This window comes from Xenopus tropicalis, chromosome 3 (assembly GCF_000004195.4).
Source record: "Xenopus tropicalis strain Nigerian chromosome 3, UCB_Xtro_10.0, whole genome shotgun sequence".
NCBI lineage: Eukaryota > Metazoa > Chordata > Amphibia > Anura > Pipidae > Xenopus > Xenopus tropicalis.
The window spans coordinates 47,803,162-47,874,229 of record NC_030679.2 but is presented as its reverse complement, the minus strand read 5'-3'; the positions used below and the strand labels follow the sequence as shown (position 1 = coordinate 47,874,229).

Sequence of the window (71,068 nt, the reverse complement as noted above, 5' to 3'; positions counted from 1 at the left end):
TGCCTACAAAACTGGAGGGATTTTATATGGCCTCCCACTTGCTGTGATTATGGTGCAAAGAAACCTATAAAAGGCAGATTTTTTTAATGCACTTTATATGCATATTTATGTACATATACATATTAGAGATGGGTTATAACCACATGGGTATAGTCAGCTCTGACGTGGCCAGCTAAGGGTCAAGAAGGGAAAGGCGGGCTTGTGGCAGCAATGGGCTGGTTGGAAATGTATTACGTTTATTCTCTTCTTACTATGTCTCTAGGCACAATAGAATGAGGCTTGGCAATATATCGCTAACCAGCAAGGAAACCGCATGACTTTCTGCTGTAACAACATGAAGGCAACCAGGACAGCACCTAAGACTTATTGTACAGCGCTGCGGAATATGTTGGCGCTTTCTAAATAAATGTTAATAATAAAGTCAGCCAAAGCTAACTGCGTCACCCATAGTAGAGCCGGAACCTCGCACGCAAGATACAGCGCATTAAACCCATACACACTTTAGATGTACGTTCCTACATAGGCCCTAAATCTACCAAAATGATAAGACCACTTTCTGCATAACCGGAGTTCTGACGAACCAGTTTCTCCCCAGTTCTGGCAAAGCGCGCTCCTTGCTGACACATTTCAGCCTGAGCCAATCGGTGCATTCGTGAGGCTTCTCAGCCTATCAGATCGCTCCTACGCTGGGTTTGTGCGAGGCGCCTCAGAATGCAGAATACAGCTAGTAGCAGTAAGCCCTCTCCTGATTGGGAGATGTCACTGAAGCGCCTGCCAGCTGGAGAGCGGTAGGGAAAGATGGCGGCGACAAGCGGGATGTTTTCTGATTTGAAGGAAATCAAGAAACAGCTGCTAAGCGTAACCTGGCTTTGCCGGGAGAGAGGTCTGATGCATAGCGTCAAATGGTAGGAGCGCCGTATTTTACTGGTACACTTCCTGTGCGCATGGTTTTCTTTTGAAATCGCCTGTGAAGGGGGATCTTACTTTATATTATTGACTTATGATGGAGGTGGTACTCCTGCATGGCGTGGAGCATCCAGTGCATGGTCATTATTTATATATGAATAGATGTTTAGGCAATTTGGTCAAAATTTATTACCCACATCTGAACATAGGAGTCTGGGTCGTAGTGGATTTACCCAGTGGCAACTTTTAGGTTCTTTTTTTTTATTTCTCAGCCCACATCTCTAGTTACTTGTATATCTCATCATAAACCTGTATCAGCTTTACAGCTTCATGGCAAGTAGAGATCATGAAAGAATAGCCCTGACTCTATACAGTATTCTACTTTACAGTTTCACTTTCCACTTGTCTGGCAAATTACACAAAATATAAATCAATAAGGGATATTTGCTGCTATTTTAGAAATGCATAGAAGTACACATAATACAGGTATGGGGCCTGTTATCCAGAATGCTCGGGACCTGGGGTATTCCAGATAAGGGATCTTTCCGTAATTTGGATCTCCATAACTTAAGTCTGCTAAAAATCATTTAAATATTAAATAATCTCCTACTAACCGGCCTCCCAGACTCCCACCTCTCTCCCCTGAAATCAATCTTAAACTCTGCTGCCAGGATCCTCCTGCTCTCTCCTAAGAGGGATCCTGCTCAGCCTCAACTAAGCTCACTAGCATGGCTGCCTGTCAAGCAAAGGATAGCTTACAAAATCCTTCTGCTGACGTTCAAAGCCCTTCACTCCTCTGCTCCTCACTACTTTTCTTCACTGGTCTCCCTACATGTTCCTGGTCGTCTCCTCCGCTCCTCTCAGAGCCTCCGTCTCTTTACACCATCCACACCCACTGCGCTTTCTCGTCTTAAACCTTTCTATCTCGCTGCTCCTTACCTCTGGAACTCTATCCCTGAATCCCTCCATAGGGAACACTCACTAACTCTCTTTAAGAAAAAACTCAGCTGTTACCTTCTGGAGCACTAAGACATTATTTTGCCCAGTCCTACGCTTAAGGGCAAATGCCCATACCTGATGCACTCTTACCTTCCAGTTTGTGCCTGTATGTTACCCAACCACTCAGATTGTAAGCTCTACAGGGCAGGGACCTCCTTCCTACTGTGTCTCATACCACATGGCACTTATATATATATATACACATATATGTATTTATTGTATTTATTTATTATATCACTCATCCTCCCTGTGTGTAATTTTGTATTCTGTAAGACTGTACAGCGCTGCGTACCCTTGTGGTGCTTTATAAATAAAGTTATACATACATACAAATAAACCCAGTAGGATTGTTTTGCCTCCAATAAGGATTAATTACATCTTAGTTGGGATCAAGTACAAGGTACTGTTTTATTATTACAGAGAAAAAGAAATCATTTTTATAAATTAGAATTATTTGTTTATAATGGAGTCTATTTGGAACTTTCTGGATAATGGATTTCCAGATAAGGGATCCCATACCTGTATATATGATACACAGTGAAACCTCAGTTTTACATGCCCTGATTTTAAGTTTTCCCTCATTTTATACTTTTTTTGTGGTCCAATCCATTATTATTATGTATTGAATACATTTCCCTGATTTTACATTTTCTTGAACTTTACTCTTTCTGGTCCCCTGAAAAACATAAAATGGGGGTTCTACTCTTTACTGAGACATACAAACCAAACAATCTATGGCCTAAAGTTTTTGGGGTTTCTAAACTTTTGTGTATTTTACGACTTAAATGGAGCACAGAATCAATATTTATTTGCAAAATCTCTTGTTTAAACCTTTTAAGCAGAATGCAAGAGTACTGCATTTTTTCATGTTATGTGGCAAGCAATAACTACAAATTATGACTTGATATGAAAATAATAACTTAAAATTAACCCAAAGAATTATGTAGACAAAATTCCATTGCAAGTTGTTTTGGAATAGTATAAATTTTCCATATTTTATGGTTTTAGAAATATCTACAGTTTTTGTTCCCTCATAATTAGGTTTGGAATAGAATTTGAGTAGGAGAGTACAGTGTCGGACTGGGGAGCCAGAGGCCCACCACAAAACCTTTGCAGGCACACTATCCAAGCCATTTTTTATTCTTTTTATTGCTTCTCCTTACCTAATACGTTGTACTTTTATCGATCCTTTCTTGCATTTCACCTCTTTGTTTTCAACGGGAATGGCCAAGATGTAGGCACACAAGGCAAATGGTTGTGTGAGCAGAAGGGCCCACTGGGAGTCTTCCTGACATCGTGGTGGGCCAGTCTGACACTGGGAGAGTATCTGAAAGTAATAAAATAAAACATAACATAACAAAAGATAAACATAATAAATGTCAATTCTCATAGCCAATCTGTTTTGCTTTCTAGGGATATTCATCTTTTAGTTTTTTTTAGAGTAGATCTGTAAAATGTAACTTGCAGATAATTTAAAGGGACAGTAACACCAAAAAATGAAAGTGTATAAAAGTAATTACTATATAATGTAATGCTGCCCTGTACTGGTACAACTGGTGTGTTTTTCTTAGAAAGACTACTATAGCTTATATAATAAAGCTTCTGTGTAGCCACAGGGGCAGCCATTTACAGGAGAAAAGGCACAGGTTACATAGCAGATAACAGATAAAACCCCATTATATTCTACAAAGCTTATCTGTTATCTGCTATGTGCCTGTGCCTTTTCTCCTTTTTCCCAGCTTCAATGGCTGCCCCCGTGTTGACATAGCAGCTCATTTATATAAACTATAGCGCAGGGCAACAGTACATTATATTTTAATTACTTTAAAACACCTTCATTTTTTGGTGTTACTGTTCCTTTAAGCTTCATTAACATAACAATCCAATCTCTTTAAATAATGACCATAACTTTTCCCTTTATATTTGTAATTTCCAGGGCATCAGAACTTGCTTTCTCTCTGGAATCTATTCCTTTAAATGAGCTTCCTTCAACCCCAGCACTTACAGAGGTATGAGAAGTGTTCTTGGCACCACACCCTAACTGGTTTTTAGTTTGGGCACCCCTTTCACTACTTTGGGTTCTCCTAGGACATATAACGTTCACGGGACATTTTAGTACAGTACAATGCATTTTATGATTGGAAATAAAAAAAAATATTTGGAGTTGTTAATGTTTTTTCTCTTACCCTATCAATTTTCTTGCAATAGGAGGATGCCCAGGATCTGGATGCATATACACTGGCTAAGTCTTACTTTGACCTAAAAGAATATGATCGAGCTGCATATTTTCTTCGGGGGTGTAAGAGCCAGAAAGCCTATTTCTTGTACATGTACTCCAGGTACTTGGTAAGAGCACAATGCAGATTTTCACAAACAAGAGTTTTACATGTAATGATTGATTTGGATAGGTACAGTAGTATCTCGCAGTGATGTCAGGTCCTTCACTAAACACACATTATTTGGAAATTAAACAGAATCTCAACTTTGGGTTACATTATCAGTAATAATGCTTTAGAGGAGACTACTTCTAGTTGCATCTTATCCCTGGATTAACAATAGTATTATTTATATTACAGTGAGAAAAGTTGTCTGTACCATATAGACCATATAAACCTATATTAAAGTACTGTAAAGTACACTAGCAAAAGTCACTATGTGAAAGTTTAGAGTAATTTATCATTTAACCTTTGATGTTTCCTGAGAACTAGGAAAGAAAGGAAGGAATTTACAATATGATCAGTTTGTATTCCCCTGCATTGGCCGAGAAACTGGTCTTGTCCTGTGGTGATTCTAAACCTCTGGTGGATATCTTCTGCTTTTCTTGGGGTTCTTCTGGTCTTCTTTCTATCTGTGGAACAAAACTGTAGATAGGGGGACGCAGGCAGAGGGTTCAAAGCCTTCGAGTCTACTATTAACCTCTTTGTGTCCATTTTTATAAAAAAAAAAATTTATGCCAATCTAGCTTTCTCTCCCAATTCACTGGAAAGAGAAATTAACGTGGAAAGTATTGAAATCTTCTTTTCTACCCATTACTCATATTCTAAGCTTTTATAGTATTCGGGTATGGCTTGGCAAGGTGGTTGAAATGTTTTCATTACAAGTATTGATTAGTACTAACTGCTACATTTCAATTGTATTTTGTATCTTTGGCTTATCTTTTAGTCTGGAGAAAAGAAGAAGGATGATGAAACAGTTGATAGCCTTGGTAAGCCTTAAATAGTCTCGAATGGACCTTTTTATCATATCTGTTAAATTCTAGTATTGGAATTTAAATCCTCTACTCTACTGTAACTCTTTAACATGGAAAGCTAAATTAACGTGTGAAACATTACTGCGGTCTACAGCCATTAGATATATATGGCCTTTTGGTTGCAATTAGTTTTCCATGTCAAGTTTACTTGACATGGAAAAGTAAACTAAGTAACATGGTGATGATTCTACTGAAAAGCAGTCTTTATTTTATTTGTAAAATTAAGCAGGATATAATTCACTTTGCCTTGAAACATTTTTTTATATTATAATTTAGGTCCCCTTGAAAAAGGGCAGGTAAAGAATGAGGCTCTGAGGGAACTACGTGTGGAGCTGAGTAAGAAGCACAAAGCCAGGGAATTAGATGGATTTGGACTGTACTTGTAAGTGACAATATGGTGGGCTAAAGGGTTATTCTTGTTGCTTCTGGTCTTTTTACACCAGGAACACTCTGAGATGTAAGTGCTATTATGTTGAATGTGTATTATTAAGTGTGTTCCTTTCTAATTGCTAGCTTTGAAAACTTTTATTTTTTCCTTTGTATAGTAGCTAGTGTAGAATTTTACTGCCTTAAGGTCCCCATACACAGGCCGATAGTAGCTGCCGATATCGGTAACTTGGACCGCCTCGGCAGCTTATTGGCCCGTGTAGGAGCAGAAACGAGGGGCCTGGCCAACCGATATCTGGGCTGAAATTGGGCAGATATTGATCGGCCAGGTTAGAAAATTCAGTCGGATCGGGGACTGCCTCATTGCTGCCGTTAGAATTCGATCGTTTGGCCCTAGGGCCAAACGATCGAATTTGCCTACATGTTACCTGATATCGTCCACCCGTAGGTGGGGATATCGGGTGAAGATCCGCTCGCTTGGCGACATCGCCAAGCGAGCGGATCTGCCCTTGTATGGGCAGCTTTACACGGTTTTTCTGGCCTATGGTATACATTGGCATTAAAGAGAGAAGCAGAAAACATTTTTAGTCATAAATATAGAGAATCATTGTTTTATTTCCCACAGGTATGGAGTGGTCTTGAGGAAGCTGGATCTGGCAAAAGAAGCGTTAGATGTATTTGTGGAGGCAACACATGTTTTGCCCTTACATTGGGGAACCTGGCTGGAGTTATGTAATTTGATTACAGACAAAGAGATGGTAAATACTTATTTGACTACACTGTACAAATGTGTGCTTTAAGATATACATATATTATATAGCTAAATTGCCCATCCCTGTGTCTCATTCATTAGAGCCTCACTGGCTAATTTTGCCACTTCAATAAACAATATGCAGTTGGCCACCCTGTCCTGTTATTGTTTTCATCAGCATATCTCAACTAAAACTTGCAATACATTTAAGATCTGCTTTTGGCAAGGTTGCCAAACAAGTCTTTCACCAGTATGACCACCTTGAGGTGGGCTATAACGGGCAGATCCAGTCTTTTGGCCCCCAGTCCAACAAACGGATCATAATTGTGGCTAGGCAAGGTATTTGGGATGAGGACTTCATCAACGGGCAGATGCAGTCCTTGATCCGATGGCAAAATCAAACCTGCCTAATTGATATCTGACTGATTTTCATTCAGACATTGGCTAGCACCATACATGGACCAAGTCGGCAGCTTTTGTCGACCAATGTATATTCACCTTAAGTTACTTAAACTGCTATTTGACACATGAGGTATGATAGTATAACACTGTTAATATGTTCCACCAGCTGAAGTTCCTGTCCCTGCCAGAATCATGGATAAAGGAATTTTTCTTGGCACACATATATACAGAGCTGCAGTTGATTGAGGAAGCATTGCAGAAATACCAAAGTCTTATTGATGCTGGCTTTTCCAAGAGTACTTACATTATTTCTCAAATTGCTGTTGCCTACCATAACATCCGAGGTAAGGAATATATATATTGCTTGCTGACTGTTACTTATTACTTTATAAGGTATCCAGAGATTAAATAAATGTTTTCATCCTTTTATAGATATTGACAAAGCTCTGTCTATATTCAATGAGCTGCGGAAACAGGATCCTTACAGAATAGAAAACATGGACACCTTTTCCAACCTCCTGTATGTCAGGGTAAGCTTAATATTAGACTTGGTTATTGCATTTCATTAGCTAGCCTTTTGGAGTGCTGGCATATTTTTGCTGATAAATCTTGTATGCAAAACTCCTGAAAAGATCTTAATTACACTTTTCTTGTGTTATGCCTCTAAGGGTCTGAAACCAGAATTAAGCTATTTGGCCCACAATCTATGTGACATTGACAAGTACCGTGTTGAGACCTGTTGCGTTATCGGTAAGGGCTTACCAAAAGTTGTTTAGGAATATGTTGCTGGTATACTTGAGGTTAATCATATAAGTGTTGACTGGGTCTTCATTGTTTGTGTAGGCAATTATTACAGCTTGCGCTCCCAGCATGAAAAAGCAGCGCTGTACTTCCAAAGGGCACTAAAACTCAACCCTCGATATCTTGGTGCTTGGACCCTCATGGGCCATGAATACATGGAAATGAAGAACACTTCTGCAGCAATACAGGCTTACAGGTTGGTATTTTAATTATATGTCCAATGTGTGTCATGTGATTGTACAAGAATAGTGTGCTAGAATTGTAGGTAAACTGTTAATTCTCAACTAATGTTGGTAGTTTTAAATACATAGAAATGTGAGCTGCCATATTGCTTTTGCTCAGTACAACATGATAGTGGTCTCTTTCACTATTTGATTGGGCTCCAGTTGATGTCAGCCCAGATGAGAGTACCCATAGTGACAGGTAGTTAACATAAAAGTCATAAAAAGAGCCAGCAACGGTAGTTTCGCATGATTCTCCACTGTGGAGAGTCCACTTAGTGTGATATTAGCCTTACGCCTTGTGCATGTGTGCACGTCTAGTGCTTCATGGTAATTTGCTACTTTTTCGCACCATTAATACCTTGTATTTTGGAACAGGCATGCAATTGAAGTGAACAAGAGAGATTATCGTGCTTGGTATGGATTAGGACAAACCTATGAAATATTAAAGATGCCATTTTACTGCCTTTATTATTATAGACGGGCCCATCAGCTCAGGTATTGTTGGATTTTTGGAGGGGTAGGCTAATGGTTCTTTGCAGAGATGTGACAGTTTCTGTTTCTTTCCAGACCCAATGACTCTAGAATGCTTGTTGCTTTGGGGGAATGTTATGAAAAGCTTAATCAACTTGTGGAGGCTAAAAAAGTATGTGAAACTGTATAAACTGTTTTTAAATTGTTTATATTCATGTTCCCATAAAACATTTATTCTTAACAACTCCATGCTTTAAGTAGAAAAATACATTTAGAAATAATAAATGTTCCTAGGTTTAACAGATACAGACTATAAATATATGGAGAATAAAATACCCCCAATTGTGAAATAGAAGCATGGAGGCATTTCATGACCAAATAAATGCATTAGGCGGAGGGCTTGGTGCTTTTCTACAGGTCATGGAACGCCAAAGTGACTTCTGATATCCTCTTATTTTTTATCACTATGCATCATTTATAAGGATATAACTTGAAAGATATGCATGGCTTTTTTGTATTAAATAAATAAAAAATATAAATATAAAAAATTACAATGTAAATCAAAAGAAACTAGAGAAGAACAATGCAGATTTTCTTACTTTTATGTATAAATTGCTTTTCTGACAGTGTTACTGGAGAGCTTATGCTGTAGGTGATGTTGAGAAAATGGCTCTGGTCAAGCTGGCAAAGTAAGTATGTGTCCTTCATCCATAGACAATATTAGGGGTTGACATAAAAAGAACCTTTAAATATTATCAGATTTTTTTTCTGCATTATCATTTTATGTTTAAACCCCCATTAAAAATGTAGTTTTGGCAGCATTCAACCAGATGGGGAGAATTCGAACATTCACATAGCCAGAAACATTTTTATTTATAGCTTTGTCTTAAAAGTAATTAAAATGAATTTAAACCCTTAAGCCTATGGTGACTTTAGAGGGAAACTATTACGAAAATGAAAATTTAATATCCGCTTCACTATACTGAAATAAGATTTTTTTTTTCTAAACTAATTACTTAAAAATTCCGTATCTGAAATAATTAAGTTACTCTTCACTCTCAACATCTGCCTCTCTTCATGTAGAAGCTGGAAGTCTGATTTTAAATAACAGATCCAATATATCTTTGCCAAGAAGATGATTTAGAGCTCACTCTTTTAAAGAAAAAATCCAGATATGTCCTGCTTCTCTTAATGCAATATTTGTACCAAAGCTAGGTATTTTGTAATATTTTTTTGTGCTGGATTCAGTTGATTTGAGTGAGTTGATCTGCTAGGAAAGGAAGCCTAACCGAAGATATATTGAATCTAACAGTCAATGAAAACCTGACACCCAGCCAGAATTTGTCCGTAATTATATTTAGAAAGTTTCATATTTCAGTATGATGCAGCTTATATTACATTTTCCTTGTCGCAATAGTATTAAGCATTTAAAGCTATGGCACATTATACCATCATTGATATCTAGTGGAAAACAACAGCAGCCAAAATGTCCTGGTTTCTGTGCCGGTACAATTGATGTTATTGAATCAGAATTGTCATGTGTGAGGCACACAGAGTGGCGACAGGTGGAATTATCTAAATGAGGTATTGCTGAATAGACAACATTAATGGTTGCAAGGGGCAAATGTTCCTGCAATATGGACCCTAGGGGGATTTGTCTAAAGGTCTTGTGGGGCCTTATTCAACAGACAGCATGTTTGTGCGCCATATATTAAACTGATAACATATACAAGGAAGCTTGTCAAGCCAGTGGCAGGACAGTGGGGTCATAAAAATTTTGTAGGACAGGTAAGATTTAGACAATAAATTTGATTCTGGATATTTGCTGTCTCTTTTTACATTTAACAAATAGGATTTTTAACATATTGATTTACTGCCTTATCTTTTAGTGTTTCTCTTACTTAATATTTATTTAAGGGTAATAGAGGTAAAAGAAATTAGCTAGGACTAGGAAAGAGGCATAATTGCTCTTTATGCTGAATTTTTTTTACCAAATTTGTAGCCCATTGATCCATTTGTTTAGCCAAAATAATACCCTTTCTGTCTGATTTTGTATTGGAACTTGTTTAGTTATTGATTGTGCTATGTGGGGTGATCTGCTTGTTGGCCTAAGGGTTAGGCTGAGCGGGCCACCTGCATAGCAGGGCAGATCACAAACTCATTTGGAAATCTAAAGATGACTTGATCTTTAAATGTAAGATCAGCTTCAGTAGCACCTTTGTTAAACAAGGCATGGTGCAACATATTTTCTTGTTAATTTCCTTACACCAGTACAATAAAATATGAAGGACGCTATGCCATGTTGTGTAACATTTATGTGCATATTTTAAAGGCTTCATGAACAACTGAATGAATCAGAACAGGCTGCCCAGTGTTACATCAAATACATACAGGACATCTACTCCTGTGGGGTAAGACACTAGTGAAAAAATACGGAAGCAGTCCCCTTTTGGCTGATCAGCAGTTATATATCACATCTGTTTATATTTCTAGGAAATTGTAGAGCACCAGGAGCTCAGCACAGCCTTTCGCTATCTGGCTCAGTATTACTTTAAGTGCAAGCTGTGGGATGAAGCATCTGCATGTGCCCAGAAATGCTTCAATTTTAATGATGTAAGTATTTTTACATTTAAGTATTTCCTTACTATTGATCATTTCTCCACCTGATAGAGAGTTGGTCACTAATTGTATTTTGAGCAGCACAGTACATAGTAAAATTAGTGACACATTCTGGTTTGTATGTCTGTGAAAGGTGCCGAGATGCACGTTGGCAGTAAACACAAGATTACATATTGCATGGCATGTAAACGGTTAAACATTAATAACGCCATTCCACATTTGTAGTTCCCTGTAACTTGCTTGTTTTAAGCAACATCAGGTGGAATGTAGAGCTGGCTGAAATATACTGAATAAAGGCTCCAAGATTGTTATTGTGTTTAATAATATACAAAGTTCCATCATTATATCTTCATATATTATTCTTAATTTACACTCATCCATGGAGTGTATTATATTCAAACATTTTTATGCCCAAAGCACTCAGAGGTTGAGTCAGATTCTAGTTGCCTTTTTTATTTTCTCTACATTTTAAAAATGAATTTGCATTTCCAGACCAGGGAAGAAGGGAAAGCTCTTCTACGGCAAATTCTACAATTAAGGAACCAGAATGAAAGTCCATCAGCTGACCTCCCAGCCACTGCTCCATTCTTTCTTCCGCAATCTCTTTCAGCCAACAACACCCCTACAAGACGAGTGTCTCCACTTAACCTGTCATCTGTTACACCTTAGCACAATGTGTTGCAGTAGATTATGCACATGGATATATATTGTTGTCTGTATTGTGAACAGAAATTGGACTATTGCTTCAGCTGAAGCACAAACTGCCTCTTCTTAAGGAGCTTGTCTATAGTTAGAATAAAATCCTGCTGCCGAACAAATACAGGACTGTCAGGTTTGTGCTGGCACAGACATCGCTCAGCAGCAATACGGGAAGAGCAGATGCATTTGCTGCTTTGTTCCTGCACTTCAATAAACTTTTTATACTGTGATCGCTTCCAGTTTGTTCTTTATCCATGTCCAAATATCAGTACAAGGAATATTCTCTGTATTTCATGTTTTTATTGATGGAGAACAGCACCTCCAAGCAATTTTGTAATGCCTATTTAACTGTTACTACACACAAGAAAATAATAGTTGGCTAAATATAACTAAGTAAAACATTTAAAACTTTTTTTTTTTTAATTGCATCAGTTAATAGTGCAGTTCCAGCTGAATTCTACACTGAAGTCAATTTTTTAAAAGAGCAAACAGATTTTTTTCATATTTAATTTGAACTTTGACATAGGGCTAGCCATTTTATTTTTTTTCCCAGGTGCCCAAAGCCATGTGACTTGTGCTCTGATAAATTCAGTCTCTCTTTACTGCTGTGCTGCATGTTGGAGTGATGTCACCCCCTCACTTTCCACCCCAGCAGCAAAACAGTTGGCAGGTAACAAGATAACAATCCTCAAACAGTAGGCACTAGGCAATTATGGTACACCGACTTCTATGAACAATAACTCCAGATCCTAAATAAAATATACAGTGAGGGGCAGAAGGAGTGTCACCCAAAATACATTAAATACAGTAAGAGGCAGTTAGACCTTTAGCCTTAAAGGAACAGTAACACCAAAAAATGAAAGTGTATAAAAGTAATTACAATATAATGTACTGTTGCCCTGCATTGCTACAACTGGTGTGTTTGCCTCAGAAAGACTACTATAGTTTATATAAGTAAGCTGCTGTGTAGCCATGGGGGCAGCCATTCAAGGGAGAAAAGGCACAGGTTACTTAGCAGATAACAGATAAACCCCCATTATATGGGGCTTATCTACTAGTTATCTGCTATGTAACCTGTGCCTTTTCTCCTTTTTTCCAGCTTGAATGGCTGCCCCCATGGCTACACAGCAGCTTATTTATAAAGTAGCTTTTCTGTAGCCAAAACACCATTTTTTTGCAGAGCAACAGCACATTATATTTTGATTACTTTAAATCATAATAATTTTTTGATGTTACTGTTCCTTTAAACACAATGAGAGGCAATGATTTGATACCCTAGACCAGTGATCCCCAACCAGTGGCAACATGTTGCTCCCCAACCCCTTGGATGTTGCTCTCGGTGCCCCCAAACCAGGGAGTTTCTTTTAAATTCCTGACTTAGTGGAAGTTTTGGTTGAATAAAAACAAGATTTACTACCAAATAAAGCCTCCTGTAAGCTGATTGGCTATTAGGAAGCCTCTATGCACCCTATCACAGCCCTTATTTGGCTCCTCCATGAACTTTTATGGTGCTTGTGTTGCTCCCCAAGTCTTTTTACATTTGACTGTGGCTCACAAGTAAGAAAGGCTCTCTTACCCTTCCAAAAAGCAGGTTTCCTGAATGAGAATATTGCAGCATTGTAGAGTAGGAAAAACAATAGGTCAGCTGAAAGCAGTTCTAATGTGTAGGGCTGGCTCCTTATGAAAGCTCAGACTCAGGCACAATGCACTGAGAAGGCTGCACACACCAATATTACAATTAAATTATATTAGTAAATGTAACCTAAAGTGATTAATATTTGCTGGAATTAGATGTAGCCCTCTGGCAAACTTTGGCTAACTCTGTTACTCCTTTTAATCATATATGCCGCACAATATTAGAAAAAAAAAAATCGATTAAACAGAAGAGAAGCTGCTGCCTGGAAGGCCAGACAAACAAAAAACTTATTCTGGGGGTTGGGACACAATGCCTTTTGAGACAAGCAACTTAACGGACACCAGAAATTAAACCATTTTACACCTATCATAACATAGTCCCTGCATGCAATTTACAATTTTGCCTTAAAAGTATTTGCTCGATTCTTTTACATTACCTATCTGATCCCCCATGTTGCTCTATAAGGGGGCTGCCATATTTGTGCAGCAGGAATCCATTAGCATTAGAAGCTATAACTGACAGGTTGGGAAGGGACAGTCAGGTTGGCAAAACAGTCAGGTTTAGGGACATCAAGAAACAATTCCTTACAAAAGCAAATCTATGATCGAAAAATGATCAACATGATCTATAGGGAACTTTTAATGTACATTCATATTTTGAAGAGTAGTTTATTAGTGTCAGTATCACATAAACCCCATTTGTGCTGGCCATCCAAATCTACTTTTGATGTGGTTTGCTTATTTTTTTATGATCAATTTCCAAGAACAGTCTCGGTTACACTGTACAAAGTGATTTATTCCAGATGATACATTCTATTATTGCACATGTGAAGAGAACAAACAAACAGAACAGCACACATTCCCTTATATTGAGCAACTGTAAAATACTGCAGTAAAAACAAAAGGCGATCATATAAATACTTAGCTTAGTTTCCCTTTTTGTATTGGAATCTATATACTGCTGTTGCTGGTGATATGTAATATTACATTCACTTATACATAGATTTTTGGTGAAGGGAAGAACACACACTCTTTGGCAAGTACAGCCCAAACAACTTTTTGGTCTTATGGTAAAGAGCTGATGTGCTGCTCGTCACAGCCAGCAGCGACACAATGCATTGTGGTGTGTGGGTTGGGGTTGCACAAGGGCTTTTCTTATGAGTTTGATCAGTGCAGGCCTTCTTCTCTAGGTCAAGGACTTATCACATGCAGTGTGCCACTCCAGGTTCTTGATGCACATATCCGGCAGTACTCCAAACCCTACTGCAAATGTACTAGCCCCTGCCCTCCACAAATACATGAACCTCCAGGGGTTGTACTAATAGCCACAGAGCTGCAGTTGTAAGTAAAGTAGCTAAAGAGCTCAACCACATAAAAAAAGGCTAAGCGTGTTAGGGAAAGATTTACTTGACCCCTTAAAGTTAAGTAGAATAAAAGATACTGTACAGGAATAGCCATTAGAAGACAGTTGAGTGACTTAACACTCAAACCTAAAAGTCCAAGGAAGGCGCAGTACTAAAAAAAAAAAAAAATCAGTATGTGGTGCCAAAAGCAACAGTTTTAAGCACAGGGGATCGCCGTGAGCGCAATATGCGACTGTAGGGACTGTTTTCTGCAAGTCCTCTCTTTCCTGGGGTCCTTGCCAGGAAGTTGCGTAGGAAGGGTTTCTTCTCTGGATTATTTGGTTGGACATTCTCATTATTGCAGAGCCGTTTGTAGCCAGAAGTGGTTCCCTGTAGTTTCTGTACAGTGTTATACTGCTCAGCAATGCAAACAGCCTTCTTCTTCAGGTCCATTTTCACCAACACCATGTTATTTTGAAGTTCTGCCAGAGCCCTTTCCTGCAGATGAAACAATATGTTAATACATTCAATGTGTTGTGTTTCCACTTTGCAAAATAATACTATTTTATAGTGTTGGTAACAACTTTGAATTGAGCAGAGGATACCTTAAATGTAGATGTCCAAGAGCTAGCAGATTATTCAGATGTTCTCAAAGTGGGCAGAACAACATTAGGAATATGCAACTGGTATGGGGAACTTTGGCCCTCCAGATATTGCCAACCTGTGTGTGGTGGTCCAACACTGGGAGCAACTCTGGTTGCTCATTACTATAACAGGTCTAACCATCAATTCAAACTAAAGGTGGCCACACACGTGGCGATCTGACGATGTTTCGTGCGACCATCGGGCGCACGAAACATAGTCAGATCCGCCACACACCGTCAGGGCTGAAACAGCAGATAAGGAGGTAGAAACAATAGGATTTCTACCTCCTTCTGCCGATTCAGCCCTGACGGCAGATTTTGGTCAGGCGCCTTCTATGGCGCCCGATCAAAATTTTCTAACCGGTCCGATCGGCGAGTCGACTTCCTGCGATATCGGTCGACTCGCCGACATGCCATACACGCACCGAATATCGTGCGAAACCAGTATCGGTGCGTGTATGGCCAGCTTAAGTCTTTTAGGAATGCAAACAGCAACTGCAGATAAGAGTATAGCTTACCTGTTTGGACAGTATATCATCACAAGTACCAAGAGCTTGCCTCAGTTTCTCAGCTCCAGTTGTATGACAGCACACCCTGTCCACCTGCTGCAAGGAATCCCCAAACCTCTGCAATTCAGTGCGCAATAATCTTACATTCTGTAAAAGGAAAAGCCAGATTATTATTTTTAACTAACACGATCAGCCTTCACACCAGTTCACCAGAACCACCCTATGATCTACCCAGAGCAAAAGGATGGAAATGGTTAAAGAAGGGCATTTATTTTGCTGTGCAGCTAAAAGCAGGGGTGCTACCTCAGGTTCTGGAGAGCACTTATACCAGGAAGCTTGCTAGCAACCTGATGGTCAGCAGTTAAACTGCTAATCAGACATGTTTTCAATGAACAGAGCCCATGGTTGGTCTTATACTGCTGCTTTTTCTGGCTAATTATTTACAAATATCTGAAAAGTCTCCACAGACAGATGAATATTTTCTGGAAGACGTGAAATTAACATCCAATAAAATGATGTTCATCAAAGTGGCTTTTGTACAGAAAGTCTTATCTGTGATTTAAAAACCGATACTGTATGTTCTGCCCTTAGAAGGAACAGTAACACCAAAAAATGGAAGTATTTTAACGTAAAATAAAATAAAATGTACTGTTGCCCTGCACTGACAACACTGGTGTGTTTGGTTCAGAAACTCTACAATAGTTTATATAAACAAAGCTGCTGTGTAGCCATGGGGGCAGCCATTGGAAAAAGGAGAAAAGTCACAGGTTACATAGCAGAAAACATATCTATCGGATATCTGCTATGTAACCTGTGCCTTTTCTCCCTTTTTTCCAGCTTGAATGGCTGCCCCCATGGCTACACAGCAGGGTATTTATAAAAACTATAATAGGGTTTCTGAGCTCAATAAATAGGGCTTGTCGTGAACATGCATTCTGTTTATTGTTTTAGTGCAAAAATATATATATATATATATATATTTTTTTTAAATTAGATGTAGAAGTGAATCTAAAAAGTACTTTGCTTTACACTGGAACCTACCTACTTTGTTCTGGAAGGCTAATTCTAATTAACCGACTTGTAATTTGGTTAGTTTCTTCAGAGAGCAGACTGTACATTAAAGTCTTATAAATATGAAAGGTCTCAGGGCTTTTCCAACCTTTTGCCCTACAAGGATCACTGAACTACTGGTGCCTGTATCCTAACAGCCAAAGTTGCTTTAAAAAGGGGGTAACTGAAGAGGGAGGTTTACAAGTTGAATATTCTTGACCTAGACTATATAAATATAAAAAAAAAGCAGCATGGGCTCTGGCCAATGAAACTGCAAAGTAACATGCTAAAAAAGGAAGGCTGCAAAGCAACAGCTTAAAGTTTCAGAAAAATCTTAAAAGTTAATATGGAAAGGGTGTGAGGTTGGTAATGTATAAATCATGGTTTTAAATTGGTTGTTTTCCAGACAAGGCCTCGCCAACAGTGCACATTTTCAAAAATTTCTTAAGCGGGGGTCCCAAATAAGGACTGAAAACTAGGTGTACAATTCTGACAACTCCCTCCACTGGCCTTTGAGGTATCCTGAATATGTGCACCATAGGCAACAGACACCTGTAGACTGGAGTTGAATAGCTCAATGCATAATAAAATCAGCAGGATTGCCCATATTTTACAGTCATTAGAGCACTCTGGGCCAAAGCTGCCCCCAGAACCATGAGATGGGAAAGGGTGGAATCAGGCAATGAGATTGTTACCCAAAGAGCTCTTGTGTGCTGAAAATCGGTGCACTTGTGAAGAGAGCCCAGACCATAAAGCTGGAAAAGCAAAATACAGGAAACATTTACAGGCTAAAAACAAAATGCATTACCCCTATATACAATTCTATGAAGCTAATCAATGTGCAAGGCCCCTAGGATAACCCAGTGACACTTGTAATTCTTGTTAAATAAATCAATATCCAGTTAAGGCCATGTATGCACAAGTGGCTATGTTCATGTAAAAGGTAATTTAACTGAAAGTCGTATTTCTTTCAAGAGCCAGAGCCAAGAGTAGAAACCAGTACTGGTTTTAATAGCAATTATATTTACAAATAAATCCCTTCCAAATGTTTGGAAATTTGCTTAGCATTACATTTTCTTTCATTATGCAAAAAAAGTCACTTTATTTAAATATTAATAGCAGATGAACTGGCAGTCAAATAGTTTCAAGAGACAAAAAAGCCACTTGCCCTAAAACTACTGGATATTCAGGATTAAAAAACTTTGAGAAATGAGTTTTGGAATCAAGGAAGAAATACTTCAATCTTGCATACAAGCCAACAGTTCACATGACAAACATTTGACTAAACAGTTTCAAAAATTAGTTTGAGCCAAGAGAAATTAGCATGTTATCAATAAAAGAGCACGCAATGAAATCAGATCCCAAAATTGCCAAAAAGTATTTTAATAGCCTCACTGTAATAAAGCTATGGTTTATTTGGTAAAGAGAATATTGCTAAAGTTAGCAGTGCTACTCGTTTTCTATACTAAACATGAGCTGCCAGGGCTGGGGCTCTGGTGGGACTGAGCTGTAGATAGTGGCCAGAACATACCCAATACCTAGGCAACTATATTACGTACAAATGGTATGGGTGGTGAATCCAGTAAATACTCAGGGGGCACTGAACATAACCCCTGTAACACTGGCATGGGAGTCATTACACAAGAGTAAAGCAGGTATCGGATAGCTCCTTAGTCGTGTGGACAACCGCTCACCTCCCAGTGGGGCTCAGGTAGCAGCAGGCAGAGTAATGAGTGAGTATGAATTTTACAGGAGAGCCAAAGCTGTAAAATTAGGGAATGTTATCATTGCTCTAATTAAAAGTCATCTTAAAAATACTAGGGGGCACTCCTCCCTTAAGCAAAACCACACTTTTATATTAGCAAAAAAAAAAAAAAAACAACTTACTCTCTGCCCTTCCACAATCTTCTTATCAACATCAGCTGTATATGATCGGGCAGAGACCGGAGGCTCTTGCATTTTCTTGTACTTTTCAATTTCTGAAACAAAAATTTAATAATAAAGTCCACGACCACAAATTGATGTCTCTGTAATGGCTTATGTGATGCTTAGACAACATTATTTAAGTCAACTAAAAACTCCAGCTCTGGCTGCATTTAGCAGTCAATAAGATGCTTGGAGCTGTGCAGAAAAAGGACCACAGGTTACCCATCCCTGACCTGATACAGTACAACTGATATTTCATGTAAAATGCTGTTCATTATTCTCACAGATTATTCCTAAGCAGTTCTAAATTTTAATTTAAAGGCAGACTAACCCTCATTCTTTGACTGAAGCTCCATTTTCAGATTCAGGAGCTCTTGTTTAAATTTGTCTGTGTTAGATGCCTCAGCTGTTGCTAATCGCTTAGACCTTCTGACCGAGAGACTTTCTTCTCTTTGTGTCGGCTGGCTTGGCATGGAATGGACACTTTCCATGGCTTCCTTCAAAGCAGCTTCCAGTTCTTCAATCCTCTCATCTCTTTCCTAGAGAGAAGCGCATATATAACATGAATTTGCCTGGAGTATGGAGTATTTGAAGTCACTTTTACTAAATTCATTAATTGTATTATTTATAAGAATAAAGCTTTTGCCACAAAATCATAAAAAAAAAAAATGCTATACACATTAACTTTTTAAATGATTTTAGGGTTATTTGTAAATGTAGTCATTAAAAGTACTGCTGGTTCTAAATATATATTAAACATTTCTGAAAATAGAGGAATTATCATAAAAAATTATGTTATGGAAATATAACTGACTTGATTATTTCAGAAAACAGAGAATTTTAAGTTACTCTTTAGTGCCCCATCTCAGAAATTTGTCACTCTACAAGGATGGTTCATCCACTGACCTCCAATTCGTGTTTGTAATAATTTGTTAGAGATTCTTTAAGGTTCTCCAGCCGACCCTCGTATATCTCCTCTAACAATTCTCGCTCATCTTCCAGGCTCTCACTAAAAAAGTAAAAGAAGCTTAGCATAATGGCAAGATCCCATTATTAAGCCTTCCATGTTATTTAATGACGCCCTTACCTATGCTGTTTCTGCTGTTGTTGCATCATATCCATCATTTCGCTACAAACTTCCTTACGGATTTGTATCTCCATGTTCAGCTTCTCCTGACGCTCCTTTACAATTAGTTCCTTCATGTTCTCAATAACTTGTAATAACTCCTGTTAAAAAAAGAAGACATTCAAAACTTAATTTAGCCAGGAAAACAGGAGTATGGGAGGTATGAAAAAAAAAAGAAAGAGGATGCTAACCTCTCTGTTAAATTTTGCAATATCCGTTTCCTCGCTTTCTTCATCAGAATTTTCGTCAGCATCCTCCTCATCTGTGTAACTGCGATTGGCTAGCATGGTGCTTTCCTTGATGAGTGACTGAATGGACGGAATGTTCACTTTAACTGGTGGAGCTTGAACCAACTGTGAAACAAAATTCCAGCAAAGAGTAAGGCCAGTGGAACAGAATATTAAGTAAGCCATAAGTGTGTGATCACCAAGACGATGTGTATACCTGGCTGGCAATGGCTGAAAACTTCATGGCATAAAGAGTCTCATCATATGTAGAAGCGCACTGATTAATGTTTACAATCATGCAAGACTTCCCACGCCCAGTGAAGTATGCCTGGAATATGCGGGTCAGCTTACTGTCCCTGAAAGGGACCACGTTCTGTCGCAACCTTAACCAAAACAAATGCATGTATAAAAATCTGGTACAAAAAAATACAGAAAGAGATATGTGAACCAAAAAGTTGCAAATTTGCCAGTCCCTTTCTATTCTCTGCACTATTTGTCCTCACTATGTACTACAAATGTTAAAATATAATTTTTTTTCCCTAAAAGGTATAGATAGGAAACTCACTTTTGTTGTTGGTTCTGTCTCAATACTGTAATGCAGCGGCCCAGAGTGTGCAAAGAGGTATTAATGTTAGTTGCTTCCTTGAGGCGATCACCGCTTCTCTGATCCTTACAGCGCTCAGATCCAGCCAAGTCACAGAAAGAAAGCCTACAGATATTGGATGGTAAAATTACAGTTAAACAGTTCAGAGAACATAACTACAATCTTGAAACGTCACCTTGAAGTTAACTTTAAGTTATTTACCTACCTATTCTCAATTTCAAGTGAGAGCCATTGACCCGGCAGCTAAAAAACTATTGCTCTGCGAGGCCAGAATTTTATTGTTACTTGTAATTACTTATCTTTCTTTTCAGTCCCTCAGCTATTTAAATTCCAATCTCTCTTTTAAACCAATGTCTGGTTGCTAGGGAATATAAGACATCAGCGACCAGATAGAATACCAAACTAGAAAGCTGCTGAATTATTGCAAACAATCTCAGAATGTCAATGTCTACATCATACTAAAAAGTTCAAGATACAACAGATGAGGAGAGCACCATATGCAGAATTACTGCTTCAAAAGCTTTATTGCTAGCAATAAAGATTTTGAAGCAGTAATTCTGGATTTGGTGCACTCCTCATCTGTTGCATCTTGTGCTGTTTGGCTTGCAGTTAGCCTCTGGGGTTTGATGCATCAGGTCTGATAGGAAGCGTGCTTGAACGACACTCAACCGATCATACTAAAAGTACAAACTAAGTTGTAAAGGTGAACGACCCCATTAAATGGAAAATTAGTCCAGACAGATTGTAAACCACTTGAGCTTCAGGAGACATTGAATGCAAGTCTGTAAGACATTACTTACTCGCTTATTTTAGGCGTCAAATCATTTTTTCCTTGCATGTGGAGAATCCGAATGGAAAAGATACTGTGACTGGAAAAAGATGCAAACTGTAAGGCTATAAATAAGAAAAAATACGAAAACAAAACAGGGCAGTGCCACAGCCTTAAATAAACTTGAATTCAGATTATTAACTATAACCCTCTGCTCATCCCAAGCAAGATGGGTGGCTTAAGATGGCCACACACGTGGCCACTCACGTTCTGGGCTGGATCTTCAGATATGGCATACACGCACCGAATATCATACGAAACAAGGTTTTGTACAATATTATCGGTGCGTGTATGGCCACCTATAGCATGCAGGCAAATGGAATGAACATGGTTATTTTGCACATTCCCTATTTGTATTAAAATCCAACTCTGAGAAGGGAAATCAATCTTTCACCAGATATAAGCTTAGCTATAGCCCATCCATTTATATAGCATTAATAAAATATCAATATAGCAATACTCATCAGCATGGGGTGCTGTTTGCACCCCCTTTATAACAAGTTTCATCATCTTACCTCCGGCTTGAGTTTTGGTTCAGATGTGTACTGGCAAAACTCTGGTTTTTCCTTCCAACTCTTAGGATCTTCCAAGCTTCTTCAGCACTGTGTACATTTATCCAGGTGAGGTCTATTAGAAAAGACTTCTTTAATTATCCTAAAAATTGACAATGAACCAGTCTATATATTACAGTTATCAGAGCTGTCCTTTACCTTTCACATATGGATTCCCATTTCTGTCCTCACACAGTCGCAATGTGGTTCGTTTACGGTTCGGACCAGAAGGCATGAAGTCCAGTAAATCATAAACAAATTCATTGTAGATTTCATAATAGGATACCCAGATGGAGAGTTGTACGTCGGCAGCCTCCTGAAGCGATACTACTTCTTGGTCATTCCATCGTGAACAGGTCTCTAAAACAGATTTTCATTAACAATAATGTATACTCCCATAAAAAAAGGCACAAGGTGTAGAAAGTACAGAGAACAGTTTAGGCTTTTACCTTCTAGCTGGCTACAAGTCTGATTGACAAACTGACTTGTAGAAGAAAGTCCCCCAATGCCACTGTCAAAGCTAACACTTGTGCCAGCCCGGACCTGGGATTCATTACCACTTCTTTTTAGGGGGGTCATAAGTTCTTCCTGCAAATAAAATACAATAAAACACTAAGTATAAATGAAAGAGTAACACTAATGACTAAACTTTACAGGAGATTTTGTAGGATGGCGTCAGATTGACAAAACATCATCAAGACAGACATATTTGCATGGGTCAAAATATAATGGGACAGATAGAAAAATCAGTTGTGTAAACTACATGATTTACTATCCGACTCAACACGCCTGTCAGGAGGGAAAGCTTCATGCTGCTTCTTCTTCATCCGACGAGATAAAATCTGATGGTGTCCAACAGACTTTTTTTTCCTCATTGAAATACACTGACTGTCGGATGTAATAAATGAACAAAAAAAAACAAAACATCTGACATTATAGCATCTGAATATCAGATTTTGTAGGATCCTACAAAGTCCTATGCTGTTGCATGGTGTTGTAGGAAACTCTCAATCCAGAAAGGGGGGGTGGGGGTAAGGAAATTGATGGATGAATACAGTTTGTATTATTTGCATGTTTTAGAGCAGCAAGGGAAAGGTGTTATATATATATATCATACATATGTCAAGTGAGAAATTTTATGAATTTGAGAAAAACACTACATAAATATTTGAGATACTGACCTCTCTCAGATTAGACAGCAGTGAAACTTTTTTAAGTTCTTCCTGTCGCACTTGTTTGCTGTCCAGCCACATCACCTCATTAGAAAGAGGTTTGAGGTCTGAGCTTTTATACAGGCGATCCTGGGCACTGTTAAAGATAAGTGCAATAGAGCGAGGCAGAATACCCCTATCCTTGCTAGTCCCTATAAAGAAGCAGCAAATATAAGTTACAGTCTTAGACTACAAACAGCCTGCTATATAAGCAAATCTGCAACATGTTCAATATAAAATATTGTGTAGATCAGATAGTATGTACCTTGTATGGTAAAGGTTTTGCCAGAGTTAGTAACGCCATAAGTATAAATAAGCCAGTTTTGGCCGTTCAGAGCATCCTTTACCACTTGCCGCATAGTTCCATCAAAAAACTGCTTCTGGTCCACTTCTGGTCCAAATAGCTTCATAAAACAGGGGAAAAAATATTATATAAATATACATACAACATATGTATACACATATAAACATATAGTGCAATTCAGAACAAAATTACTCAGTTCTTTACAATGCCCAAGTAGCAATATACATTGGCACACCTTAACTTCTGCCCAGTTCAGCTTTGAAGGGGATCAACACCCCCTTTATTCTGTTACATAACATGATTTAGAGCCCAAAACCATTGCCAGCACAGAACAGATGCACACCTGTGCACTTTTTTTTGCCAAAATACACATTCTGTACTGACATAATAAATCACAAAGGCTAACACACATTCAGATGCTGTGTTGGGCAGACAAAAGTTTCCTATATAGTTTATCGAGGAGCATACTGATCCTGATGTACAGCGCTAGCATAAGCAGAGTCCAGCATGTAACTTGCAAAATTCACTGGTACAGGTATGGGATCTACAGTATTATCTAGAATGCTTGGAACCTGGGGTTTTCTGTAATCTGGACAACCATATAATGGAGTCTAGGGCCTTCCCAAATTTTTGAGATTTCTGAATAATAGGTTTCCAGATAGCAGATTCTATACTATCAAATCTTTGTAGTACTAGATGTTTATGAAATTCTTTATGACATTCTCACCTGAGAAAAAGTAAATTTGTGCACACTCTGCCCCAGTCCGCGTTCTGTATTTTTCATTGCAAAGGAATCCTTAGGAGCACGCAACACCAGGGTCTCCTCATTCTCCACCTCAACACAGCCCTGCAAATAATCTTAAAATTAGCCAGAAAGCAGGACATTCAATTCCCAGATATTAATCTTAGCAGGTATAACTCCTCTCTCACCTGGTCCTCCTTTTTCTCCAACTCCCCATCTACAAAGGGTCTAATCCTCACATAAACCATGACTTTGTCATTTGATTCCTCAGGCATAGACTGTAAAGAAAAAAATCACAAGGGCTTTGTTGAATATATTGCATCTGGGGATAGATTATCAGAAAATGTAAAAAAAAAAAAAAAAAAAAAAAAAAAAAAAAAAAAAAAGGAGCTCTGGCTCAAGGCTGAATCTGACCTATGTGTCTACAGTAGGTAGAAAAACGCACTGTGAATTAAAAGTTGTTTTTTTTTTTTTTAAATATATATATAGTGATTTAATTGCACATTTTCCCCCAAATTTATCATAAAAAAACAGGATTAAACAGGATTTTACTTTTCTTTAAATAGAAAGTTGACATTTAATAAATTAGGTTAAAAAATGTAAAGATTTTAATTTGATATCAGTTTTCAGTATATACAGTAAGTAACTGCTCATTCAGATATCAATTGGGCTAGCTAAAAAGATCTGGCTGGAGGAGGACTGCAAAAGCCAGTGGATGTGGTCTGAAACTGACTGCCGACCCACATATTTGGTATTGGTTTGATTTGGCCATACCATCTGGTGACCTGCCCAAGCAAACAAATCTTTCTGTGTACAGCCAGCTTAGGTACGTAATAAGTATTTGTAAGCTCAAAAGTTATAGAACAAACAATACATAGAACAAACCTTGCTCACTCCTAGCAAGCTGTCCAGCATTGGACTGAAAAGAAACATAAGACTGGGTTGACTTTCTATACCTGGGGAGGATGGCCCAGTCCTGGTGAGATGACAGAGAAGTCAGACAGAAGTGCTTTTCGGATTCCTGCCCCACATTCAGCTGCAGTAGATTCAAACACTGGGTTCTCCTCATCATCTGAGAGCAGTCCCATGCCAGGGGATACAACATTGCTAACCATGATTATTCAGGCCCTGTACCTAGTAGGGAAAGTAATGGTAGCACTGAGTAAATGCAGAAAATCAAAGACTCAGTTGTGTGTATAGATATATCCAGCTGCTTTAACTTTTGCAAACCTGCCATGACCCTTAGGAGAGAAGTACTAACACAGAACTAATAGCACAGTATGGTGATATCTAATAATAAATCATGTCTGAACCACTACATTAAACAAAAAGTGAGTGTAATGTACAGTGTTTATGCTTTATGGGTGTGACTGACCTAATTCGGAGAGTATGCTAGTTTCATCACAGATATAAAGAGAGCAAGAAGGGTGTAGTGTTGTCCCTGGTAACCGCAACTTACAATATTTATTAACTGAAAGCTGTTGAATATAGGATTTCTGCAGCACAAGAATTAGTTAAAATTATATATATATATATATATATATATATATATATATATATATATATATATATATATATATATATATATATATATATATATATATATATATATATATAAACAGATAATACCATAATTTTAGTAGGTGTTGGAGAAAATCCCTTGTACAACACAACCAAAAATCTGTGTCAGACAACATCCCAGTGTTCCATTACCCTATGGTCTGCCCCACAGAAGGTGCAGGATAATAGAGACAGAGGAAACAATACTACTCATGTAAGAAAATGCCACTCATGATTGGCCAACATGCACCTTCCCCCCCATCCCCCTGAGGTGTGTGGCACCTAGAAAAATATAACTTGGACTAGTGCAATTTTTCAATAAAAACCTACACCAGCCTGGGTTCCAAAGAGTAGTGGTGATTTCCCTTACTGTAAGTAGCTCAACAAATTGGACTTTTGTAGTAGTGTTTTAACCTTTAGGTATATTTTAATCTATACAGGAATATAGTGTATAATTTGCTTTCATTATGCAAAAAAAACATGGACATTCCCTTTAAGACTTTTAGTATTAACAAAACATTCACTTCATATTTCTGTAATGTCTTGCTTACTAAGTCATGAATATAAATAACCCAATATCAGAAGTGAAAGCCACCACCTAAAAAGAAAAGATATTCAATATCATCTAAAAGAATGGAATGTGCACATATGAAAAGGCACATTCCATTTTCATAAGTCACTTCCCTATGACTTAGCAAACAAAACTACTGACACATTCTCAGGTTACAGTGCACTTAACATTTGCAATTTTAGAACAAAGACTTTTGTACCAGAAAAAAAAAAAAAAACAGGTTTAGAGTAAGTATACAGGAAAGGGACTTATTTACATGCAGTTAAACCTTTCCTTCACTGTATATAAATAGATTTCCTTCTTTCCAATGTAACCATATTGTTTAGGTGATTGGGTAGGTACTGTTAAAATTGTTAATAGCTATTAACTGTACTATAGTTAAAGGAATTCTGGTATAATTCATCTTAAGTATATGTTTCCCTGTGGACAAATTCCATGGGTCTATGATACAAAAATGTATATATATGTTTGTATACTCACACACAACACTTTCCTGACCTCTTTAGGCCAGGGCAGATGAATGACATTTTAGGAGCAAGTTACCATAAAAGTCCTGCATAGCGGCAAGTGACATGAGGGAATGGCAAAGATGGGAGTACTCAAAGCCACACTCACGTTATGCCCAGCACTGGCTTGTGACACACACTGGCACTTGAACACACTGTGATATTTGAAACTGCAGTCAAACACCTACACAACAGGGTAGTAGAGGCCAGTGGGAAATAAGCAGCCCTCCAGGGGATTTTATACCTCCCCCTTCATCCCCAGGTTCTTCATTACACAACATCATTTATATATATAACCCAGCCCTCAGTAATACATAATATCAAAGAAATGACTGACAATTCTTTTATCAGTACAGTGAATGCCTGACCCACTATATGGAAACAGACAGCACTTAGCTTTAGACAGCACTCCCACCATATACTTCCTGCATTACCCAGCAGACAAATAATAAATATAATACCCCTACTTTTGAACAACTCCCTGTATGCGTTACTAGTGGCAGCACAATAGATCGCCAGTCACTGGGACAACCTTCGTATGAAAAGATTATAAATACATAAATAATAAACCATATAGGGCAGATATCTAGACAGAAGAAGTAAACCTCAAAGCCAGTGAACTAAGAGGGATCATACCAAGGTACTGAATATAGAAACATATGTAGAATCTCCCAATTACAACAAAACTAACCTGTGTTATAATGACCCTTGGTATTACCCTGTGAGCCCCGGACCGAAACCACCGCCTCCCGGGACAGGCAGCTCTCAGCAGACTCGTGATTCCCGACTGTTGCTACTTTCCGAATTCAAACTAGGCGCTGGGGAATTCAACCAATCCTAAAGAACTTTGCTTGTCGCAGCCAATCGGATATTGAGAACTCTGTCATCCAATAGGCTTTCTAGTTAAGGAAACCTTGCTAGACTAGATGCGTGCTCAACCAAACAGTGCGATTATTGGATCTGGATGAAATAACCTGCCCTTTCTTCCGGCTCATACGGGAATCATTATTTCAACGTGTTGCTTTGTTTCAAACTGTTGTGCGAAAATGTGGTGTTTTTGTTTGAATTATTAAAGGTTTCGTTATACTGACAATTGCTAAATAATAGGGAAAAACTCATTTCTAACTACAAAACTGTACCAGTCTCTGTTTTAGCTTTTTATATAAAAACTATTTTCTGACTACAAAATTGTGCCAGTCTCTATTTCAGTATTTTATATTGCAGTAAGTATAAATACCAGTATTCTTTTATTTTCTTACACTAAAAAAAATCCAAGCATTTCTTCAAAATAACTAATGTATCTGACAGCATCCATTTCAGGGGAAAATTCTAGTTATGCGCCGAATCCCAGATTCAGTTTGGGATTCGGGCGGAATCCAGCCTTTTTATGATGGATTTGGTTTTGGCAGATCCAAATCACAATTAGCATATGCAAATTAGCATTCAGAAAGGGTTAAATTTTGGGAGGAAAATTTTTTTGAGCGGCAAATTTTAACCCTTCTGAATTACTAATTAGCATACGCTAATTTGGATTCGGCTCAGGATTCAACAGAATTCATTTTGGCCAAACCCAAAATAGTGGGTTCGGTGCATCCCTGCGAAAATTCCACAACTTTTAAAATCTCACCTAGGCATGAAACCTAACTGCAGCCCCCCCCCATGACATCACGTGCATCCCTGCACCTGATGTCCCAACTGTCACATCCACTGAAGATTCCATCTGACCCCTCATCCTCCCCCTTCCGCTGTTGGATTTATGCTGGAGTGTCTGTTGGCAGCTGGGAGGGTTACTTTTCTTTTTAAAAAAATTTAGGGATAATATAGACACCTGACTTACTAATAGGCATGAAGCGAACCTCAAAAAAAAAGTTCGCGAACCCGTTCGCGAACTTACGCCAAAAAGTGCGAAAGTTCGCGAACTTTGCGAACCCCATAGACTTCAATGGGAAGGCGAGCTTTAAAACCTAGAAAAGCCATTTTTGGCCAGAAAACTGATTTTAAAGTTGTTTAAAGGGTGCCACGACCTGGACAGTGGCATGCAGGAGGGGGATCAAGGGCAAAAATTTCTCTGAAACATACATTGTTGACACAGCGTTGCGCAAAAATGCAAGCTATTCCTATGTATACGCAAAGGCAGCTGGCAGACCTAGTGGAAATACGCTGCATTTTTTGCTATTTCACACTATTAGCACCATAGAAACGGGATTTGCTTACACCAGTACTAGGCTGAAAAACGCCATGTGTGGCTTGTGCAGCGTTTTTAGGCCAAGAAAAAAACGCAGCGGAAAAACGCCTAAGGCGAACCCAAATTGCGAACATCGCGAAAAGTTCGCAAACTTGCAAACACCCGATGTTCGAGCGAATTAGTTCGCCGGCGAACATTTCGCTACATCTCTACTTACTAAGGCTGCTTCTCTAGGCCCTTGGATGCCTATATATAAATATGGCCCTGATCATGGAATGCCCTCCTGTCCTTTGGAAAAATCTACTTGTGACACCAGGGAGTTTATAGTATGGTCATATTACATACTTACATATTTATTATAATAAAGTGCCTCTTCAATACTGTAAACTAAAATTCCATTTTATTACTTCAGACCAACACTGCATATTCTTGATTTACCTTCTACTCCTGTGAACCTATGCACCCTAAATACAGGGCAATATCTTTCAGGCCCTTGCTGAGGCTGACAAGTTTATTATCCACAAGTAAACCTAGGCCTTTCCCCATCTGGGATTCACCTATATTAGTCTGCATGTTTTTAAATCCTAAACAAAGCATGACAACACATTCCTATAATGCCACGCCTTTAGCAAAATTAATTTACAGGCTTTTAGTGTGATTAAGGTAGGGGGCTCATAAGAAAATTATAAACTCCACATGAAAACTGTAAAATACTATATTATATAGAGAGCCACACCTAGGTATAATAAACAGGCACAATTTCATTAGTTACAAAAAGCCTTCTCACAGACAGAAATTTCATTAAAAACACTTAAAATGTTAGAACCCAGCACCATCGCATCTACCACTAGCCCAATGCTCCAAATACATAGTATTAAATAACAGTAGCCTGAACTCACCTACTTTAAAGTAACTGTATGCACCCCAAGTACACAAAGGTAACAAAATATCAGTAAGGTACTTAAGTAACCATAAGTATAACAGCAGTAAATGTATCAACCTAAATTTTATGGTAGTTACAGTGTATACAGATTCAGTATAACTAAGTCAGGAGGACTATTAAAGGACAAGGAAAGGCAAAGTCACTTGGGGGTGCCAAAATGTTAGGCACCCCCAAGTGACTTTAATCGCTTAACATGTACCCCGGGCTGGTGCCCCTGTTAGGAGAAAACAGCACCAGCCTGGGGCACCTGGGGCGATGCGCTTCCTCCTTTGTTAAGCTGTGGCTGTGAGTCAGGCGCATGCGCAGTAGAGTGAAAAGGCGACTTCTCTGTTTAAGTTCGGGTTTTCACTCTACTGCGCATGCGCGCGCGGCGATAAAGGAAGGAGGAAGCACTACAGCTACCCCGGGCTGGTGCTGTTCTCTCCCAACAGGGGCACCAGCCCGGGGTAAAAGGTAGGCGATTAAAGTCACTTGGGGGTGCCTAACATTTTGGCACCCCCAAGTGACTTTGCCTTTCCATGCCCTTTAATAAGTAAGTATAATGCATCAGTGCAACAGGTGACAACCATTTACAGAAAGCAGGAAATAAAAGTATTGGACAATTCTGGTGACAGCAGTTCCAACCTGATATAATTAGAATTTGTATCTCTATCATAGTATTAGTACCTTATAGACATTTTGTTACCTTTTGGATTATCCTGGGGATACATACAGTTACTTTTAAGTAAGTTACTTCAGGCTATTTAATACTATGTATTTGGAGCATTGGGCTAGTGGTAGATGCAATGGTGCTGGGTTCTAACATTTTAAAGTGTTTTTAATGAAATTTCTGTCTATTAGAAGGATTTTTGTAACTAATAAAATTGTGCCTGATTATTATGCCTAGGTGTGGCTTTCTGTTTAAAAAGTATTTTACAATTTTCATGTGGAGTTATATTTTTAAATCCAAAAAGCATTTCCAATTGGTAGTTCTGAAAAAAATGTTATTAAATCATTAACATAAATTGTGTTCATTTTCATGCACTAAATTTTCATGCAATGCCCCCATTTTTTTAAAGCAGGTGAAAAAAAAAGAGGTCAGTATAGCTATAAGCACATTTTTAAATACCCAAGAACCATTTATGTATGTACGTTTATCTTTATTTATAAAGCATTACTTATGTACCGGTACATGGCGCTGTACAGTAGAATAGATTAATATAAACAGGTGGTTATTAAAATAATAATAGATACATAAAAAGTATAATTTAATAATATAATACATACAAGGTACAGTTGCAACAAGTTAAGAGTCAAAGAGACAAGAGGATGGAGGTCCCAATCTAGATGGGAGGGTAACTTATAGACACAAATAGGCAAATATAAGTGCTGTAGGTCACAGCTGGTGACATTACAATATAAGTGCTAGTTTCCAGATCAGGTGCTGTGTGAGTGCTCCAAAAGGTAGTCTATAAGTTTAGTTTTAAAAAGACTGAGGGAGGATTCTCTCCATCTCCGCATTCCAAATGTAAGGGGCAGCAAGGCAGAAAGGTTTAAGGCAGTAGAAGTGGGGGGTGCAACCAAGTGGTTGCTCTGTGAGGAACGAAGGAGTCAGCCAGGAACGTATGGAAACACAAGAGAACAGATGTAGTGAGGACCAGAGGAATGGAGGGCTTTGACGGTTAAAAGAAGGAATCTGCAAGATATTCTTTGTTTAGGCTAATGCCAGACGAGGCGTAGGGTGGATATTTTCAGCAAGCGGAAAACACTTGCTGAAAATTCTGCCCCACGCCTCCTACATGTGCCTGCACCCGAATGAATGGAATATGCTCGGGTGCAGGCACATGTAGGAGGCGTAGGGCGGAATTTTCAGCAAGCGCTTTTCCGCTTGCCGAAAATATCCGCCCTACGCCTCGTCTGGCATTAGCCTTAATGGGAAGCCATGATAAGGGCTTTAGCATTGGAAGGGCCTGAACTCTCCTGGATGAGAGGAGAATTCTGGCAGCAGTATTTAATACAAACTGAAGGGGGGAAAGATGGGAGTTAGGGAGGCTGGTTAGTAGCAGGTTATAGTCGTCAAGTCAGGATAGGATGAGAGCATGCAAGAGCAGCCTAGCTGTTGCAATAGAAAGGAATGGATTTTGGCAATATTGCATTAGAAAAAGTGACAGGTTTAGACAGTGGTGTTAATATGGTCAGAGTCGGAGTCAAAGATGTGTAGGAGCCGCAAAGAAACAAGGCCATATTGTTTCATTGGTTAAACTGTAATTTGTATACCTTAACTATTATATTTCATTATTTAATATCAGTTGTACCATATATATATGTCACATTATATCATATTTTTTGCCATTACTGTGCTATTGCATCATACATAAAAAATCTGTGGCTTTGGGTGTTAAATCATATTCGACATTAAAAATATTTCTAGTTGGTTTAAAGATATTGATAAATGTAATTCAAATTAAAAGAGACATGTATCTGTTCTTTGGTTGTAAACAATGCTACATTTTCTCATAAGTAAAAGCAAAATAAATAATAAAAGTAATATTTTGACTGATGGCTAAATTATTGCGATCGGGTACAGCTAATTATAGAGCTGTTTGACCCGACGTACTGCTATTTTGCGGCATCTTGTGTTCCCCTTCATCAATAGGAAGATCGGCGCACCACTCCAGATCTAGCAACCAACCACAATAACAAAACTTCCCGCCATGCTATTCGACGAGATCACAGGCCCAGCGTGCTTAGTAGTTATCGTGAGAGTTTGATGTTCTGTTGTGGTTGAGAAGATGGCTGCCGGGACTGGAAGTGAGTTTAGAAAGCTTACAAATGCTTTTAATAGCAATATTCGTTGTATGTGTATACCGAAACGCGCGAATCGATTTTGTCCTGGTGGAGCAATTTTATTTTTTTTTTCCTAATAGCGTACTGTTATATATATACCTAAATTATAAGTCTACACTAGTGTGTTTTTAGAGGATGCTCCGTTCATTTAATCATGTTGTGTGTATATGAATATGTAGTGTTGCAGATCCTCTGCCCTTGTTTTGGTGGGACTACACATCCTAGCATCCCAGAGCAGGAGGATATGGCTTCCTATTATCGAGACTAAGCGCTTCTTGTTCCTTTCTTCCAGTGGGGCTTCTTAGTTTAGATTTTTTTTTTAAATAGCCAATTTAAGTAAAAAAGGCAGCTTTGTTGAATTCACAACATCTGCTCCAGGTGTACCAGCCCCATGTATATCAACATCAAAAATGGAGTTGGGCACTCAAAAAAACCTTGGACATCAAGTTATTTCTTAAAAACAACAACAAAAAACATCTTTATTGACATAACATCTCTATTGCCTAATGCATTTTGTGCTTCCCAAGAACAAAGTCATAGGCTAACCACAGAAATTTCTTAATGAAAAGAGTAGCCAAAAAGTATATATGGTTCTTTTTCCTCATTCCAAATAGCAAGTTCAAACAAACCAGCAGTCCACTGAGAAGCCCACTAAGAATACAGTGGCATCTTAGCAGGCTGCTGGTTTTCTGCGCTTTGGGATCAGGAAGCAGAATTTAACTTTTTTCATTTTCAAATTTGCTTCTGAGGAAGTGGCATGCTAGCCACGAAACGCATCAAGCTGTATGGGTGAGAACGCTCTTCTATGCTTTTTATGTTTTTAATGAAATGGAAATAAATACATGTTTTTACTAACTTGTTGCCCGGCGCTCCGCTTCTATTTCTACTTTCTCCCTCAAATTTTGCCATGATTAGAGCAAGAAATAACAAATACTATAGATATTTCCTAGTTCAAAAAATAGGCAAAAAGTATGTAAGCCCTTTTTATTGAACCCAGGTGAAAAAAGGGGCATCTGAAAGCTTTCTAGCTTGCTTTAGTAAATAAGTCTAGACCAGATAAGCAAAACGTCCTTCAGTAATGATTAAGGCATTAAATCCACAATATGGTGTAAAATATGAGTTAATAACTTGTTTGATGTAGGAATGCACTGAATCCATGATTTGGTTTGGGATTCGTCCAAGATTCAGCCTTTTTCAACAGGATTTGGCTAAATCCATGCTCCTGGCCGACAAATTAAAAGTCTTAAAATCAAACATTTTGTCCCATAAACACGCACGTGGTTTAGCCTTCCGGTTCAGTTTTCATTGTGCAGCCTAACAACATTTGTTTGACAAATTCCTACCAGCACTATTTGATTCAGTTCCCTTTTCTCCCATCAGAACACAAGCTGTTGAATATTGGTCCAACAGAACCATGGTCTATTCGGGAGAAACTTTGTCTTGCTTCTTCAGTAATGCGGAGTGGCGACCAGAACTGGTGAGGAATTTAATTGTTACCGTTTTAGTGATGCATATACAGTATTATTGCTAGTGTATTCAACGGGGCACAAGGCAGTTTTGGGTTGTCACCTGGCTGGTATTTCACCAACCTTGTCAGTAAAATGCTAACCCAGAGTGGGTATAAATTACTTGCCTTTACACAACCAGCCTGCCCCTATTCCCAGCTTGGAATTTTTTTTTTTCATTTACTTATAGGGATACTGTCATGATTTTTATGGTGTGCTTCTTGAGAAAAAAAATACAGTTTACATAGCAAATAATTCTCTCTACCATTTACAATTTTATTCTTGAACCAACAAATGTGTTTTTTTTAGCTGTAATATTGTTTCTCCTACTTCCATGTAACTGGAGGAGTCACAAGCCAGACTTGGATTTCTTACTATTGAGTACTATTCTGATATCTACTGGGAGCTGCTATCTTGCTCCCTTCCCATTGTTCTGCTGATTGGGTGCTGGGGAGGGGGGGTGTGACTGAAGTTTATCAGAGCACAGGTCACATGACTGTAGCACCCTGGGAGATGAAGAATATGTGAAATTTCAAAATTAAATCTAAAAAAATCTGTATTTGAAAAATGGATTTCAATCCAGGAATCTGCTGGTGAAGTTCTATTAACAGATGCATTTTGAAAAAAAACATGTTTTCCCATAACGGTGTTTCCTAAGAAATTTCTTTCCGTCGGCCCCCCAGTCTGCCCCTTTTACATCACCATCCATCCCCTTTCTTATCTGCTTGCTATGAAAAAACCCATGTACACATGATATTAGGTTTGTCAACACTTAATTGTGTCTTGCATACTGCACACATCTTTTACCTGTTTTTGTGATATTTATTGTATTTCATGGTTTTAATGCAGACTCTCTGCTTTTATTGTGATCAGGGTATCAGTGAGTCGTGCCATCAAGCCCTTTGCAGAGCCAGGTCGCCCTCCTGATTGGTTTTCTCAAAAGGTATAAAAGAAAAAACTCTTGTGAACTGGTATTTGAACATATTATACCATAGAACCACATATCATACTGTAATGCATATAGTGAAATTGTCAGTATGGGTATGGACTAAAGCTCCACCCCCTTAAATACACTGAGCCTTTTTTCTCCTTTGAGTAGGCATCTGTTAAAAAGGGCTTTTTGACTGGTTTCCTGTTCAAAGGAGAACAGGAGACCCTCCTCGCACACCCTTAGCTCTCCAAAAAATTTCTAGTGCTCGGTGCACACTGCTGGAGGAATCGGCACCCTCCCAAGGTACAGGTAGCAACAAAAAGCACTGGCACTTGATTCCTGTTCAAAGGAGACACTCCGTATACTAAAGGGGCAGAGCATTATGATAGATGATAAGTGACTGATTTATGATAAAAAAAAAAAAAAAATAGATATTATTAAGATACACTGCTTTGATGTAATCTTTCTTCAATTGATCTTTTTATTTTTTTCAGCACTGTGCCTCACAATATTCTGAACTGTTGGAAACTACAGAAACCCCAAAGTGAGTGTAAATTATTTACATTTTAATTTTACACTTGAAATGGCACTGCTTGCTATAAACAAAATGCAGAACGGTTGTGATATTGTATTCAAAGTGGTATAATGCTAGAAGAATTATATTTAACTAAATTTGATTTTTTGATGATCGTTTGGCCCTTCCTGCCTTATGATCAGTTATCTATATAGTTATCCGACATACAATATACTTATTGTGGCGGACTACATTAAAACTGTTATATCATAGAGGACCATAAAATGCTTTTAATAACCATATCTAGCCTGCAGGCCTAAACTTGTGAGGCCTCTTATTCTATATTATGTTTGCACTGTCTAAGATTTTCCATGTCAATTGGCAGTTATTTACATTTTCACTTGCTCAGGGACCAGAATAATAAAACAGATGTCATACAAAGGGGTGTGTGCAGACTTGGATTGTGGCATGGATTAGTGTTTTAGCTGTTATTTGTGAAAGAAAGGGCATATCTTTGCAATATTACAGAGCTATTACGGATAAATATGCTGTATGTCTTGGCATTAATATGATTATAGAAGGAAAAGGACTATACCATAATAACCCCAGGCAGTGAATCAAATCAACAGGGTTAAAGGAGGAGGACAAGGACAAGTTTGGTTGAAAAGACCATTAACTAATATAGCTAGGTTCAGTTTACAGTGGCATTGGTTCATCCAGGAGAAAATCAGTAGCACTCAGTTAGAGACCTGGGTCTGAATGTCAGTGACTAGTGAAGGAGCGTCTATGTATATCTGGGTGTCATCTGCATAAAAGTAATATTTAAGGCCAATTTAGGAGATAAGGTCTCCTAAAGATGTACAGGGAGAATAACAATGGGCCATGTTTAGAGTCCCGGGGCACCCACACACTAAGCTGAAACAGGGAGAACTTGTTAGAGCAGCTGTTAGAGAGGTAGGAAGAGAACAACAATGCTGCTTGATCTGGATGTTAAAAGAATAGAGACTTTGCATTAGAATGGGATAGTCAGCTGTATCAAAGGTAGATACATGCAGGAGAATGAGATTAGAATAGGGTCCTTTGGCCCTGACAGTTTGGAGATAATTTGCAACACTACATAAGACTGTCTTAGTGTCTCATGTTGAAAACCAGACTGCATAGGGTCTAGCAGATTGGGGGTGCTGAGAAAATTAGTATTAGAGAAAAGACAAGATGTTTCAGAAGATTAAAGGTTAGTGGTAGAAGAAGCGGGGATAGAGGTAGTTAGATAGGCAGGATGGATCAAGTGTGACCTTTTTAAAGGAACAGTAACACCAAAAAATGAATGTATTATATACTGTTGCCCTGTTTTATGTTTGCTTCAGAAACACTACTATAATTCATAGAAACAAAGCTGTTGTGTAGCCATGGGGGCAGCTATTCAAACTAAAATAGGGCTAAATGGCGCAGGTTACATAGCATAGATAAGTTTAACACCGTCCTATTCTACAGAGCTTATCTGTTATTTGCTATGTAAGCTGTGCCTTTTTTCCAGCCTTAAAGGCTGCCCCATGGTTATACAACCGCTTTTTTATATAAAGTATAGTAGTCTGAAGCAAACACACAGCTTTTACCAGTGCATGGCAACAGTAAAGGATTCTATTTTAATTACTTTCATTTTTGGTATTACTGTTTCTTTAAGAAACACAGGGCTGTTTGAATTAAGAAGGGAAATTACCAGAGGCTTAGGCTAATGCCACACGTAGCGTATGGAGCGTATTTTCGGCAAGCCGAAAAATGCTTGCCGAGAATATGCGCCATATGCTCTAAAAGGCCCCTACCTGTGCCTGCACCCGAATGAATGAAATATGCTCAGGTGCAGGTACATGTAGCTGATATCCACTAAAAAATCTTCATATTTTTGGCGGATATCAGCTACATGTGCCTGCAACCGAGCGTATTCCATTAATTCGGGTGCAGGCACAGGTAGGCTGAATTTACAGTAGCGGGGTGTATTCTCGGCAAACGGTTTCCGGCTTGCTGAGAATACGCCCCATGTGGGATTAACAGAAGACAATCTGTGGTTTTCATGTTTCTATTCTTCTATCTGGATTTTATTTTCAAGTAGCATTGTTGGTTTAGGGAATCATTTGCATTTTTGCAGAAGAACATGATACAATAGTTGTTATTTTCTTTATGTAAACCTAGGAAGTAAGTTTGTGCCAATTGTATTTATTTACTGTCCAGGCGAAAAAGAGGGGAAAGAGGTGAAGTAGTGGAGACTGTGGAAGATGTTATTGTACGGAAACTGACAGCTGAAAGAATTGAAGAACTGAAAAAAATGATTAAAGAGACTCAGGAGAAATACAGGTGAAGTTGCACAATAAATAAACATATACATACAGTTGCTGGCCTTGCAACAATATTTGTTACAAACGGAAAATAATCAGATTAACTGTGCAGCACTTAAAGGTTATTTTGAATTCTGAAAAAATTAATTCATTTTAAGCAAGGTTAAATAGTTTTAAAGTTATTTTGTAATTGCAATTGAAAAAGCAGTATTTTCTGTTCTCTAGTTCTACCTTTGGAAAAATGTAGCAGAAGTTAGTTCTTTCCAAGCGCATTAATCAGCTGTATTTTGCTACATTGTTTCAAGAGTCAGAATTTGAACATATAAAGGCCTTAAGTAGCATTCACAATAACAAATAACTTTACAACAATCATAGTAACTGTATATTGAAAAATTGCTTTGGATTATGTTTTCTTTTATTAAGCAAAATTGAAGTGAAAGGTGAAGTTTTCCCTTAACCCCAACAGTTTGTTTTATTTTTATGTACTATATTAGTTTCATCTTTGTGTGTATAGGAAACTGAAGAAAGAAGCAGAACTTATTCAGAGTGGTCATTTGGACAGCAAGCTGGAAGACCTGTGGAATGAGACTTTGGCGTGGGTTCTCTTTATACTGCACACTTACATTCAGACATTAGTAAGTGTAGGCTCATTTTGAAAACATTACTAACAAATTCAGTTTTGCTTTGTTCACTGTAGCAAAAAGAAGCAAGAAGAAGAGGAGGCAGAAATGAAGAGAAAGGCTACAGAGGCTGCATATCAAGGTAAAATTGTAAGGAATTGCTAGGTAGATAGTGACAACTGTATATTTTACAAGCTGAAGTTTACACTGGGAAGATACAGCCATCTGGGCTTTTCTACAAGTTTTGATGATACTCCATTATCCTCTCTGGAGGGACACAGGCACTTCAGGATTAAATCTAACTTTCAGGAGAAAAGGGCACAAAAAGAGAAAAGCAGTTGGCAACTCTCCTAGGGGCTCTGCTCATGCAACCCAATGTGCCCAGCACTTTAATAGTTTTGGACATGGACTGAGGGCAGGTTATTAGGGGCTCTTTCTGCTAGCCAATTTGGACATGGGTTGCATATTTCCACAACTTCCAACATAAGATCTATCTAAAGATCTTTTTTAAGCAGCAGAAGACCTCTTTTGGAAGTGTTTATGGCATCATGCTTCAGTATAAGCTAAATATCTCATCAAGCTGCAGCAGCAGACCTCTTTAGTTTTAACACTGAGCCCAAATTCTTTTTGATGTCAAAGATGAATGGGTGTCCCCTGTTCTCAGGACCCGCACTTTGCCTCGCCTTTGTTTTTTTACCTATTTTCAAGGACCCCTGTTTGTGTTTATGCCTTGTAAATCACTGCGTACATTTGAGGTGCTGTATAAATAATTAAGCACATGGATGACCAAGAGATCCCTGTTCTACACTTGAGTGGGTAGGTGTGTGCTGGTGATATCACCAGCACACATTATCAGTGTGGGAAAATTGGATAGCAGACATCCTTCGCAAAAAAAAATTGGCTCTATACCAAGAAGTCATTCTCAAGTCTATCTCAAGGATCAGTTTCAAGCCCTGTTGCTATATAGCCCCACACATGCCATCTGGTTGTGGGGCAGATGTGCTCATGATTCCTTGGCCTATCCCCCTGTCTTCTATGCAGGATGCTTAAAATAATCAGCACCTGTTGGCCAAGTAGGTCTTAATATCTTTGTCCGATGTCTCCCTACATTTCCTGCCAAATAAACTGCTAAGATGGGGCGCCCTGCCACAACCAGATTCTAAGGAGTTTCGTTTGAGAGCCTGTCTTATAAAAATCTAGTTTTCAGGATTCAAAGTCATTCTTGCCACAGCACAGAAGCCTGTCTCCTACTTTATGCTCTTTTTTTGTCTAAAGTGGTATTCTCTTTTAACTTGAGCCAGTGCATTGTTATGTATTTTTTTAGGGATGCACCGAATCCACTATTTTAAGATTCAGCCAAACCACAACTCCTTCGTAAAAGATTGGCTGAATACAGAAGCGAATCCGAACCCTAATTTGCATATGCAAATTATGCAACCAAGGGGTTAAAAAGAACTGTTCGCTGCATGCACAGCGTAAAATAATTAACTTCCGTGTTTGTGACAAGTCACATGACTTTAAGAATTCAGATTCGGTTCGACCAGGACCATGGATTCGCCCAAATCCTCCTGAAAAAGGCCACATCTTGTCCGAATCCTGGATTTGGTGTATCCCTATTTTTTTTTTTTTTTTTTTTATCCCAAGCCTCAGCATCAACACCAAGGCATTCTCCGTTTGGTGGTTCTTGGGCAAAGAAAAATCCTATTAGGTGGTGCAGATAATTAACTTCCGTGTTTGTGACAAGTCACATGACTTTAAGAATTCAGATTCGGTTCGACCAGGACCATGGATTCGCCCGAATCCTCCTGAAAAAGGCCACATCTTGTCCGAATCCTGGATTTGGTGTATCCCTATTTTTTTTTTTTTATCCCAAGCCTCAGCATCAACACCAAGGCATTCTCCGTTTGGTGGTTCTTGGGCAAAGAAAAATCCTATTAGGTGGTGCAGATTTGCAGGGTGACCAATTAGTTATCTGTTACATACTTTAAACCACTTCTGGCAGGTTCATGTGGTGTCCTTATTGGAAGACAGTAGCTGCTGGCTATAGTTCAGACCTACCCGCCCCTATTTTTTTTTTTTTTTTTGTCTCTGTTGCCTAGGGGAAATTAATATGTCTACACACTGCACACTTTGAAGTAGTAAAACTTTTATTGAAATAAAGTATAGTGGAGCATTTGTATTGTAGCTCTTTTTGTTACTTACTTTGTAAGTAAGTTATATCTGTCACATTTTAGTTTTTCTTTTGTGCTGTAGTTCGTCTGGCAGCTAAGAACATTCCTCGCAGGACTAGCACAATGAGTCGCTCCTCTGTGGGATCCTCATCTCCAGGAGGAGAGTTTGGCTTAGTGGACTTGACACCAATTAACAATGAGGAGGGAAGTGTGGGGGTATGTACTTGTTCAAATTAAAAAATATTGATTTGTTTTTGACTGGCATTTGATATTAGAACAGATACCTGCTTGTTTTTCTTATGTGATTTATTTTCTTCAGGTAAGTGTGGGATCATTGTCGAGCACCTCAGTTCCGACTTTCATTGGAATTCCTGATACCCCTCCTCCTGCTTCCGCCCCCCCGGAATCCCCGTTGACCCCTGTGATGGACGACTCTCCCCAGAAAAAGATGGCAGGACAGAAAGCAACTCCTCCCCCTTCCCCGCTGCTCTCGGAGCTTCTGAAGAAAGGCAGTCTGTTGCCTTCGAGTCCCCGGCTGGTATGGAATCCCGACCCTGGTGACCGCAGAGAGTGCCCCGAAACTTCCCATAGTAATAGGGAGGAACATTTGCTTGGTCAAAATTTCCTGCCATACTCATTTCCTTCTTTTCAGGTGAGTGAAGGTGAAATGGCTTTAACATCTGGCAACAGTGCCAATTCGGGTGTTCTCATGGATGTTGGAGTTTTGCCGACTCTTCACGGTGGGGATATACATTCTGTACCAGGAACAATCCCAGCATCACCAGCCGCCTCAGGTATGTGCTAATACTGAGGGTTAAGTCAGTTCCTGTTTATATTGCAACCTTATAAGTAATGGAAATTCTATTCTAACTACTTTCAGGCTTTTAATTTCTGAAGTGCTGCTCATCTTACCATATCTCTTATGTAGATTAAGCAAAGCCTTATTAAAGGGGACCTAAAAATCTGGATAATAGAAGTAATTTTCAAATTAAACGTTAAACACAAAATCTATTAACACATCCATATGCATTACAAAGGCATTTAGAAATCCCAGCTGTCATATATTGACTGCCCCTCCCCTATGCCTAGAGGCGGAGCAGAGAATTACTTCTACTTTCCATTAAGCAGTCACTTTTCCTCTGCCTCTTCACATTCTAATTGTGTAGCCAGTACATAGGCATGGGCATCAGGCCCCACCCTCCCCACCCCCTTCCATTCTGGCACATTAACAACATTTTGGGAAGATACAAAGCTTGCTTTAATAACACAAAATGGTGCCGGCCTGCTTTCTGCAATTGTAAATTCCAAGACAGAAGAAAACAAGATTTAAATAATTTATATAGTTTAAGAAAAGTTTATTTTTCTTGGCAACCACAATGTAAAACAATTTGGAATTATTTCCTGGGGTGACAGGTGCCCTTTAGAATGCTTGCCACATGTGGCCACCACCTTTTGTTAATTTAATGTTTCTCAGATTCATAACAAGGTCTTAAATGTTCTTATATAATATATTAACACAATAAAGCTATGTTCTTTTTATTGTTCATTTAAATGGTCTTGGCTTTGCATAATGTAATAACTCCTTATACACTGCTTTTTCTGGCCTCCCCTTCTATTATTTTTTTTCCTGTATCTACTTACTCTGCTAGGTGCTCCCACTTTGTCCCGGCTTCTAGAAGCTGGTCCTGCACACTTTGCTGCTCCTCATGCTTCATTCTCTACTGCTGCCAATGAATCTCCATCTAAATCTTTACTGGCTCCTATAGAGTCTCAGGCAACTATTGTAATGATGTCAGCTTTGCCAATGACTCCTTCTGTCCCAGGTAAATTATGCCTTGGACTTTCTCCTTGTTTGTTTGTATTTTAATATATTTTAATTTTGATGTGTAGTTATTGAGCCTTTAATGAAAGGTTAATAGACCTTGATTTGCCTTGATACCCAGTGAGTCTGATGCAAGTGCTGCTCTGTATTTGGCATTCATATATACTGGACTCATTTTATAGCAAAAAACAAAATCTGTTTTTTAAAATAAAAACTGAGCTTTGAGCACACAAACAATTGTAGCTTGTTCATTTGTACAGTATATACAAGTAGTAAACATTTAAGCAAGAAAGTAATTTCTGGGATGAAAGTTTCCATATGTCCGGCACATAACTCTCCTATGATCATTGTCTGTCAATTTATGGCCAGAGCATTGTCTGATTTGCTATTTTTCCAACTTTAAAGGAGAACTAAACTCAAAAAATGAATATGGCTAGAAATGCCATATTTTATACAATAAACTAACTGCATTGGCTTAAAGTGTCAGCATCTCTATAGTAGTAATGATATAGGTGCTGGATTCTGTTAGAACTGTCTGGGACAGTGCACATGTTCAGTGAGCTCTGAGCAGCTGTTGCAAATTATCAAGTAGAAACACTAAAGGCGCAGATCTTCCCTGCTAAAGGGCTGTGTTCACCTTGGGCTGGTACAGAAGCCAAAAACATAATGTACAACATTTCTGCCCTACAACTTTATTTAGGCTTTAGTTCTCTTTTAATCCTTCAATTTAAATCTGAATGTTAGTTTTAGATAATTTAATTAAAACATACAAACAATATCCAAACTTAGGTCGTACAATAACTAAAATCTAAACTTGTATGCCCACTTTTAGGCCTGATCTGTTGTCACATTAGCCATATGGACTGTTTATCTATTCACTGCTGTACTAATGTCTGTCATCCTTCCCCTGCCTGGCAGAAAGGTTAGGGCCATGGCAGACGGGCAGATTAGTCGGAGCGCATAGAATTTTTCTTGTCACGGGCGACTAACCTCCCCAGCCCTTATAATACTTCCCTGCGATTTTATGCAGATTATATATATATATACATATATATATATATATATATATATATATATATATATATAACGGTCCTGATGACGATCCGGCATGGATCGAAACGCGTAGACATTTGGGTCTAAATAAACTTTTTTGATTTTTATATTTCCTTGGAGTGCTTTCTGCGAGACTTTATATATATATATATATATATATATATATATATATATATATATATATATATATATATATATATATATATATATAAGCAATTTTGGGGGAATTAGCAATGGTAGGCAGGCAGGCATGCAGAGGATCTGGAGCATAGAGACAGGGACACCAAGTCTTCAGGCAAAACTCAGGTTTATTAAGGGCCCATTCTTCCCAACAGAAACATAAAGACAATAGTTCATACACAGTTCAGGGTTTTGAGATGTCCCTTCTTCAGGGTTCTCACCTTCCAGGGTTATTTTCCACGCTCTGGAACCCTCAGGCTTCACACTAAGCCTTGCTGAGCCCTCTCAGCACTCATTCATTCGGTCAGCACTCCCTCTGCTTCCTGGCAGTGGCAGGTGGCATCCCCCAGCTCCTCTGGGAGTTCCTCACACAGGCAGCCCTCCTGCTCTGTGCCCTGCTCTGAGAGTGACCTTCACATAGTCACGGTTCAATTCCCACTCTGTAAATCACACAACCCCTTTTTATTGGCTGCTCACCTGCAGCCTAATCAGGCAGCTCCCTACAGCTGGCCAAATCAAACCTTAAAGGAGATTTACTCCAAAACAGCATTACCTGCTGTAAAACCAGGTATTTTACCTTGAATACTGGTGGAAATACACCAAATAACGCTCTTTCCCATTGCATCTCTCACATACCCCCCCCTTTGTTTTGACCCAGGGGCGAAACACCTTGCAACCCCAATAGAAACTCTTTCTCTTAAAGGGATTTCTATTTCAAGTCTCTCCACTTCGTGTTTTGTTAAAGGGATAGGGAGAAGCTTTTCACTACACCAGCAGGTGCCAATCACACCCTCTTTTAAGCATGACTTTTTCTCAGCATGGAAAAAATCCAACACCCTCATCTCAGTCTGAGAGTACACACACATGCTTTTCTGCAAGTCCTTTCTCTCAGACATTACTGACCCTCTTTCATACTCCTGCATCGCTTCACTCAACAGGGTTATCACATCTGAGTAAGTCGAGTCATCTTCATCATGCACAGACACGCATTCTGTAGGTAAACTTGCCTCTGTAGTTTCAGGCTTATTTTCCACTTTATTACCATCAACGGAAAGTGGTGGGTCACCTTTGAAAGAACCCTTTAAGGCAGCCCTATTGCCTATATCACCGGGATCTAACACATGTGTATCTATGCAAGTAGCCACACACACTTTCTTCTTCTGCTTCTCATCCAATGGGGAAGAAACCGAGGCTAGGCTTTTGCCAACACTGTCAGACACCCATGCCTCACCATTTTTGTCGAAATCATGCACGCACAGCATTTTATCACTCACCGCTTCAAAACCTACAGTGGGCTCTTCCTCGGCCTGCAACACTAGGTTTACTAGCAAACATTTGTCTTTGCCTTTAAGCTTTTGCTCACCAGATGCACCCTGCCATCTGGTAGCATTTGTCACTTCTCGCACATCTTGCCTTCAGCAAACCAGTAACTCACTGGCGCCATTTTGTCTCAGTCTCTTAGGGAAACGCTCAGTAGCCCTTTAAACGTGTATGTCTCTTTAACAGCTCCTTAGTGCCCGCATCCTCCACCATATGTGACATGCTGAATGCCTGTACACGCAATTTTGGGGGAATTAGCATTGGTAGGCAGGCAGGCATGCAGAGGATCTGGAGCATAGAGACACCAAGTCTTCAGGCAAAACTCAGGTTTATTAAGGGCCCATTCTTCCCAACAGAAACATAAAGACAATAGTTCATACACAGTTCAGGGTTTTGAGATGTCCCTTCTTCAGGGTTCTCACCTTCCAGGGTTATTTTCCATGCTCTGGAACCCTCAGGCTTCACACTAAGCCTTGCTGAGCCCTCTCAGCACTCATTCATTCGGTCAGCACTCCCTCTGCTTCCTGGCAGTGGCAGGTGGCACCCCCAGCTCCTCTGGGAGTTCCTCACACAGGCAGCCCTCCTGCTCTGTGCCCTGCTCTGAGAGTGACCTTCACATAGTCACGGTTCAATTCCCACTCTGTAAATCACACAACCCTTTTTATTGGCTGCTCACCTGCAGCCTAATCAGGCAGCTCCCTACAGCTGGCCAAATCAAACCTTAAAGGAGATTTACTCCAAAACAGCATTACCTGCTGTAAAACCAGGTATTTTACCTTGAATACTGGTGGAAATACACCAAATAACGCTCTTTCCCATTGCATCTCTCACAATATATACATTTTTACAAATTGATCATTTGTAACCCTTTCCTGCCCTATCTATAGTAAAGACTCTTGCACACAGGTGTTTTGCTTGTATGTGCCCGAATGAGTACAGCCGCATAGCTGGCTATTAAAGGAAAACTATATGAAAACTAAATATGAAAACTAAATGAATACTTTACCAACAGATTTATCCTTTATTCAGTATTTGCTCAGACAGACCCACCATATTGAACTGGGCATAGGCTAAGGGATAGATACTGGAAGGGGCGGTATTTAAAGAAATGAATACTTAACCAGTAGATAGTTTATTGGAACATATATATATATATATATATATATATATATATATATATATATATATATATATATATATATATATATATATATATATATATATATATATATATATATATATATATATATATATATATATATATATATACAGTGGAGGAAATAATTATTTGACCCCTCACTGATTTTGTAAGTTTGTCCAATGACAAAGAAATGAAAAGTCTCAGAACAGTATCATTTCAATGGTAGGTTTATTTTAACAGTGGCAGATAGCACATCAAAAGGAAAATCGAAAAAATAACTTTAAATAAAAGATAGCAACTGATTTGCATTTCATTGAGTGAAATAAGTTTTTGAACCCCTACCAACCATTAAGAGTTCTGGCTCCCACAGAGTGGTTAGACACTTCTACTCAATTAGTCAACCTCATTAAGGACACCTGTCTTAACTAGTCACCTGTATAAAAGACACCTGTCCACAGAATCAATCAATCAAGCAGACTCCAAACTCACCAACATGGGAAAGACCAAAGAGCTGTCCAAGGATGTCAGAGACAAAATTGTAGACCTGCACAAGGCTGGAATGGGCTACAAAACCATTAGCAAGAAGCTGGGAGAGAAGGTGACAACTGTTGGTGCGACTGTTCGAAAACGGAAGGAGCACAAAATGACCATCAATCGACCTCGCTCTGGGGCTCCACGCAAGATCTCACCTCGTGGGGTGTCAATGATTCTGAGAAAGGTGAAAAAGCATCCTAGAACTACACGGGAGGAGTTAGTTAATGACCTCAAATTAGCAGGGACCACAGTCACCAAGAAAACCATTGGAAACACATTACACCGCAATGGATTAAAATCCTGCAGGGCTCGCAAGGTCCCCCTGCTCAAGAAGGCACATGTGCAGGCCCGTCTGAAGTTTGCCAATGAACACCTGAATGATTCTGTGAGTGACTGGGAGAAGGTGCTGTGGTCTGATGAGACCAAAATAGAGCTCTTTGGCATTAACTCAACTCGCTGTGTTTGGAGGAAGAAAAATGCTGCCTATGACCCCCAAAACACCGTCCCCACCATCAAGCATGGGGGTGGAAACATTTTGCTTTGGGGGTGTTTTTCTGCTAAGGGCACAGGACAACTTATTCGCATTAACGGGAAAATGGACGGAGCCATGTATCGTGAAATCCTGAACGACAACCTCCTTCCCTCTGCCAGGAAACTGAAAATGGGTCGTGGATGGGTGTTCCAGCACGACAATGACCCAAAACATACAGCAAAGGCAACAAAGGAGTGGCTCAAGAAGAAGCACATTAAGGTCATGGAGTGGCCTAGTCAGTCTCCGGACCTTAATCCAATAGAAAACCTATGGAGGGAGCTCAAGCTCAGAGTTGCACAGAGACAGCCTCGAAACCTTAGGGATTTAGAGATGATCTGCAAAGAGGAGTGGACCAACATTCCTCCTAAAATGTGCGCAAACTTGGTCATCAATTACAAGAAACGTTTGACCTCTGTGCTTGCAAACAAGGGTTTTTCCACTAAGTATTAAGTCTTTTTTTGTTAGAGGGTTCAAAAACTTATTTCACTCAATGAAATGCAAATCAGTTGCTATCTTTTATTTAAAGTTATTTTTTCGATTTTCCTTTTGATGTGCTATCTGCCACTGTTAAAATAAACCTACAATTGAAATGATACTGTTCTGAGACTTTTCATTTCTTTGTCATTGGACAAACTTACAAAATCAGTGAGGGGTCAAATAATTATTTCCTCCACTGTATATATATATATATAAATATCAAAACAAAGCAGCCAGCACCAAGGGTCTTTGTGTTTCAAAAAGTCTCTTGTGTGTTATAATTGCATGTACAACCAACGTTTCGGTCCCTTTTGGGACCTTTTTGAATATATATGTATATATATGTATGTATATGTGTGTGTAAATATTGTCCTTTTACATCCTTTACCTTAAGACACCATTTTGTGATGGGCTGTGTGCTCCCTCAGAGATCACATGACAAGAAATAATGCAGCTCTAACTGTAACAGGAAGTAATGTGAAAGCAAAAGGCAGAACTCTGTCCATTCCATTGGCTGATGGGGCCTAGCATGTATATGTGCCTTGGCTTGTTTGTGTGCACTGTTGAATCCTATGATCCCAGGGGGCGGCCCTTAATTCTTAAATGGCAATTTTCTATTTAGGATTACCCAATAGCACATACTATTTAAAAAGTATATTTTTATGAAAATGGTTTATTTAGATGACCCAGGGTTTTACATATGAGCTTGTTTATGCAATATATTTTTATAGAGACCTACATTGTTTGGGGTATAGTTTTCCTTTAAGCCCTGTAAGACCAATGCCTTAATGTGCTATGGTATAACTTTGTAACTAAAAAAACCTCTGTTTTTGAAAGTATCTGCACTTGCACAGTTACAGTTGCTACTGAAAGAGGGAACCAGGGAATGTTCATTGATCTAATTAACATTAACTTGTTTTAATAATTAGTTGCCATGTTTATGACAGAGGTTTTTTACACAGTAGACTTTTTAAATAAAATTTTTCGACTTCCCATTGAATCGTGGCATTTTAGTAGGTCAGAGCTATGTGATATCATTTTTAAATTTTGTTTGATATAATGTTTAAAAAAAATTAACTCAAAAAGTTCAAAGCTTTTAATGAATTTGCAGATGTGGCTGCCTGCAGTCATTAATAAATCAGCCCCTGAGATAAATATGTTGGTGAGCCCTTTTCTATAGGAGTTTGTTTTTCCTGTGTTCATATATTCATTACAGTATGTGTGTATAAACTGTTGCACGATTGATCCTTATTATAAAATGTTATCAAGGACCAGCACTCTTTTCCAAGTGGTTTACACAATTTATTTACAATACATGTGATGGTTCATGCCACATTATCCTTGATAAAGGCCCTAATGGGGCCGCATTTGATATATCAAGTCTTTCAAGCTCTAGAAAAGTGAAACTAGTGATTTTGAAAGTGCTGCATTCAGAGAACATATTTATTATTAATTGACCAATTCACCCTTTTTTTTTTTTTTACATAGTGACTCAGCAAGACAGCAATGACTCTGCTTCAGATCCTCACTCCATCTCAGTATCTATGGACAGCAGTGACATCTCCATGATAATAGACTCAATCAACAAAGAGTGCTTGGCAAGTAGCGATGGGGTTAGACAGTCCAAAGATGAGACCTCAGAAGGCAAGGCAGATCTGGACCTTTCTGAGAAAATGGACATGGAAGAACTTGACTTTGAAACTGTTGGTGACATAATTGCCATTATTGAAGACAAGGTATGAATATGGCATAATGTCTGATACTAACTATAGTTATATTTAAGATACACCTGGCAGTACACAAGTCTTTAATTACCCACTTGTATGGTAGGAATTAAAAACTTACTGCAGCTTTAGAGGGTTAGTACTACGACAGTATTGTCCCTTTTAAACTAATTAATTGTAGGAAAGCAGTTAATGCCATGTACAGCTGCCCAGACCTTCAGCCAGGACTCACATTGGAAGTCAACGTACTCCCTGCTTTCCCATTCATAAGCAGTCAGCAAATTTACTTCCACTGGGTAAGGTGTGATGGGGCTGGATCATCAAACAGATTTTCTACCAGATAAACCTTTTTTATTTTTAAGAAAAAAAATGTTATCCCCAGAAAGGGAACTCAAGTAGGGGGGTTACGTAGTAAAAGGTACAAAGTTTGCCCAGGTTCAGTAATTGATAGCAACCAGTAATATGTTTGCTCGACCAGGAAATGTTACCTGCTTAATGGTTGCTATAGGTAATATTACCATTATATTATAATATAATATATAACCCCCTATAAATCTGCCTTTTACTTTAATGTTATAATATGCATTGTTAAAGTGTGAACATCACACTAAATAGGAAGCATACTTCATTTCAATTTGGATTTAACCACATTTCCCAGTTAAAATGGCTGTTAAAATATAAGGCTATTGCTTACTGTATGATCACAGTACAAGGGAACAATGATATTGATATAATCATGTGAACGTCTGTGGTATTTCTCTTAGCAGGCTATGAGCATAGCTTAGGCAAACCCTTGTCCATCTTGCAGGTATACCTGTAGTTTTCATTCCCAGCAGATTTGACCTGTTTCATCCCTAGTGATACTTGCTGCTGGCTTGTTGTGAGGGATTTTAAAACTACAGAGGGGATTTTGGGAAGGGAAATTACTGTTGTAACTAGTCAATTAGATTGCAGTAAGGCCTTTAGAGGAGAGGGATGGGGGAAGCAAGAATTTTAAACATTCAAAAATACAAATGGAAGTTAAAATATATTGTTAACCTTTAAAAATGTTTATTAAGGAAATATGAGCTATACTATTAGAATTGTTAAAACTGCTTTAGCTGGTGATATGCATTCTGTAGGTGTAAATTGGTTTATAGAGGGATTGTAAAGCTTTTAAAGAGCCATTTTGTTTTTTTTCCTGGCTAGGATGACCATCCAGAGGTGTTGGATGTGGCTGCGGTTGAAGCTGCTCTCTCTTTCTGTGAGGAAAATGATGACCCCCAAGCACTTGCAGGTCCCTGGGATCAGCCTGTCCAAGAACATACATCTAATAGAGATACATTAGGGCAGTCACTAATTTCAGGGGCCAAAGAGTCAGAAAGCTTAATGAACATCATAGAAATGAGTCATGAAATAAAAGCTGAGCCTCCGGAGCCTGACCTAGAACCAACTCAGGAGGAGGCTATTTCACTCACTTCTCAACCTGTTTATCTTGGACACACTGAAGATCTGAAAGAACAAAGAGGAAACACTGAAAATGAACATGTTAAGGAAGAGGAAGTAGACCAAGTGAAAACAGAGGTACAGGTTAAGTTTGGGGTAGAGAATAGTACTTCCTAATGCAAAGATTCTGCTTCCTGAAACTCATTCTCTGTCTACAGGAGCCCTATCATGAAGCACCACAGAGCCAGGTATTTCCAAAGGAAGAAGAGGCTGAAATGGGAATAGAGCAAACTCCATTAGTAACTGGTGCGCGCTGAAAACAACAGAACATAAGTGTATTATAAATTCCAGTATATCTGGAATTTAAGGCTAACAAAAATAGGATTTTGTAAACATTTACATGTTTTCATTGTTTTGCTCTTCTCCCATTCCTAGACACAGTTAAATCAGAGCCACACCCAGGCAGCCTTCACAAGGTAATCTCACTAAGCTATGTTCCCAATGCAGTTTCAGTGTGGGTAAAGTGATAAGTAGTTTCCACAATTAATATAATTTTTGTATCTAGGACTCGCAAGAGGAAGAAGAGGAGGATGATGTGACAAGTGAGGCTGGTAGCCCAGAGGAACCAAAGGAAGAAGAGCCCGGAGAGGAGTATCTCTCTGAGATGGATAATGAGCCACCAATAAGTGAGAGTGATGATGGACTTAGTATTCATAATGCACAACTTCAGTCCCACACACTGGCTGATTCTATTCCTAGCAGTCCAGCATCTTCCCAGTTGTGAGTTCACAATTTTGAATGCAACTGTACATGTTTTATAAGTTCTTGGAGAATGTTACTATTCTTTATTCAGTTAAAGCAAATAAGCATTTATTTCAGCTCAGTTTGTAGTGAAGATCAAGAGGCAATACAAGCTCAGAAAATCTGGAAAAAAGCTATTATGTTGGTGTGGCGAGCAGCAGCTAACCACAGGTTGGTAACAAAATATTTTATTCTCCATAATTTTCATGCTTTTTATGTTTAAACTTAACTGAATAAAATAAACTGTACAAAACAATTACTTTTGTTAATGCACAGCCATTCCTAAACATAATAGGCCATTTAGTTCTGCCAAGTATCAGAACTATTGTGGGGTATATTTACAGTTGTACTGTACATTTTATACTCAAGCACATATAGTGTTATAGTGATGCAATGGCTTGTGGATGCTGGCCATCCGCTATTTAGAAAGAGAGTTAAAACAGGAGCTGCACACCTTTTGTGTGTACCACTTGAAACAACTGCATAAAGATTCTGGTTTTCTCTAGATTGGGGGGACACAAGTACCATGGAATGATGATGTAGCTGGAGTGTGAACACTAGAATGTTAAAAGTGACTCCTCCTCCTGCTCAAGGCTTCATCCCTGCCCACCTCCTTCCAAGCCTTGGTTTCTTTCAGTGGCGTCCGGAGGACAGGCACAGAGTGGCTTGGAGCAAATGGTTGGGGCTTGGGTCCAAGACCATGCTACTTAGGGGCCATGGTCTTGTTTCAGAGCCTCTCCAGCCTAGTTGAAGCTCCTGTCTAATATTTTCTGTGGGCCACAATGCTTGATTAGTACAGTTTTGTCTGTGAAGATATGTGGGGTAATGCATTAATATCTGGCCAATAATCATCTTGTGTCACAAGGTTTACTTTTAATTGCAGTTTAAAAAAATGCCACAGACTTTTGCAGTCTAAGCTGTGTTTTCCTACAGGATACTAGTAATCTGAAGAAATTGTAAACAATTTAAAATAATGTAATTCATCAGAATACTATTCTAAGCACTTTTGCAAAAATATTAAGGGATAAAGTGCTGTTAATATGTTTACATTTTGTAACCACACCTGCTGGTCAGTTTCTGACCCTGATGTTATCGAGAAAGTTGCCAAGTGAAAGAAAGAGGGGTTGATCTGATGTTCTTCTGGTTTGGAAAGATATGAGAAAAATTATCTGAGGTTTCTAATGTTTTTCTTAACCAGAAGAACATCAGACAAGCCCTCTTTCTTAATCTCGACACCTTCCTTAACTAGATGGCGATTATAACTAATCCATATTGACAGTATTTTATCCCTTAATATCTTGAAATTAATAAATAATTAATGTAAATTGCTAAAGTGCTTAGAATAGCAATCTCTTAAATTTTACATTTAATTATTTTAAAGGTTTACTTTTTCTTTAATGTTAATGTAACAAATCATGGTCCACTTTATGATGTAATTGCACTGACATACACAGTGTTGCCTGTGTGCAGACACACAGATTAGATTTGGCACAAAAAATGCTTTTTCACATTATTGTGCCATCAACTCCAAATCAGCCATTTCTCTGTCTGTGTTAATATGCAGGCAGAGAGTCAGCCATGTGCTGCAGTAGCTTAAGAGAAAACATGTTGGTGACAATTTTCATATTTTCATTGGGACTGTAATCTGAATAACTGTGAATATCAACAAACCTGCTGTGATTTCATTAAAAACTGCTACTGGTTTTACTTTAATCTGATATAGCATTTTAAATCTTTGATATATCAGAGTTTGAAGTTCTCTTTACATAAATCGTAAATCTTAGAGTGTATGTAATCTCTTTTCCTAGATATGCCAATGTTTTCCTGCAGCCTGTGACAGATGATATAGCCCCTGGCTATCACAGCATTGTACACAGGTAAGGCAAGGATGGATATATAATGAATTTGACAAGTTATGTTGTTAGTTGGGCTTAATGATTTTTTATTTGATCCCTTTTAATATCCTTTCCTTTGTTTATTACCTCCAAGACCTATGGATTTATCTACAATAAAGAAAAACATTGAAACTGGATTAATCAGGAGCACTGCAGAGTTTCAACGAGATATTATGCTCATGTTCCAGAATGCAGTCATGTATAATAGCTCTGACCATGATGTGTATCATATGGCTGTTGAAATGCAGAGAGATGTGTTGGAACAGATCCAGGTATCTAATTTCCTGATAACTTCAGGCTAGGCTGAACCATGCAATAGTCAATTTCTAACTAGATTTTACTTTTATGTGGCCTGTATATATTATTTTAGGCACATGGCATGCATTTTCCAGCCATAGACTCAATCTCATTAAGCTGTGACCCAAAAGGACAAAGGAAGCCTACAACCCATGCGTCAATTATTTCAAGACTTAATCCATCTCTTGACCTTTTTCCTCCCCCCCCCCAAGCCAGCACAAATGGTTAGGTCTCCTAGTTTAAGAATTTAGGCTGCTAAATTCAGTTTTGAGTGGTCATTAGTTTCTTGTGTACTTTTAAAGATCCAACACACCATTTATTTTTTCAAAGTATACCTTTTATAATAATTCCAATATAATATGCTCATGATTTGTTTCTCATACACAGCAATTTCTGGCCACCCAGTTAATCATGCAGACATCAGAGTCAGGCATAAGTGCAAAAAGTCTAAGGTTTCGAGATTCAACACGCAAGCAAGATGCTTCAGAGAAGGTAAAAATATCCATGTTTACTAATGTCTGCCAGTGCAGAGAGGCCTAGCTATCACTGTTCGTTATTGATAACAATTATTTCTTTTAATTTAGAGCTGCTTCAATCCCCAAGAAATGTACAGATGTTTATAAAAAAAAAGGCAGTCTGTGAAAGCCCTGTGGCATATCTTTGTGCATGGTGTGGTTGAAAGGGTCTGTTTCAGCTTATCTTTGCCTGGAGTAATGGCCACATTCAACTGATCACGTCATCTGTTGGCTTACTAAAGGGATTTTTAACTAGACAGGCAGACTGTAGGAGGGCATAAGGAAGTCAATATCTCCTTCATAGCAGCTAGGGAAAACTGCAGGCTGAAAATAGATATATATTTAGATCTCTATGTTACACATGCAATAGGGGCCAAAATATTAGTCATAATATGAGAGAAGTCATAAGATTAACAACTGGGGAAAAATTTATATAAAACTGAAATTTATATACTTTTTTACCTTTCAATGGAGGCACTATTCAATCGATAATGTGCGCTCCTAGTATACCGAGCAAATTATGCTGGTCTTTAATTAATAGTGGAAAGTATTTGATACTTTTGCTAACTAATTTTCTATTTATGATAAAGTAACTAAAGTTTTTGGTGGTGGAGTGCTTGCTTTGCTTTCTTAGCCCATGTGAATTTTGTGAAATATTTATATCAAAACAGTGTTTTTCTATGGGTTTCTTGTGTTTGCAACTTTGAGCTTAATGTTGTGGGCTTGTCTTCTCTTCTGCTTCATTTACTGTCACGTGTGTCTGAAATGCGTGTTTTGTGTTGGAGAGTCTCCATGGAATCTGACCTGTTTTTCTGTTTGTCTGTTAACAGGACAGTGTCCCCATGGGCTCTCCTGCCTTCCTTCTCTCTCTCTTTGTAAGTATTGAATTGCTGCACTGGGTTTGAAAGGTTGTATCTTTCATATCCTGCTTCCTTTAGTAATGAAAGCTATCAGACAAAGTCCTGAAAGTGTTTTCTATGTGCTTTATTGGTAATGCTGTTCTGTTTCTACTGCAACTTAAACTGCTTCCTACATTTCTGTGCAGCTTTTTTCTCAAAATGGTGGTTTATAGCAGAGCTTTAGCAAAAAGCTATTCATGTTTTTGCTGGATTTATATAAGTTTTAAATTGCACCTAAAAAAAATAAACCAAAGTACAGAGTGAAATGGAAAAGAAGAATATTTTCTTCAGTGCAGATTTACTATTATTAAGAGCAGCACTTCAGAGAACATGCAAATCTGCAAACAGGCAGGGTTGAGTCAGCACTAGAGTGAGGCAAAGTTAAAAAATTCTGATGTCGGAGAACTGAAGGTATGTAGAGTATTGCATTTTGCCTAATGTGTTGCAATATAAATAATTATGTGTGCTGCAAGGTTTAGCTTAAAAATGCATCCAGGGTGCTTTTCTAATCCTTCCTGTTTTTACCTAATAGGATGGAGGTACACGAGGCCGCCGTTGTGCTATTGAAGCAGACATGAAAATGAAGAAGTGAGGTGTACCCATCTAGAAAATCAGGCGCCATAATGATTGAGTGATCTGTTAGAAATAGAAGAATAGATTGCCATTCCAGTTGAAGCAAAACACTCCCAAACAAAATAGATTGGTTTTTGCCACAAGCAAATTCCATTCACCTATTAAATTGTTGTCAATATATTGTGAATAACTTGTAAATAATGTACAGTAAAACTATGTTTAAACAACTGTCTTGATTTTGTTTTGAATTGTCCAAAACTGGAAAAAGTTGCTGTAATTGAAAATATTTATTTGCGCAATTTGTACTACAGTATATAGTACATTTTAGCCTTGTGTAACTATGTAAATTCACTCTGCCCTGGAGGAGCCTTTTTCTTCTTACTGACTCTCACCTCCTGGGGTAAAATCTAATTTCAGTTCTTTGGAAATATGTGAGAATTCTTTAGCCTGTGTTAATCTTCCCCCCCCCACTGTCTATTTATAGACAATGCTTTAGTAAGTGATTTCAAGCTGTTATTTTTGCTCGTTGGCAGAACTCATATTTAAATGGACCGTAACATCAGTAAATAAAAATACATTTAACTATATACATTTAACTATAACTATATAGCTTACTAGCTGCATAAGGGAATATTTTTCATCATACTTCCTTCCAGTCTTTGATTTTGGTATAGGCATGGTCACTGTTCAATCTATAACAACTGTTGTAGAGGCTGAGGAGATTAAAAAAAAAAAAAAAAGTTGAGTATGCTATATAGCCAATGTGCTTTTTAGGGTGATGGCACAGAGATTCTGGCAAAAATAGTTTTGCATTGGCATACTCCCCTACTAAAACATATGAATCAAGTAACCACTGTAAATATTGTCTTCTCAGTCATTTGTATGCCTAGGCCTCAAGAAAAGAAGACAGAAAAGGAAGAAGATTGTGGAGGATCAGCTTCTATGGAAATACCCCTGGCCTGAGCAGTTTTCTGCTAAAAGGAACACTGGCCTGGGGTATCAGGTCATTATAATTTAAGGGGATGTCTAACATTTTTAACTTTAGTTCTCTTTTAAAAATAAATCAATTCCTTTTCTCATTCACTAAACTATATACATTGTTTTAAGGCAAATAAAAATATTTTTTTGATGATAGTGTCACTTTTTAAAGGTATCTATAATTTCTATTGGCAGAGCTTTTGTGGGCAGTTAATGAATACGCTCTAAAGTTCCATTGAACACAACTGAACTGGACAGAGAGGTTTAGATAAAGATGGCTGAGTACAGCAGTCTTAGTAGTAACAATAAAAGCATTATTATATAGCCAGGATAGAAATAAATACTATATCAGGTCAAATATTTTATATTTTTGTTGTTACTGGCTCTTGATAATGTACAGGTTCCAGTTATAAAATCCGAAGGCTTTTCTATCCATTCATGTTTCAGCCTTGTAATATGTTTGTTTTCAACAAGGCTGATTTTGTTTGTAAAAATAGAGTAAATATTAGTTTTGTAAGACTCATCAATGAATTTAACTATGTTTGTCTGCTGCATTTCATCTGCAGTGTTCTGCATTACGCTGTTAGTGTAGATAATGGACTGTATAGTTTGTTGTTTGCACTATTGTGGACTCCCCTGTGTTTGGTATTTATTTGTGTGTTGGTTCCCGTCTGTCTCCTAAATATCTTGTTTTGCATCTTTTGACTGTTAACCCCAGCTGTCGTAAAAATGTAGCCTTTCTTTAAAAATCATTAAAGAAAATAATAATAAATAATTCTAAATCCTTTTCTATCATGTTAGTCATGCAAAATAAAAATAAACTTTACGTACACTATATAAATCATTAAATATTGTTTCCTTTAGTCTTGAAATTCACAATTACAGCAAGCTGGCAAGCACCATTTTGTGGCACTGTTATTTAGGCATTGTGTCACCCCAAATCTTGTGTTATGTGTCAGAATGAGAGACCTGATACCCATGTACAGTATACACAGTGATAGACCTTTAGGAGGTAGGGGGAATATGAGGAGTGCAGTGATATATAGGAAGTGCAGAATGGAAAGTTAAAGTAATTGACTGTCCTACAGTCAATATGATTGACAGCTAAGATTTTTAAATACATTTATAACAGGTATGATTTTTTTTTTTTTTAAAGGAATTTGGATTTTATGTTTAACTAGCAAAGGACTTTTATTATACCTTTTTGTTTTGTTTTTTTGTCAGGGTGGCAGGTCCCTTTTAAGATGAAAGCCAGAGGTGGGCCAAGAAGTATTTGGATCCATGGCAATACTACTTGGCTTGGTTCCTTGTCTGAACCCCCACATGCTGCTTAATCGACACAGTTTTCTTCTTCTCCTATTGATTGCTTTGCACATTCTTCTGCTGCCTACCACTAGTGCCGCCTATCTCCCTAGCTTAAAAGCTTTCTGGCGACTGGCAGGTAGAAGGAACATGCGCACATTTAGTTTTTTGGCAGATGCTGTGGTGGTTATCCTGTACAATAAACACTTAGAGAGTGCCACTAGGGGTTGAGCGTTTAGACTTACCATGCACTTGTTTCAGCTGCTCCCTAATCCTCCATATTTAAGAATGTAAAAAAATCTTCTGCACTTTCGCTTTTAAATATGGTCAAATTCTAAAGTTTACCCCTGTGTCACAAAGTTCATCAGCTATGTTTCTTTGATGCCCACCATAGTGCTGCTAATATTCTAATAAAACACCTTAAATACATTGCTCTATTCTGATCTAATTCCCAGATATAATTCTGTAATTCTATGGTTCCAACCCTTTCTGTGGTCCTTAAAAACAGTGCAGGTTTTGGGTCCACCTTTGATGCAGTGAGGTTATCCACCAAAGCATATCTCTGTTTAAGCACAACAGAGCCATCTTCTGTCGCCCTGGGCCAGCACATGCAAAGCAGAGTGAAAAGTTGGCTTTTTGTTTAAAGTTTGGCTTTTCACTCAAGAGATGAAGAAATGCAATAAGACTTTGTGCTGTTTCTACAGAAGTACATGGGCTGGTGCAAAGTGGTGTAACTATAAGTCCTCCGCCTGTGTGAAACTCACATGACCTATATAAGTTCTATCTTAATGTCACTTGAGAACTGTTTAAACCTTATTCAGTGGAATTTCTAAATAGAACTTTAAAGGGGACCTGTCACCTTGAGAAATAATTCCAAATTGTTTTCTCTTGTGTTTGTCAAGCAAAATAAACTTTACTTACACTGTATAAATTATTTTAATCTTATTTTCTTCAGCCTTGGAATTCACAATTGCAGCAAGCAGGCCGGCACCATTTTGTGGACACTTCTCAAAGCAGGCATTGCATCCTGCCAAAATCTTGTTTCTGTGCCAGTATGGGGGGACCTGATACCCAATATCCATGCACTGGTTACATAATTACATGGTGAGGAGGGAGGGGGAATGTGAGTGCAGCAACATCTAAGAAGTTCTGAATATGCCTAAGGCATAGAGGCGGGCAGGCAATAAGACTGACAGCTGGGATTTTTAAATCCTTTTATAATGGGTATGGATGTGGTGATAAAAAAATTATTTTGGGTTTCTTGTTTAATTTGAAAAGGGCTTTTATTATACAGCTTTTTATGTCTGTGTGACAGGTCCACTTTAATCTCAAAATGGCACTTCTTAGATGATCCAATGCTTCCCAAGGCCCTTGTAAAACCACACATTACTGCCCCAATAGTCCCCTAGCATGACAGCTTTTCCAGGCCCCTTTTGCTCCCCAGCTGCGGGGTCTGCTTCCTCTGTAGGTATGCAACTCCTGGTGCATTTTATCAAGTTTTTGGTAGTATTCTTTTCTCTCACGGTGTAGGTATGTACAATGCATATACAGATATGGGGGTATATAATAAGGTACAATACATAGATATACAAGGACCTCAGAACCCTACTATATGACTCATTCGGTCCAATAGGAGGTGTCTTTCCCACTGGCTACATTAGTTGGAGTCCAATCCATGTGTCATAAGCACCTCCAATTTATTTAATAATAATTTAATAATAACAGATTGGATATGCAACGCCACAATTTTCCGCTGAAGGCGGTGTGGACTTTCAAATATGTAATTCTTCCTCACACACCCACAAACAAATCCCCAAACACCATTTCCCAGCAATCTCCCCTATTTCTCTCAGCGGCAACCATTTGGAGTATAAGGTCTGTAGTGTGTAATTGGTCTCCTGTCACTAAAGCAAAACCCCCAACAATCAACTACCAATGTAAGACAGTAATCATAATAACCACTCAGACAAAATAATTAGTTTTTGGAAAAAAGGGGAATTTTACTATAAATTCACTGAACAAAAATGCCCCAAATCATTCCCATTTAAGAGAGAACACACTTTGCAGGCCCACCACCAGTTATCATAGTAGACGTATGGGCTACGGGGATACTCCCTGACCCGGAAGCAAAACCAGTGCCAGTGGGCCCCTCAGTGGTTGCCCCTCCAAAAACACACTTGGGCTTCTCCTGTAGGCATACTCGTTGACCCAGAAACAAACCAGTGCCAGTGAGCGGCTAAGTGGTTGCCCCTCCCTTAAAAATCCGTGCCAGGTGGATTCCCAGCGGTTGCCCCCACACAGTTCCAGGGCCTGCAAAACACCATATGGGTGCAGTAGTGGAAGTCTGTGCTGCCCTAAGAAATTCCATCTTAACACCAAGTGGCACATTGGGAAGGATTCAGATGGGAGTTCTTGTCTCCACTCTGGATTTCCACACACCTTCCAGCTGATTGTCAAGGTGCAGCTTTTGACATGTCCCAAGACCTGGGTTGAATTTTTTGACTCTGGCTGGGCATGGTGCTGGTTAGGCCTGGTATAAACTACTCTTGCTATGTCCTTTGCTACAGTTAAACAGCAGGTACAGGTAATTGTATCATATTGGTAGGGGTGGAAAGGAGACTGGGACAAACCTTAACACATTACAAGGAAAAATGTGGCAGAATCAACATTATAGCTAAATGAAAGGTATAGATCTCAAATTATTCAGCAGTTAGTGTATACCATGACCTGCAGCCATGAGTCTTTATATGGCCCCTTAAGTAACTTCCAATATCTTTATTAACAGTAGGGGTTATGCTATTCGTTATTATACATGAGTTCCCTGTATAATTCCTCCTCTCTGTTCATAGTAATCAGGTCCATAGGGAAGCTGGGTGTCTCATACAGTATTCATGGATAGGACATATTTGTGCCTCACACAAAACAAAGTGGTAAGTCTAAAATGTTATTGGTTTTGGCAAAGAGCACAAAGGCCAAAAGAGCCATTGGTTCAAGCATTACCAACACACAGTCTAGTTAACAAAAATGGTGAGATAGATGACAATGACTATTGCTGTGTACAGGACACTAGTGCCCCACCCGGTCACAATTTTGTGAGAACCTGTAAAACAAGGAACAGTCATGGAATTTCAGGGAACTGTCTGGAAACCCCCACACTCTTCATTCTAATTACACTGATCTTGGAGCTGCAGAACAGAAAATACCTGGATAACATTCATTCTACTAGTCAGCAGTGAGTTACAGGATACAATCAGGTTATCGCTGTACATTAAGCTGTGCCTGGGTTAAACTAAATTCTATGGTTGGGAAACCAGGAAAGGATTACACCATCTTGTATAAGATCTCCATAGAGCAAGCTGCGCCAGGGTTGAACTGGACTCTATGGCTTAAGGGACTAGCACAGAATAGAATAGACCTTTGTACGTTAGACTGTACCAGGGTTCAGCTTGATGCTACAGTTGCAGAATGTACCAATCTCAAATCTCTGGAGACTGGGTAGAAGTTGTAATTATGCTTCTGAGAAATTCCTTCCTACATTTGAGAGCAGTAGATTCTCTTGGTTCTGTTTTCGCTTGGATCAGATCAGAGAGTTCATCTTTACACATTCTTGTTGAGTGTACATACTCCAGTTGTTCTCCTCTAACCCACACCAACAATTGCTTTGCTTTACTGCACCCTTTGGGATGGTTCCCCCTATTCTTGCTGCCCCTCTAGTGCCAAGGCTGAATGAATGGGCCCCCACATTGCTCCTTGGTTTCTTGAGTTAAATTTTGTTTTCATTGTCCCAGTAGCTTATTTAGTTAGTGGAGAAAGACAAGTGTTTCTTTGGGTTTCCTTCTCTGGTTCGTCTCATTCCTAGACCCCCCATGGAAATTTCCATTTGTGCAGAGATGGAGGATAACTGGAACCAGTTCTACAAGAGCCGATGGTTACACGTGACCCCTAGAGTAAAAAACTCTCTGCAGACCCCTATCGATACAATGGTGCCCATGTGACCCAGAGCTCACTGCATATAAAATGGCCAAACACTGGGCCCATTCAGCCTAATAATAATCTTTATTCAGCCTAATAATAATCTTTATTCAGCCTAATAATAATCTTTTGTGCTGGCTGATACATTATATAACTTTAAGAAGGGGCTGGATGGATTCTTAGCAAGTGAGGGAATACAGGGTTATGGGAGATAGCTCTTAGTACAAGTTGATCCAGGGACTGGTCCGATTGCCATCTTGGAGTCAGGAAGGAATTTTTTCACCTCTGCGGCAAATTTAAGAGGCTTCAGATGGGGTTTTTTTGCCTTCCGCTGGATCAACTAGCAGTTAGGCAGGTTATATATAGGCATTATGGTTGAACGTGATGGACGTTTGTCTTTTTTCAACCCAACTTACTACTACTACTATGTTTATTACTAAGGTAGAAAATGTCCTTAATAAACTGACTAGTTTCTATCCATGTACTGGCAATTACAGGTAAGAAAGTCCTTAGACTTGATGAGAATTACTCTTGCATAAACTGACTAGTTTTTATCCCGGTATTGGGCCTGACAGGTAGTAGCAGTAAAAGAGCTAAGCAGGGGATGTTTGATTTCACAAAATCTTATGAATGAATATTATCTTTAAAACTGCCCCTGCCCATTTATATGTTTATAGGGTACAGTGGCTACAAACGATCGGATTACATTTGTGGCCATGGGGCAGTCGGTTCGGGGACCGCATCAACGAGCCCATGCGGTCCCCGAGCCGACTGGATTTTCTAACCTGGCCGATCGATATCTGGCCAATTTCAGGCCAGATATCGGTTGGCCAGGCTGCTCGTTTCTGCCCACACACAGGCCGATTAGCTGCCGAATCGGTCCAAGGGACCGGCCCGTGTATGGGGGCCTTTATTCTTTGCAGCTTTCAAATTGGGGTCACTGACCCCGGCAGCCAAAAGACTATTGCTCTGTGAGGCTCCAGTTTTATTTTTATTGTTACTTTTTATTCCTCATTTTTCTATTCAGGCCCTCTCCTGTTCATTTATCATTTGTCATTCAAACAGCTCCCTGGTTGCTAAGATAATTTGGACCCTAGCAACCAAATTGCTGCTGAACAAAAAGTGAAACTAAAAAACTAGAAAGAATAAAAATGAAGACTAGTTGCAAATTGTCTGAGAATATTACACTCTACATCAGGGTTCCCCAACCTTTTATACCCGTGAGCCACATTCAAATGGAAAAAATTTTGGAGAGCAACACAAGCATGAAAAAAGTTCCCGGAGGTGCCAATGAGAGCTATAATTGGCTATTTGATAGCCCCTATGTTGACTGGAAGCCTACAGAAGGCTCTGTTTGCCAATTACACTGGGTTTTATGCAACAAAACCTTGGCTCCTAACCATAAACTCATAAATAAGCACCTGCTTTGAGGCCACTGGGAGCAACATCCAAGGGGTTAGGGAGCAACATGTTGCTCATGAACCACTGGTTGGGGATCACTGCTCTACATTATACTAAGAGTTAACAGAAAGGTGAACAACCCCCTTTAATGGCAATTTTGTTTACCAGACAAAAACGTTATGGTGTTTCTCAGGATGAGAATTAGCTGGATATATCAAAAGAGACTGGAGTTTATCGTTATTTAGGACCTTACTCCTAAAGCGCAACGAGGGTCCCGGTATTATGGGTATTATTTATCGTTATCATTGCAGATTGGACTCTTTCCTGTACTTGTATCTACCTCACCACTAGAGGGCTTTAGGTCCTTCCCTTGGAAAGAAACTATCTCTCTAACCAATGATTAATTTATTTCCTTTCTACTATAGATATTAACCATACATACAAACTATACACCACAGTAAAGTCAATATTCTCTGCAATACCGCATATTCATGGCCGGAAGTTTTCCTTACGCAGAGACTAGAGCGCAAGTCACAGATTGCTTTGCATATGCCCCTCCCACCGGACACGGAAGTGCTCAGTTGTGCGAGTGTGCGCGGTTACACGTGGTTGTGCGTTGAGCCTGCTCGTCTGTGATCTAGCGAAATGACTAAAGCAAAGAAGGAGGAATCGGAGGAAGTGCCCGAAACGCCGAGCAAGTCTTACGATGAGCTGTTGGCGTATCTAAACCCCATCGCTAAGCCGCTGGCGGGCCGCAAACTCACCAAGAAACTATACAAATGTGTAAAGAAAGGTACCATGCTTACTTCAATGGCCGCTGGCTCTTTCAGGCGAATGGTGGGGCTGTAATTAGAGTTTAACACATCCCGTGAATTGTTGTTGGAGCATCTTGTCTGAAATGTGTTTTAAAAGCGATAGCAGTCAGTCCGGCTTCTTGCGCACAAATGTGGATACAGTCACTGCGATGTACAGCGATTATAAACTTCGACTTCCGCTGAAATCCTGTGCAGGGATTCAGTAGAGGCTTTTAGCTAGTGACACTCAATTCACAGGAATATGTTCAGTTCTTTTAAAAGTGAGCTTTAGGCATAATTTCTAAAATCTAGTGCTAACATGAATGAAAAATATGCAATAATTCCTAATAAGCAGAACTATAACGGCTGAAAGTCAGCCAAAGCTTAATTGCTTCCTGTCACTGTAAAGGGATGTTTGAGAGGTTTCCCCATTCATAAACCCTGCCACCAACTGTGGCTTCATATAAAGCACTGCCTGCACTGTTATGGAGCCCTTGTGAACACTTGACCCCCCCCTCCATTTTATTGTGAACCAGTGTCACTAAGATTCACCACAGGTCTGCCATCTGAGGGCCTAGAGCAGTGATCCCCAACCAGTGGTTCATGAGCAATATGTTGCTCTCCAACCCCTTAGATGTTGCTCCCAGTGGCCTCAAAGCAGGTGCTTATTTTTTAATTTCTGGCGTGGGGGCAAGTTTTGGTTGCATAAAACCCAGTGTAAAGCCAAACAGGGCCTTCTATAGGCTACCAGTCCACATAGGGGCTACCAAATAGCCAATTATAGCTCTTATTTGCACCCCCATTTTCCATGCTTGTGTTGCTCCCCAACACTTTTTCCATTTGAATGTGGCTCACGAGTATTAAAGGTTGGGGATCTCTGGCCTAGAGCATTTAGAGAGCTCACAGCAGGGCTCTCTGGTTGCCTGCAAGGGACAACTGCAAAAAATGCAGGACTTGCTTTCTTAAACATTTCATCAATAAGACCATAAATACTTGTCCATTAAATGATAGATATGCCTTTTACTTAATCTGCCAGTAATAGAGGTTTTTGAATTCACCGCTTTCTGAAATATGTACACACTGTAATAATCAGAAGCATAAACAATGCCATTCCGTTCAAGAGGTTTTTGGAAGAATTACTACAATATGGATGTATCCTAAAGATCCCTCTATTTTCCCTTTCAGCCATAAAACAAAAGAATATCCGCAGAGGAGTGAAGGAAGTACAAAAGTTCATCAACAAAGGAGAGAAAGGGTAAGAACACTTATCCTTTTCTGAAACATCAATTAACCTCCACGGTAATAGTAGCTTACTGTACAGTTCTGACTTCTGAATATTTTTAGGATTGTAGTAATGGCTGGTGACACCCTTCCCATTGAGGTGTATTGTCACATCCCTGTAATGTGTGAGGATCGCGGCATTCCTTATTCATACGTTCCATCCAAATCAGTGAGTATTCTTTTTCCTTCACTTTTCTTCTAAACTGACAGTTCATTTCAGTGTGTACCAGTGGTTGCCAAAAATGTGCTGAAAAAGTCATCCTCGGCTTATACTCGAGTATATGGTTTTGTAATTCGTTGTGCACGCACGCCCACTGTGCGTACGCTCGCAAATCCCGCCCCCCCCCCGTACCTCCCTCTCCGGCCGCTGCAGGCAGAGGGGGCTGTGAGCTCCAGCAACCGGCTAGCTCACTCAGTGCCCCGGAAGAGACTGCGGCGCTGTGCGGGTCGCCCTGTGTAACTTGATCACTTCTAGCTCCGCCCACTCCACATGTAATAAGGATTTGCTTGTGAAGATATGAAGTACAGGAGACCCCCTACAAGTTGCTAGAACATGGTGTTATTATTTTAATTAAAAAAACGAATTTTTAGAAAGCACTAAGGGGTCTTATAGCTGTTTCAAAAAAAAAAAAAAAAATGGGGGATACCAGGTTTCCAGATAAAAAATCATATACAGAAGCATAACCATGGCAGGGTAGAGGGAGAGTCCTGGGAGCAGACATGCCAATAATTCATATATAATTTGATATGATAGATTTGTCATATCAAATTATATATATATATCGGGGACACACCTGACTATGTGGCTACAGTGAGGGTATAACTGCCCTTGGGAAGTGTTATCTTGCTCCTGGCTCGGCTCATGTTCCCCTCCTGCCTACATATTAATGGCCTCCTGGGATGTGTAGTTCCACAGAAGCTACTGCCATTCTGGCTGAGCACTCTCACAAATAGAAGCTTTGCTGTCAGTTGTGCTGGGAGACATGCTGCATTGCGATGGGAGCACACACAGCAGGATGGCAAGTACTTGATACTTAGTATGGCAGCTTCCTTAGCCTTCCCAAACTTGCCTGACTGTTAAAAAAAAAAAAAAAAAAAAAACTTAGCAGTAGCTGCTGCATTTCCCACCCTAGGCTTATACTCGAGTCAATAAGTTTTTCCAGGTTTCTTAGGTAAAATTAGGTACCTCGGCTTATATTCGGATTGGCTTATACTCGAGTATATACAGTAAATAATCTTTTAGTACACTTAAGGTATGGAGATCCAAATTACGGAAAGATCCCTTATCCAAGAACCCCCAGGTCCTGAGCATTCTGTATAATGGGTCCCATACCTGTACTATTGGAGAAAAATAGGGATTCTTCACAAATCTATCCTAATGGGCCTTTAAACTACTGGTGTCTTCTAACATCTTATATTTACCAGATCTAGTCACTGCAAAATGAGTGTGATTTCTTTACTTTAGTCCTTTGTCATACAACTAATACTTATAGACAGATCTTCTAAAAACAAAATTGCAAAAACAAATTCTCCTATACAAAGTCCTACTCAATTGTGCATAATACTCTTCTTGGTTAGAAACTTCTAGCAAACATTTACTGTGTAAGGGAATGGCACATAAACCATTGTAGGTGTTTTGCCACCTGAGTGATTTATTGAGAATCTCAGTCAAATATTCCTGGAACCAGTCATTGTGTATAACAAGAGGCAGCACTACATAGAATGCTAATGTTAAGCATTACACATATCTGCAGACATAGAAACACTGGTGACAATGTCCTTTGGCTTCCATTAATTTTAGTGGGAAGTGAAAGTGTCTGTTTTCCAGTGAAAAACTGCTCACAAACGTAACATTTTTGGATGGAAAGTGCTACCACGCTTCTGATCTGCTGCTATTATAGTCAATGGGTGCTTTGGTAGGCAGTTTAGGAAGGGTTGGGTTTGCTTTTGCCAGAAAAATGCTGGCATTTCACATTAGCATATGAAATTAAGTAAAGTACAGATTTTAAATAGACAAGGTTTTTAGTTAAAGACACAATACATTAGAATGTAACAAAAATGATTGTGAGATGCTCCAAGGTTTGATCCTGTATTTTGTAATGTTCTATTCTATAACAAGCTTAAATTGGCTTATTTTTATTTTTCCATATACATCTGATATTTAGTGTTTAGTCAGTGAGAAGCCATGCCCTGCCAGTTGTCACTTTAAAGACATCTCTCCAATGTAGCCTAAATATCCAGTTTTTCAAATTTCTTGTTATTTTAAGGCCTTCAACTATTTCTGAATTCTAACACATGATTAGTTAATTCTTGGCCATCTATCCTAGTATAGTATTGATATTTGTGTAAGGTGATACATTTGCGCTTGTTTCAGGACCTAGGAGCAGCTGCTGGCTCCAAGCGCCCGACCTGTGTGATACTGATCAAACCACATGAGGATTACCAGGAAGCATATGATGAATGTCTAGAGGATGTACAAGCCCTTCCGTTACCCTACTGATCTGGACAACTTTAGAGGATACTTTTCCATTAACCATTCTGGCATACTGTGAGGAAAATGGTACCAGACATTTCTTCGTACACACTTTGCATGCAGCTCTAAAGACAAACTGTGAGGACATTAAAGTGTTTGCTGTAATGTGTCAGCTAACCCTTCTGTCTAGGGCTGAGCCAGTTAGGAAATTACAGTTCATTTACTGATTAACAGAGCCTGTTAACACCATTTTTTTAAAGAAATGTTTTTTGGAGATGGATCCTAATTTTGGAAGGGGAGCTTCTTTGTAACAGATACTGACACTTGCTGGAGTACAGATCTAAATTTATGTCCCCCTGCCTGGTATCCCAAGATATCCATAGCACAGTGATATGGGTCAAAGAAGGTTAATTTTCAATTTGAATATAGACATATTACGAAATAAATGACCAATATTTTTTGTTATATATGGATTATTTTCCTGCCTATTCTCTCTTTAAGATAACTGCTCATTCTGGGAGCGGTCAAGGTGAACAATTAGTGTTTTAGGGTAAGAAAATAAAGCATGTTGGGTTTTTTTTGGTGGGTTTTTTTTATTATTCAGGACACATTTCCATTAGGGCCCTTTATTTGGCTGATGGGTCATGCTGTCACGTCATGTGGGTGGCTAAGAAAACATGCAGCAAATATCCCCTAGTAGCCATTTAGCGGGGTTAACAGGAATTGGCCCCTACAGCTGTTTGACTTCAATCAAAATCTTGTTAAAGTGCAATTAAATGATGTTTAGGCAGATTTAAAAAGCCCATGTTGTTCTGAAAAAAAGAATGATATAAAATTTTTCTAGGTAACTAAACTTTGCCCTGGTAATGTCATGAAATATCTAGCAAATAAAATGCTAAATTCTACACAAGGAAAATTATTTTGAGCACATCTGGACTGTGTTTCAAAAGAGGCCCTGGCATTTCAATAAATAATGATTTGTATATGGCATCTTACAGCAGCTGCCAGAACCCACAGATTGCCAATCGGGGACTGCTTTGGAGTCATAGGCTATCAAACAATGTTAAGACACACCTCTTGGTGCTGGAGCTAAGGCATGCATGTCTTTTGGATGAATAAAAGCCATAAATGGAAAAAAAATGGCATTTTACAATGCAATCTTCATTAGGCCTTTATTAAAGGAGAATGAGAGGTGTAATCTCTCTGGGGTGCCAAAATTCTAGGCACCCCATCAGTGATTATGATCACCTACCTGAGATATGGGTGGACTTAAAACTGCACTTGCCTGAAGTACTAATCTAGGAGCACCACATTGCAGTCTTTTTCTTGTTCTTGGCTCTGAGTGAGCATGTGTAGTAGAGCAAAAAGCCGACACAGGGTACAGCAACCACAAGGGGATCACTGTGAGACAGAAGATGATGACATAGCGCTCCTAGCATCATGCCCTGGGCCAGTGCAGTTTTCATTACACAGGAGCACTGGCCCTGAGTTGTTGATTATAATCACTGGGGGTGTCTAACAAATTGCCATCCCCTGGTGATTATCCCCTTTCTTTTTTAATTACTAATTGTAATAGCACATTTTTAAAAACCTGTTTGTACATGTTTACATGCCCATTGGTGAAAACAAAAAAAAAATTAAGTTTTTCTTAATACTAAACAATGGAGATAAATAAATGATATATCCACTAGGTGGCACTCTAAGTTGTTTAGACATCGAATGATGCAAGAAAGTTCTTTAGCTTTTCTATATAATCTGTTAATGTGAGTGGATCAAGAGGGAAAAACTAGAACAGAAGTTGAGTGTAGGCGACAGAAAGGGAATGAGTATATATTGCATTCCCAGGGGTATTCCTGTGCACCAAAAATGTCCATGAAGGGCATATGAACTGTTAATCTAAGAAGGAAATTAAGCCTGTAGAACCAAGATGTGGTCCTGGTAATCTCTCTCTATAAAAGCTGAAGGCATGGGAGTGACTAAGCCCTCTGACTCAAACCAGCCCCCATGTCAAGAATGGCAACAGTGCACGGGAGTGCCAGCCTTTGAAAAATATGACCAGAGGTAAATAGATAGGACCGGGGAATGTGCATTGATAAATCCTTCTCTCTTTTTGTATGCTTGTAGTTAATTTGGCCAGATCAGTCACACTTCCATTGTATTTGTATTCTCTGTGTAGCCTTGGAGTGCTCCCACAACCCCTTTCTGTGTTTCTTAGAAGGAAATTACCCCAATGAGGAGCTCACCATAGCCACACACATATTCAGCACACCTTTATTAAAGGAGGAAGAAAGATTGCAGCATCGGGGCTTAGCAAACTGTTCCCCAAGCTGGTGTGTCTTTTGAAGAAGAGGTGGCTAGCCCAGGGTACCAGGTCTTTCCAGGGCTGGAACTAGGAGTATGCTGCCTTCTCTAACTCCAGCCATATGAGTATTGCACAGCCAGCGCTGTTCAGAGTTTAATGGACAAGAAAGAAAGCACATTGAGAGGCAATAACGCAGGTCAGCTATGGGGGTGCCTTTGGCTTGGGCTACTGTACCTTCTGGCCCAGTTGCAGTCACTAGCTTTTCCCATTTAACACAATAAAAGGCAGGCGTTCATTTCCCAGCATTCAATGTACTTCATTCCTGTCAGGCATGGTGTAATACATAGCAATTCTATGCAACAGCTGAAATATCTTTGGCAGGTTGGAGGGCCTATAGACCTTATGTTTTACTAAAACACAAGCCTGTCTTATGAGAGCTGTGATTCAGAAACATTGTAAGGGCAGTGTTACATGCTGCCCTTACTGATCAAGGCTGATATTTCTG

General features: G+C 39.0%; 4 protein-coding genes across 13 annotated transcripts; 3 read left to right on the top strand and 1 right to left on the bottom strand.

Moving 5' to 3' along the window:
- Positions 1-695: 695 nt before the first annotated feature.
- cdc23 (cell division cycle 23) lies at positions 696-11,737 on the top strand. Its single transcript, NM_001016759.2, has 16 exons — positions 696-905; positions 3,842-3,914; positions 4,114-4,251; positions 5,068-5,110; positions 5,432-5,537; positions 6,168-6,300; positions 6,862-7,039; positions 7,128-7,225; positions 7,364-7,445; positions 7,539-7,692; positions 8,096-8,215; positions 8,288-8,363; positions 8,819-8,880; positions 10,524-10,602; positions 10,685-10,804; positions 11,303-11,737. The coding sequence occupies exons 1-16, from the start codon at positions 799-801 to the stop codon at positions 11,477-11,479; spliced, it is 1,746 nt and encodes a 581-aa protein (NP_001016759.1). The 5' UTR covers positions 696-798; the 3' UTR covers positions 11,480-11,737.
- A 2,182-nt stretch (positions 11,738-13,919) lies between these two features.
- On the bottom strand, positions 13,920-27,681 carry kif20a (kinesin family member 20A). Of its 2 annotated transcripts, XM_002936835.5 has the most exons (20): positions 27,539-27,681; positions 25,167-25,344; positions 24,399-24,488; positions 24,196-24,315; positions 23,430-23,568; positions 23,135-23,316; positions 22,403-22,541; positions 22,113-22,313; positions 21,918-22,029; positions 21,374-21,442; positions 20,535-20,678; positions 20,187-20,352; positions 19,934-20,095; positions 19,704-19,843; positions 19,523-19,625; positions 18,948-19,155; positions 18,578-18,669; positions 17,386-17,445; positions 15,650-15,787; positions 13,920-14,985 (listed from the first exon to the last, which is right to left on the bottom strand). In XM_002936835.5, exons 2-20 carry the CDS (start codon positions 25,323-25,325, stop codon positions 14,677-14,679), a joined length of 2,733 nt encoding a protein of 910 aa, XP_002936881.1. In that variant the 5' UTR covers positions 25,326-25,344; positions 27,539-27,681; the 3' UTR covers positions 13,920-14,676. The 2 variants fall into 2 exon arrangements, with proteins under 2 accessions (XP_002936881.1, XP_004912936.1); XM_004912879.4 differs by lacking the exon at positions 17,386-17,445 and having other exon boundaries at positions 27,539-27,680.
- A 4,976-nt stretch (positions 27,682-32,657) lies between these two features.
- brd8 (bromodomain containing 8) lies at positions 32,658-57,772 on the top strand. 9 transcript variants are annotated; one of them, XM_012959838.3, is made up of 22 exons: positions 32,658-32,765; positions 34,182-34,278; positions 35,180-35,249; positions 35,732-35,781; positions 37,978-38,100; positions 38,596-38,676; positions 38,779-38,843; positions 40,955-41,088; positions 41,192-41,410; positions 41,525-41,666; positions 42,522-42,695; positions 49,420-49,667; positions 50,844-51,218; positions 51,299-51,386; positions 51,516-51,556; positions 51,646-51,860; positions 51,960-52,052; positions 53,690-53,758; positions 53,871-54,048; positions 54,461-54,565; positions 55,419-55,463; positions 56,020-57,755. In XM_012959838.3, exons 1-22 carry the CDS (start codon positions 32,747-32,749, stop codon positions 56,077-56,079), a joined length of 2,691 nt encoding a protein of 896 aa, XP_012815292.1. In that variant the 5' UTR covers positions 32,658-32,746; the 3' UTR covers positions 56,080-57,755. The 9 variants fall into 9 exon arrangements, with proteins under 9 accessions (XP_012815292.1, XP_004912934.1, XP_017947706.1 ...); XM_004912877.4 differs by lacking the exon at positions 55,419-55,463 and having other exon boundaries at positions 56,020-57,772; XM_018092217.2 differs by lacking the exon at positions 41,192-41,410.
- A 6,527-nt stretch (positions 57,773-64,299) lies between these two features.
- nhp2 (NHP2 ribonucleoprotein) lies at positions 64,300-68,726 on the top strand. Its single transcript, NM_203658.1, has 4 exons — positions 64,300-64,506; positions 65,693-65,762; positions 65,852-65,957; positions 68,163-68,726. The coding sequence occupies exons 1-4, from the start codon at positions 64,359-64,361 to the stop codon at positions 68,286-68,288; spliced, it is 450 nt and encodes a 149-aa protein (NP_988989.1). The 5' UTR covers positions 64,300-64,358; the 3' UTR covers positions 68,289-68,726.
- Positions 68,727-71,068: the final 2,342 nt, after the last annotated feature.

Coding starts and splice junctions, on each gene's coding strand:
- cdc23 (NM_001016759.2), top strand. CDS start 799: ATGGCGGCGACAAGCGGGATGTTTTCTGATTTGAAGGAAATCAAGAAA. Junction 5,111..5,431: donor TGAAACAGTTGATAGCCTTG/GTAAGCCTTAAA, acceptor ATTATAATTTAG/GTCCCCTTGAAAAAGGGCAG. Junction 7,040..7,127: donor TGCCTACCATAACATCCGAG/GTAAGGAATATA, acceptor ATCCTTTTATAG/ATATTGACAAAGCTCTGTCT.
- brd8 (XM_002936836.5), top strand. Junction 35,250..35,731: donor CTGATTGGTTTTCTCAAAAG/GTATAAAAGAAA, acceptor TATTTTTTTCAG/CACTGTGCCTCACAATATTC. Junction 38,844..40,954: donor TACAGAGGCTGCATATCAAG/GTAAAATTGTAA, acceptor TTTGTGCTGTAG/TTCGTCTGGCAGCTAAGAAC.
- kif20a (XM_002936835.5), bottom strand. CDS start 25,325: ATGGTTAGCAATGTTGTATCCCCTGGCATGGGACTGCTCTCAGATGAT. Junction 19,844..19,933: donor TTGCAAAATTTAACAGAGAG/GTTAGCATCCTC, acceptor TTTTTTTAACAG/GAGTTATTACAAGTTATTGA. Junction 19,626..19,703: donor CAACAGCAGAAACAGCATAG/GTAAGGGCGTCA, acceptor TTACTTTTTTAG/TGAGAGCCTGGAAGATGAGC.
- nhp2 (NM_203658.1), top strand. CDS start 64,359: ATGACTAAAGCAAAGAAGGAGGAATCGGAGGAAGTGCCCGAAACGCCG. Junction 64,507..65,692: donor ATACAAATGTGTAAAGAAAG/GTACCATGCTTA, acceptor TTTCCCTTTCAG/CCATAAAACAAAAGAATATC. Junction 65,763..65,851: donor ATCAACAAAGGAGAGAAAGG/GTAAGAACACTT, acceptor GAATATTTTTAG/GATTGTAGTAATGGCTGGTG.